Genomic DNA, 71100 nt, shown 5'->3' with positions numbered 1-71100 from the left:
TGCTTCAGATTCTGTGTCTCCCTCTCTCTCTCTGCCCCTCCCCCGCTCATGCTCTGTCTCTCTCTCTCTCAAATATAAATAAACTTTTTTTTTAATGTAGTGAACTACATGAATAACAGTGAGAAAAGTTTTTCCTAATTTTTTCTTATCATCAACAGATAATAAGCATATCTACGGATCAGTTATCTTCTGTCATTTGAATTATATCTTTAGGTCAAATCCCCTCACATTCGTATGCATGGAACTAGTGGGTTGCCGTTTTATTTGAAGCTTTTACCTTTTAAATGTTTCCCAAATGAAGCACATTTAAAAAAAAAAACACACAAAAACCATTATCCATAGTAGCAGTCTCCCTTCATGAGGGCCCCGGGGGAATTTGACACATTTTTCACTTCCTACTTCCTCTCTTACTCTCTTCTGCCACCATTTATGTGTAAGGAGCGCAGGTCTGACAGTAGTAACCGAGCAGTAACTGTTAAACCTGATGGGAACTTTCAGTACCTTTTATAGGAAATAAAAGAAAATCCCCGCTCAACTGCACTTCAATTAAACATTTGGAGAGAAAAAAGAATTTTTAAACAAGCAAACAAAGAGAATCCCCACATATGGCAGGGTTCTTTTAGGGGAATTTGCTGCTTTAGAATCTCCTAACATGCGTGAGTGTTGCAGAAAAATTAAGTTGGAGCTTAGGTAGGAGAAAAGGTAGCCAACTCCTTTGTGTCTTCTCTTTCTATCTTGGCTGGGAATATGGGGTAGAGATTATTTCACGGCTGACTCACCGAGGGGCACCTCAGCCTCTTCTCTCTTTCTTTTCCAGGAGGATCTGTTGACTGTTGTTAAATTCGGTAAGTCACTGTGAAGTCCTGCAAAGGAATGAGACAGCAGCGTGTGGGGAAACTGAGGAAGGGAATGAGGTTGTGCAGGAGGAGTGTGCATGGCAGTTGGGGCAGTGGCCAGGACTCCAGTGTAAGCTCCTTGAGAGGGGGGCTTTGTCTCTCATCTGGGCTGCACCTGCCATGCTTAGTATAAAGCTGGACACCCAGCAGCACCCAGTAAATACCTGGCAGTGAATTAAAGAATGAACCACGAAGTCCTGTCAAACCCCACCATCGAGGGCTGAGCTAAGGAGAGGAGTATAAGAAGTGATCAGAAAAATCCACAGACACGGTATCATGAATGCCAAGGGAAGAATGGTTTAAGTGGAGGCAAAAGACAGCATTGTGTCAAATTACGCTGAGAAGTCATAGCAGTTACAAAACAGTTCATTTGCAGCAAATACAAAAAACATCACAGCAATGACTTAGAAAATAAGGGTTTTGATGTCATTGTTGCTGTTTGTTCGCCTCATGGTAGGAAGTTCGGAGGGGCGGTGCCTGCACAATGGCCCAGTGCCTTTCTTTCTCTCTACCATTGGCAATGTGTTGGATTTCCCTCTCTTGTCACGAGATGGCTGCTGTGTCTTTGGCGATCGTGTCCACATCCACACCAGAAGGAGAGAGGATGCGCAAAAGAGTAAAGCAAGCCAGCTGAGTCTGTCCATTTTTTCTCAGGAGCAAGCTTTTACTTTCCTCTCTTTCCTCTCTAGGTCATGTGGTCACCTTTAGATCAATTCGGGACCAGAGTCTTAAGATTCCATCCCTGTGTTAATCAGTCAGATTCATTCCCTGGGGCTGAGGAATGGCCTCTCCCCGAACTCAAGGGGTCTCCAGTGGTGACTGAAAAGAAAGGGGATTCTGTTGGAGGAACAGAGAGACAATGCATGCTGGGTAGACAATGGATGATGTCTGAGGCACAAATCACATCTTTAAAATACAGGATCCGCTGCGTCATGCATAGGGCCCAGTATAAAACGGGATTCTGGAATGCTCTGTTCAACATACTAAGAATTTCCAGACAGCAACGGTGGAGCACTAAACCAAGCGTGGGGCCCTTCAGAGTACAGGTCCCTGGGCCACTGTCTTCCTCCCGTGCCTGTGAAGTCAGGCCTGGGCCCCAAGCTTTCCACTGGGCTGGGCAGCCGGGAGCTCAGTGGTCAACTCAGGTGAAGCGGGGAGGGGGAGGAGAGACGAATGTAGTGGGCTGAGGAGCTCATGGGGGTGAGGAAGTGGTAATGGCACCAAGACTTGCTGGAGAAAATAGACACGATGTGGTAGGAGAAGGCTGGCTAACTAGGGAAAGAGAGAAGAGCATGGGCGGAGGCTACGTGTACCCAGCGAACTGCTGCTCGGGCGTTTTTTTGTCTCTCTTCGGGGCCCGCTTGATTTTGAGGCTGGCGGGGCTTCTGTGGAGAGCAGGTAGCAGGGGGAGCTGGGGCTGAGAGCTCCACTCACCCCTCACGGGGCACATGCTACCAAACCAGGGGATCGTGGAAACAGAGTGAGAAAAGGTAGGCTCGAATCCCACTTCCGCCAGGGATTAGCAAGACTGAGTCTCTGTCCCCTAGGGAGCTCGCTTGTCAACAGAGGATGGCCAAGCCTGTGTCACTTGGTCTATGGGGGGGGTCACTTGCTATGAAGGGAAGGCACGGTTATCGCCCTTTGAGCAGACACCCTCCACACAAAAGTCGGTCATCCTTCTCCCGCCAATTCCTCCACCACTATTGACCCCCGCCACTCAATACCAAGTTTAAGAGGAGGTGTCAATTTTGTTAGATTCCATTAACTATGTAATGATACTGTCAACGCAAGCGGTCGGTGGGATGGTGCAGGGAAGGGAGGGACAAGAAGAGGTAGACATGTTTGTTTATGTAAACCCACCCCGTTCCCCCGCTTCCCCCACCTTTGCCACCCATTGGAGACAGGCTCAGGGCTTATGCCCCCCAGGGATGTAAACAGTGCCTCAGTGATGTCACCCCCATCAGTGCCAGGAGACATAAATTTCATTTCCCAGAAAATGCAGCAGACAGTAGCTTCTGGGCAAACAGTGACTCTGGCAATAAATATTGGCAGAGGAGAGAGACCTTTAATGGAAGAGCTTTGTGAACCTAGAGCAGCCAGGCTGTAAATCCCCAGACAGAGAGGGATTTAATATTTTAGATCAGAAGACAGATTCATCAGAGCAAAATAAATAATTCTATAGCCCGTCGGAGGCAATCGGCTATTAAAACGTAAGTATTAAAAATAAAAACCACATCTCAGGTAAGAAATCGTGGAATGAGGCGGAAGCCCCCTCACCAGAATGAAAACCACCTAGTCTGGGCTCACAATTGAGTGGCCAGGCGGAGGGGCGTGTCCTCCTCCAGGAAGAGCCCGCAGAGCCAAGCGGGAGATGGTGGGCGGAGCCTCCGCTGGGCTCAGGGGTAGGAAGAGGGGCTGAGGGCAGAGCCGGGCAGTCAGATGGCACTGGATGCAACTTACCCTGGCAAAAAAACAAAGCGTGCAAGGAGGACAGCAAGAACTCACCTGGAAAACACACACAAAAAAAAAAAACACAAAAAGGACCCGTTGCAAGCTAACATAGAAGTCAGAAAGCGTCCGCCGGATATCACGTGTCAACAAAATACGCCGGGAAACTGAGTGCTATGACATTTTAAGTAATATAATGTGAATTTCATCTCATTCTGTATTGCTCTGCAGTGAGGTTGCTTCACACACTGCCCGACTGCAGGAAGAAGACCAAGGCTTGTCTTCACCTTGCAAGATGTCTGGACATCTAAGGCTTTGGAACCCCTTGGTTCTTCCCAAAAGATGATGCCGACATCCAGGGGCAAAATCTTGCTCTGCTAGACCTGGGACGTCGCACACCACTCCACAACTGGTCAAGGCCAAAGGCAGACCTAAAGTGGGGAAGATGCACTAAGGCGATGGCACTTCCACACCTTTCTGGCCAGTTCTGTAGAACGCTTGCATCCAGTGGGGTAAGCAGTGCGTCACTGTTCTTGTCCCGTCAGATGAGGAAATGCAGGAAATTCAAAGAGGTTAGGTGACCTGCTCAGGGTCGCTTAACCTGGGGCTTCTTGCTCAAAGTCTGAAGCTTTTCTCACCTTATTACAAAGCAGTGCCAAATTCCAGCTCGGCATGAGAAACTTTCTCTGGGAATTCTATGTCTGCAATGAGAGATTCAAATGTGCACAGGCCAGTCTGGCGATTCCCTGGGGCTCCCCAGCAGGCCCGACACTAATCCCATTCTACAATTGACCCCCATGAAGAAGCATCCTCTGGACAGAAGGAGTGTCCTCTGAGGCCCGGAGGCCATCTTTTCTAGACCTGGCACTGGTCTGAGCAGGCAGAGGTGAAGGTGGGTGTTCAGCCTATGGCGCTGGTCCCGTAGGATGTTTGCCCTGTCTGCAGACCACTTGTTAACTTTCCTTGCTACCCGGTCTCTCTCCCACTAGTTATGGTCTCCCACCCTTGGCCTATAAGGGCTGGAGTGAAGGTAGTGGGGCAGAAAGATATATGAGGCTCAAGTCACTGACAGTCTATACATCTCATTCTTTTTTTTTTTTAAATTGTTTTTTAACGTTTATTTATTTTTGAGATAGACAGAGCATGAATGGGGGAGGGTCAGAGAGAGAGAGAGGGAGACACAGAATCTGAAACAGGCTCCCGGCTCTGAGCTATCAGCACAGAGCCCGACACGGGGCTCAAACTCACAGACCGTGAGATCATGACCTGAGCCGAAGTCGGCCACTTAACTGACTGAGCCACCCAGGCACCCCTATACATCTCACTCTTACTGAGAACCAGCAGTCCTAAAAATGTGTCTGCAATCATCATGGCTGCCTGGAGACTGCCCCCTCTCACACCCTGGTGTCCAGAACAGTGGCCATGTTGGATAGATCTGTGTGTGTGTGTGTGTGTGCGCGTGGGTGCGCATGTGTGTGCCCACACATGCACCAGGGAGGAGTGGAGTGATCCAACTATTGAGCTATTACCATATCAGTGGCTTTTAAGACACTAAAAGTATGGATGGAAGAGCTAAGCTTACTCCCCTTGGAAACAGGAAGTGAGCCTTTTTTGATATGTTAGACCAGGCGTCAGTAACGACAACCTGTGTGCCAAATCTGGCCTGTGACCTGTTTTGGTGCAGCCAAGAAGCGAAGAGCATCTTCTACCTTTTTTAAGTGGTTGGAAAAAAATCAAAAGAATGTCTCATGGCAAGGGATAATCATACGAAGTTTCGAATGTCAACATCCATATGATAAAGTTGCATCAGCACATCACCTCACTCCTTTGTTTACATAATTATCTGTGGCTGTCTTCACAGTTGACATAGATCTGCAACAGAGACCATTTGCCTACCCCTGGTCTAGGCTTTCAGTTCAAAAAACTTTCGAGGAGAACAGACTTGTGCCAAGCTCTGAGCTCATCTCTGAGGGGACACTCACTGTTCTTGTGAGGCCCCAGGACTAGTAGAAGGGCACGCGGGTGAAGCAGCTAGTCCTGTGTTCCTAGAGATGCCAGATCCAGTCCGGGACCCCGGGTTTGCAAAGAGATTCCAGTCTGAAGTAACGTGGCCTTTGCAAGGGGTCCTAGCCATTCACGATTCCACTGAGGGCACGGTTTTGTAGGAGAGTGAGCCGGGCCCTTGAGGCATACCCAGTGGTCCTTGCGAGTGCTCAGGGTATGGGCTGGCTGTCACATCCAGGTGCTGGTTCTGACCGGCTCTTTGCAAACAGGTGTGGGGAGACCTAGTCACGATAGGCTGACGTCCCTCGTGCCAGTTCTCCAGCAGTCCATGGGTCACCCACCCTCTGCATGTGGTTGTGTCCCCTGTTCCTTGAGTGGATTGTTTTATTGTTTCGCTATTGCTATTTTATTGTGGGTGCTGTATGCAATCCGGTCTCTCCCTCTTCCTGCACTCCCTGCCTCACACAGGTGTGAAATGTCTCTTTCCCCAGGTAGACCGCCAAGTGTCTCTGATGCCACCTTTGGTCAGTGGCTCCTCACAGGCGCCCGAGCCAAAGCCAGCAACCTTCAGCACCAAGCACGAAGCAGTAACAAGAAAGCCGTGAATAATAAAATAGCGTTCAAGATGCCAGCAGCCTCCACGTCAACCTGTTTGGTGGAGAACTCGAGGACCCCTCCGCTAAGCGTGAGAGAGAAAGTCTACCCTTAACAGTTATACAGGTCACGGGGTTCTGCTCCTTTCGATGCCCAGGGCACACACGGTGTTTGTCCAAATGGCATCCATGAGCTGAGCTCAAAGGTAATGGCTGATCCCAACTTGAGCTTTGAAAGTGAGCCTCAAAGGTAACTCGTCTTTCTGCTGAATTGCAAGGACATGTGACAGTCAAGGGGAAGCCCCCACAGGCACTGATTGCCAAGGAGAAGGAAGAAGAAGAGTAGGAAGTGAAAGGACCCCACTGGGACCTGAACTCGGGTCAGGGGCAACATGGAGGATGAGGAGGGAGTGCGCGCTTCCTCCAGGAAGGAAGGTTCTCGACAGGAGGGGAGGTTCCGCTTGTGTAGGAAGGGCGCACTCGGAATGAAACGGGTCATCCTGGGGGGAGACTTGAAATGGGCTATGGGATTTACAAACGGGTGAGAGATTTCATTGGGGTGAGGGGCGGCCGAGCTCCGGGCCGTGGAATTTGCTCTCTGCGCCCAGTTTCCAGGCCTGTTTTGCCCAGCTGAGCTGCCCAGTGCCCGGGTGTGCTGGGCGGCGAGGGAGCCTCCGTCTGCGAGGTCCAAGGCCGGCTGGTGTCCTAGACAAAGCAAGGGTTCACACTAGGACAGGCTTGAGGTTGGAGCACTCTGGGGAGGCCCCAGACGCACTGGTGCCTTCCTTCACCGCCACTCTTGCCCACGTAGTAGAAAGTTGTATATGAACAAAACGTGTGTGATTCGAACCAGGATACCAATGCACTAATGGGAACTACACTTGTGGGATGGTAGAAGCTGTTTTTAAAAGCATGGTCTTCCCTTACTCTTTATAAGGACATGGTTTCACAGGCAAGGATTGGGGGACGGAGCAGGAGTCTGTTCTACCTTCCCCATCAGCAAGCCCAGAGATGGGGCAGCTCTGGGTTGGTCCAGTGGCCGAACGGCATCGTCAGCCACCTGTCCCTTCACTTCCTCCTCTGCCTCCTCACCTCCTGGCCTCGTCCTCGGGCTGTTCTCCTCCGTCAGAAGACAGCCGCCACATCCTCGCAACACAAAAGCCAGAAGCAAAGAGAGATCACGTCTTCCCTGAGTTCATTCTTAAGACCGAGGGAAGCTTTGCTAGAAGCCTTTCCCCGCAGACTTTTCCTCCTGCCGTGTTAGCTAGAACGGGATGCTCTGTCCTGCCCCGGTGGGATCGCTGGAAGGGGGATGGCATTATCAGGATGCGCTTGGATGAATCGCACTGACTGACTTCACTCAAGATCCACGACCACTGACCTCAGGCCCTTCCAGCTGCCTGGCAACACACAATATATTTATTCCTACGGCAGCACTTCTCGGACTTGAGTGTGCATCAGAGTCCCCTGGGGGCTTGCCAGAGCACAGAAGGCCGGACTTGGCGCCACGGGAGGGCTGGAGTGGGCCTGAGAATGTGCATTTCTGGTGAATTCTCAGCTGACCCTCGTGCTGTGGGTCCCGCCCGGCACCACACTTTGGGAACCACTGCTCTAGATCGCTGGCAGTCTTACGGTCCTAGACAACACCAGTGGCCTCCTCTTCCTCCTCAAACGTCTTAGCGCTCCCCCTATGTGCCCCTCAATCTCGGCTGACACCCTGCGGCCTACTTCACTGAGAACAGAAGACCACCCGCTCCCACCATCACGACTAATGTACACTTTGGTTTCCCTTCTGCTGCTACGGGTGAACTGCCTTGCTCTGATTTAAGGCCCGTCCTACATCCGTGTGCTTGACCTTATCCCCTCTCTCCCGGCCGGGCTCATCCCTCCAAAAGCCGTTCCCCTCCCCAGCAAACCCGCTCTGCCCTATTTCCATCCTCAAACCAAATGACAACAACAACAAAACAACAAAACCCCCAAAGCACCCCCTTGACCCCAATCCCTCCTCAGCCATTAACTCAGCTGTGTTTCCCTTTACAGAGGAACTCTTGACATCTCTGTACTCACCCCCGCCCCCCTCGCTTCCTCTCTTTCCTTCCCTCTTGAATCCCATCCAGTCCAACTTCGGTTCCCACCTCTCTATTGCAACTGCTGCTGTCAAGGTTAGCCCTGACTTCCCGGTTCCCGATTCCCGGAGTGATGTCTGTCCCCATGTTACTCGGCTCGTCAGCAGCATCTGACACAGCCTGTCACTTCGCCCTCGGAACACCCTCTGTTGGCTTCTGGCCCCTGATCTCTCTTGGTTCCCCTCCCTCCTCTCTGGCTGTTCCTTATCAGTCTTTTTTGCAGAGCATTCTTCATTTCACTGGCCTCTACCGGGTGGAGAATCCCGGATAGAGTTCGGGCCAACATGCACACTCTCGCTTCTGCAGTTTCAGCTACCGTCAGGATTTGAAATGCCACCTACAAGCTGTGACTCCCAAATTTATATCTCCAGCCTGGATCTCTCCACCGAGTTCCAGACGCATGCATCCCGTGGCATGCATCTCCAGATATATTAACGGGCACGGCAAAATTAACATCTCCCAGACTGGGCTCCTGCTTCTTCCCCGGCAACACAGCACACACATCCACGAGGCTTCTCCTTCCTGCTCACGGCACATGGAGCCTTCGTTCTCCAGCTCCTCACGCCAAAAGCTGGGAGCCATCCTTGCTTCTGTTCTTTCCTCTCCCACCCTGCAAGCAAACCATCAGCGAATACCGGGGGGTCTACTTCAAAATGTACCCGGGATCTGACCCCTGATCACACAGCTTGTGTTGCCCTGGCCTCTGGTCCAAGCCACTCTCATTTCCTGCCTCACTGTTACAAAAGCATCTTGACTAATCTCGCTTCTTCCCTGGCCTCCTCCCCCCTCCCACCCCTCCATCTATTTTCCACAGAGCCAGCCAGAGTGATGCCATTAAAATGTAAATCAGATTATGTCATTCTTCAGCTCAAAATCTCACTTTGAGCAAAAGCTGAAATCCTTACGAAGGCCCGCCAGGGACCTGGCCCTGGATACTTCTCTGATGTCACCCCCCACTCCCCCCTTCTCTGCAGGTACTCTGGCCTCCTTGCGGTTCCCTGAACACATCAAGTACACGCTCACTTTCACGCTTGCTGCGACTCTGCCCCGGGTATCCCTCCTGCAGAAATCTCTGCGTCTAGCTGCTTCCGCGTTCTGCTCCGATGTCTCCAGCTTTCCCTGACATCCCTAACTGAAATAGGATCGAATCCCTATCCTCACCTTCCACCCCAACACTTTCTCCTTAATTTCCCGGTAGCACATATTGCCTCCTCACATACTAGATATGTATTTGTTTATCATCTATCTGCCCCCCTCCCTACCACTCCTGGAATGTACGCAGCATGAGGGCAGGGACTTTGAGCCTTTAACAGGCCCTTAGTAAAATCTGATGAATTAATAATGGAAAGGGGAGATCCCACAGTAAACCAACACATAACTAAGTTATACTTTGGACCCCTCTGAGTTAGATCAGTGGTAGTCAGTCCCACAGAGCCCTGTCAACTCTGTATTTCCAAACTGAGATTCTGGATCTACAAGGGCAAGAAACAGATGCTGGGGGGTGGTATACCTCTGTGGGTACTGCCATCGAGAAAGACCCAGCCAGCCAGCTTCCTTCAAAGCTCCAGCTCCAATTTTCTGAGTCCTGGGCCCTTGTGGCAGAGTCTTTTTGCAATGCAGAGAACTCCTCCCTGATGAAGCAAGTTCACAACCCCTCATTTTTTCTACATTCTTTTCCTCAAAGCTGCCCACCCCTGTATGCACAGCAAAGAAACCTTCCCCGCAGAGTTCACCCTCTCCTTTCCTTCCGCAAGATCCCTTCCTTCCACAAGATAACACCCAGTTAAAAGAACTTGATCAGCCAAACTAGAATCCTTTTGGTAACTGTGTCTAGCCATAGGATAACCACCTGTACCTTGACAAGAAAACTGATCATTCTGGCGGGAGACCTCATTCTTGTATCGGCGTTAATGTGACTTTTCTTCTTTCAGGTGAGCCAAAACTTTTCTCTCCTCCCCAGATGATGGTGTTCTTTTGTGAAAAATAGAAAAATGCGAGAAAATAAAAAATAAATGTATAAATAGATACATCGTACGATAAGAAAACAAAATAGAATAGAAAAACACAACATCCTGTGCAGACAGCAAGAATCCCCATGAGGAACTGTCTTGCTTGGAGCCTCGCCAGTGTGGCATTTAATACACGCCTGCACCACTAAGTAGACCCGCAGCGACTTCCCCGGGTGATTTTTTTTTTTTCTTTGCCACGAGAGACCCCACTTCATGTTTTGGAACAATCCTACAGATCGTGAGACTGGCAAAAGGTGACAGAGGGACCCAACTGGAAATGAGACACACCAGCAGCCTGAACCCTGCTTCGCCTCTACTGAGTAGGATTAAATTGAACTAATTGGACAAAGACGTAAGGCAAGATGTCTGGATCTCCGGAAGGGGTTAGGAAGACTTTCGTTATCTTGCCCATGGTAATGCATCGGCATAGCTGGTTTAGAACAAGTCACCTGAAGAGGAGGTGAATTCCAAACGCGCTGGGAGAAATGGATTTTGCTGAGTGAATCCTCACTCTCCACACAGTGAAGAGGAAGAAAAACCCTTTAGGCAAGAAACTATGAGGCAGTTGGGAGCATTTAGTGTTGATTGGGTATCAGAGCACTGTGAAAGAGGTAATCAATACCTGAATTCCAAATAGCAACTTCATCCCATCTGGAACTAGGCCAAATGCTGTGCAAATGGCCTGGGGCCACCCACTGGTAGGAGTGAAGGAAAGAGATTTAAAGTAGTGGGTACTCCTGACAGTTAAGCGATTAAGTTTCCCTTTAATTGTGCTTGAGTTGGCTATGTCAACATTTTTTAACAGATGCAGAACCAGCCAAAGGTCAAAATGCTTAATAAACTGCAAAAGTCTACAAAAAACCAAAAACACAAAAAAACGTACATACAAAACCTGTTGGACTTTGTTTTCTAGCTACTATTTTCCAATTCATGGTTTATGTATTAAAAAGCTTAGGTGATTCCTGTGCTACCAATGTGTCACTGGCCCATCTCAGGTAAGTCATTACAGCTTCTATACCTGAAGACCTCTGCTCATCTTGTGATCCTATCAAGATTCAAGTGTCCCTGAGGAATCAACACTCAGAACTCAGCTCAAGAGGAGAGCTTGTCAAACTCCTGTGCCTTCAAATCAGCTGGGCAATCTTGTTAAAAGATTCTGACTGCTTGGGTCTGGCATGTGGTTTGAGAGTCTACATTTTCTAACAAGCTCCCAGGCAAATGTCAAGGCCGGTCCAGGGATGGACCACACTTGGAACAGCAGGGCTTTGGGCTACACAGTCTGTGACCTGAGTTCTGTTTCCAATGGTAGGATTTCTGAGGATGTGGCTTCAAAGTGTAACTGGTTAGATCAGTTGTCAGGAGCAGTGGTTCTCAGAGTGTGATCCAGGGACCAGTGACATGGGCATCACACGGGAGCATGTTAGAGATGCTAATTTTCTGGTTTCTAAACCAGAAACTCTGGGGGGTGGGAACCAGTAATCTATGTTTTATTTATTTATTTTTTTTAATTTTTTTTTCAACGTTTATTTATTTTTGGGACAGAGAGAGACAGAGCATGAACGGGGGAGGGGCAAAGAGAGAGGGAGACACAGAATCGGAAACAGGCTCCAGGCTCTGAGCCATCAGCCCAGAGCCCGACGCGGGGCTCGAACTCACGGACCGCGAGATCGTGACCTGGCTGAAGTCGGACGCTTAACCGACTGCGCCACCCAGGCGCCCCCCAGTAATCTATGTTTTAAAGAAAATTTGTTTTAATGTTTATTCATTTTTGAGACACAGAGCGCCAGCAGGGGTGGGCAGAGAGAGAGGGAGACACAGAGTCCAAAGCAGGCTCCAGGCTCTGAGCTGTCAGCACAGAGCCCGATGCAGGGCTCAAACTCACGAACCGCGAGATCATGACCTGAGCCCAAGTCAGAGGCTTAACTGACTAAGCCACCCAGGCGCCCCAATGTTTTGATAAGCCCTCCATGTGATTCTGGAGGAACGGCGCTCCAGAACATTAAAATCACCTGGGGAGGGGCGCCTGGGTGGCTCAGTGGGTTAAGTGTCTCACTCTTGATCTTGGCTCAGGTCATGATCTCATAGTTCTTGAGATCGAGCCCTGCATGGGGACTGTTTAGAACTCTCTCTCTCCTCTCTCTCTCTGCCCCTCCCCCCGTGCTCTCTCTCTCTGAACACAAATACATAAACATTTTTTTAAAAAATAAGTGAAATCACCTGGGGAGTTAAAGAAAATCAAGACCTGGGTCCCATCCCAGAGAATCTAACTTTTTCATTCTGGGGTGAGACCCAGGCATCGGGATATTCCAAAGGCATCCACGGAGATCACTGTCAAGAATAGTTGGCCTAGAACAGAAAGCTAATCCTGCTGCAGTAGGAGACTTAGCTGGAAAGCATCTGACTGAACCACCACAGACTGGTCGCCGGCTGGATGTCTGTCTGCACGGTATGCACTCCAGCTCTCCAGGGTGACTGTGTCAGAGTGGGGATAATGCAAAATCACTTCCTCACTGCTCACCCTGCCATCCACCCTCATCCCTGGCTATTGTCTCCTTTTGCTCGTGATGTGTCTGGCTGGAACCCACCCCCTTCCCCCCCCCCCCCCCCGCTGTGCTGTCACCAGTTGAAAGTTTCACCCATCGTTAAAAGCCAGTATCAATCCAGATCTTCAGAAATCCCTTCCTGAACGCTCTTGCCAGATGAGATTTACCCATCTGTAGATGTTCACCGCATGCTGTCTGCAAGTCTTATTTTCTTTTTCTTTTTTTAATGTTTATTTATTTTTGAGAGAGAGACAGAGCGTGGTAGGGGAGGGGCCGAGGGAGAGGGAGACACAGAATCCAAAGCCGGCTCCAGGCTCCGAGCCGATGGCACAGAGCGTGATGTGGAGCTTGAACTCACGAACCGTGAGATCATGACCCGAGCCGAAGTTGGGCGCTTAACTATCTAAGCCACCCAGGCGCCCAAGTCTTATTTTCTTATACTACCTATATTTCTTGACTCTTGCCCTCTGCCGAATTGTAAATTCTTGGACACCCAGGATGGCATAGCCCTCAACTTTGCACCTCTTCTGTCAGTGTAAGTGCTTCACTGTGAACCTAGTAGGCACCCAGTAAACACCTCCTTGAATCTGGGATCAGAGCTCCTGGGTTTGAGGCTTGCCTTTGCAATTAGGGCTTGTGATCCAGGTTGTTGGATATCTCCTAGCCTCACTTATCTGCAAAATTAGGATGTTGAACTAGATGATCTTTTAGGGTATCTTTCAAATCTCAGATTTGATGGTTCCGTGTAGTCTATGCTGATTCCTGGAAAAAGAAGTCTGATACTGGCTGCTGTTGGCCGCTGGGTCAGAGACGGACACAGACAGATGGGGTCTCTTTCCTCTCCTTGTGTTTCTGGGCTGCGCTGTGACTTGACTGCACCCGAGGGGGCACTGTGGCAGTTCTGGGCACAGAGAATGGGTGTGTCAGGCAGGGCTCGAGTGAGGTAGGGGGAAAGAAGGCGAGGAAGAAATTTGGAACGTTGGGACCCCAAAGGAGGGCCTTCAATCTTGGCTTTACGAACATCTGATGTCAGACACCTGAACTGTTCTGTTGGAAGACTGGCCATCTTCCCCGAGAGACCATATGGAGAGGACTTGGGTCCACGTGGAGAGAGACGTGCCCCGCAAATCCAGCCTTAAAGCCATCCCTGCCAAGGTGCCAAGTATGCAAGTAAAATTGTTTTGGACCCTCTGCATCAGCCACCACTAGCCACAAGCCACTGCGTGATCCCAAACCATCTGGAGCAGGAGAATCACCCAGCTGAGCCCTGCCTCATTCCTGATCTACAAAGTCACAACACATAATGAAACGGTTGCTGTTTAGGTCACCAAGTTTAGAGGAGCCTGATTAGGCAGCAATAGATAACCAGGACATAGCATTACTCTAGGTGACATTCTACGCGCTTTAGCAAGCAAATACTCGACAAATGTCGGAGAAAATACACATACATACATACATACATACATCACATGGGCTTGGAAGAGTGCAAGCCATTTTGTGCTATTCCCACTGACTTTGATTCCGTGAGGCAGTTAAATGGGCTGTGGATACATTTCGAGAGCAAAATGCACAACCGCCGACAACAAGGGCCTCCCTGACAGCTGTGTGCTCATGATGCGGCACCAGGTGCGATGTTGGGACTTGTTAGTCACAGAAGGAGCCAGGGAATTGCACAGAGAAGGTGGAGCCCTTACAACAAAGAGGGCTTTGTCTGCTCCTGAACACAGTGTGGCCACCTCCTGGAGGGGGGCGGCGGGGGGTGGGGGGGGGTGCGGATGTTCAGTGTAGGGAGAGATCTGCAACTTGAAAAGGGGGATATTACTTTCTCCTCTCCCCGACTAATGTAAACCTCCCCCGAGATCTTTTGTGCATTTATAATAGGGACACCTTCAGAATCACAGCCTCTTTTTCTGAACATGTTTCTTATGTAAATGCTGCATCAGAGAAATTTCCCTCTGCTTTACACTTGAATTCTGCTTTTAAAACCTGCAAAAAAGAAACACAGAGAAAGACACCTTGAAAATACTTTGGGTTTCATCTCTTTTCCATTTTTACCTCAAGCTCCCACAGTTTTTTTTTTTTTTCTTCTTAATCCTTGTTCTTCAAGTCAAGCATATTTTAAAAGCATCCTCTGTTGAACTGGGTAAAGCAAAAAAAAAAAAAAAAAAAAAACGGATGATACTGGTACATTTAGGCTGCCTGAATATACCAGAAATACAAGGCACTTGATAGTGATCTAATAATCCTTAGAATGTCACAGTGAAGAGCAGGGGAGTCAAGGGACGTTTAAAGAGGTGGCATCGGAGGCCTCGGTGCACCCCTCCCCCAAGCCACAGAGCTTCTGGGGGCAGCACTAGGGAGAGGGGAAAAAAAGCCCAGAATCCGTAGGTATCTCTTAGGAAGGTTTTCTTTTGTTCCCTGTCTCCCTTCCACTTCCCCACCACCTGTCCCTAGGGAGGACCCACCACCTGTGTAGTGGTTTTGACTCGCCCACAGCGCCCCCATAGGGCGACTCTCAGACTGTCATACACCGTCTTACTGTACTGATTCCTTCACACCTATTCACCTGCTTGGGAACAGCAGCGATGATTCCGTGTCCGTATCCCTGCACACAGCAAAATAATAACAACGCACTTAATGGATGAATGGGTTTGGATTCCAAGTCAACTTACTAGCACCACTTTCCTGGGCAAGTTCTTTCCTCGTGAAGACCCGGGTTTCCTTCTCTGTGAGATGGGGAGACTAACAACCACTTCCCTGGTCGTTGTGAGGAATCAAGGGGGTAACACTTGTGACGGGCACGGCAGCACACTGGAGGCACGCAGTAGGTCCACAGGTCAGGTTCAGTGACTCTCTCGTAGACCCGCTGACAGATGGAAGGAGCCTAGCCTCTGTGCGGCCGGGGCACCGGGAGGGTTCGCAGCCCCAACGGTACCGCTCCGCATTCCTGGCTGTCCCTTAAACCCATTCCCTCAGGGACCTGTCCTGTAACCTGAGGCTCAGATGCTGCTTACAAGGCAGATCTCAGGGAGGGAGGAGAAGGGAAGCGCTTCGGGCTGGTAATCGGTCACTGAAACCTCAGTGTGAACTAGTCCCCGATCATCCTTCCAATGGAGGAGTGAGGTAGACAGGACAGTGAGGCAGGGGTGGGGTTGGAATAAGGAGAGAGAGGGTGAGAAGGGCGTTGGGAATGTTGGGGCGCAGAAGAATCCGGAGCGGCTGCCTGGTACACGGGGAAACATTGCCGAAGTCAGAGAGAGATCAGGGTTCAAGTCTGGACTTTTCCAGCTGCTGGAAGTGTGGCTGGAGGCAAGGTACTTAAGCTGTTTGTAGTTTTCTGATCTGTAAAATGGGGCGGATAGTAGCTAATTTGGGGGTACGTCTGAGGGTAGAGGGAGGCAACCTGGAAAGGGCTTAGTCGGTGGTGATCGGGAGGCGCGCTGGGCGCCGAGGACTGGGCCCTGCAGGCTGGATTCACCACCGAGCAGCAGGCCAAGGAGGTGGCCCCTCTAGATTGCGGTTACCGTTTCCCTTCTCTCGGCTGGATCTCCCGGGCTCTGCTCTTTGTCTGGGGCCAGCTGTGCCCACAGTGACAGCCACCTACCTTCATTCGTTGTGAGAGAATGCACCTTCTCCCACCTCCCACCTCGCACCCCGAACGGGGAGCAGAGGCGAGCCTACGATACTCTTTCCTTCCAGCTCCAGGAAGGAAAGGGTGAAACATTCCATGGTCCCCTAGAACGCTGGGAGAAAACACCGGTAGGTGGGAGGCACTTCAGCGGCGGGGGCGTGGGGGGCGCCGCGGGCGGGGGGCTGCGGCGCGGGTGCGAGCGGAGCGCGTCCGCTGGCCCCGGGGCGTCGTTAAAACCCCGCTGGCTCCTTCCCCCTCCCTCGGTCCCCGGCGCAGTCCTCCGGCCACACCGGTTTTCTCTTCCCACCCCAGCCCCTCCCACCGCTCCTGTGCCCAGTCTCTGCGTGCGCGAGCCGGGGACCGCGGCCCCCACCGCTGGTGGGGGACAGGGGGAGCGCGGGGGCGAGGGCGGCAGTGCGGGCGAGGCCTCTGCCATCCCTCTCCTCGCCCCACCCCTGGCTCCTCCTCCTCTACCCTTCTCACCCCGCCTCCCCCCCACCACCCCAATTACACCCTTTCTCCCGGTGCGCTACCTCCTTCTCTCCCCACCTCCTACAGCCTCCCGGTCGGTCTGGACCGCCCCAGGGGGAAGGCCAGTGCCGTGGACCCCGATCCCAGCACCCTGCTGACCTATTCTCGCTTTGCAGTGAGAAGGAGCTCTAAAGACCACTCTGCCGCAGGCCCCGGCCGGCAGGTCCCAGTCGGCCTGCGCCTGCTGCTGAGATCCGCAGCCTGCGCCCCTCTCCCGGGCACTCCACGCCCCAGGCACTGCCCTGTGTGCCCCGTCTAGGGTGGCCCCCAGGCCCGGTAAACTAGACAGGCTCGCAGTCCCCACCTCTGAGAGCCACATGTTGGGGAAAAAGGGAACAGTAACAAAGCGAAGTCGCCGTCCCCGCCTGCCCCTGGGTACAGACACTCCACGGAGCTCACGTTGTTCCCTGGGCCCGGGAGGGGGCAGTGGGGGAGGGGGTAGCTGGAGTGTCAGGGTACTGCACCGAGATGGATGGAACTGGAAGGGAGCCTCTCACACTAAGACTGCGGGTCCTTCTGGCGAGGCCGGGCCCCAGAGCAGAGTGGGGCCTCATCCAAATTCAACCTGGCACTCTGGAAGCCTTTGACATTTCCTCTGCGGGAAGAGGCTCCACCATAGGTCACATTGCTCTAGGAATGGGGAAAAAAAATCGTGATCTGAACTGCGGTGTAGAGTGTTTACCCAAAATCTTATTAAGGTTTATTTTTAGAGCCTATGTCGGCTGGCCTTATCACCAGAGACAAATTCTAGAGGGGTCTCTCTGTTCTCCTGACCTTTAAGAAAAGACTTCAAAGATGAGAGAAAAGCAGAGAGAGGCAGGCTCTGTCCTGGGCCGGGTCCACCATGCAGGCGGTAATGCCTGGCCGGTGGGAATCCTTTCCAAGGGGTGAAAGGCATTGTCCAGCCCTTCTTCCAAGCCTAGACACCACAAAAGACAAGTCTCCCTACCCGCTCCCATCCCATTCCGGCACCGTCCCGCCTCCAGCCGACCTTGGGAAAAGGCCAGACCGACCTTGGGGGTCCTCTCACAATAACAATTACTAGGTGCCATTACTGTCCACAGGCTTCCCCTACAGTAGCTCTTTTAATTCTCACCTTAGTTCGGTCATTATCCCCATTTTACAGATTGAAAAAGGAAAGCACAGGTGTTGAAGCAATTCCCCGGAGGTCACAGAGCTTTCGGATTGTTCTCTTCAGCACAACAGAGTTCTGGCCTGGAGGCACCCTGCCCCAGCCCTCAGGGGACAGAGAGCAGTCTGGAAGATGGCCACACCCTGGCAGATCTGGCCACAGGCCCCAAGGCAGGGCCTCAGGCGGTATGGATTGCTGCAGCAGAGGCAGGGACTTGGCAAGGCACTGTTGGAGCCTTGCCCAAAGCTGCCTCTCCCTGCCAGGCTGCAGAACCCATCTCCCACGTCTGTGTCCTGAACGGCCACCGCTTTCCTAGGACCCCACCAGCAGCTGGGTGTCTCCCTCTCCGTCAGACTCCAAGGAGTCACGGTTTTAACGGCCCCCAGTTCGCCTAGCTTTGCGGGGGGCAGGGGGTGGGGAGGGTGGGATGTGGAAGGTCTGAGTGAAATCCCCAGAGACCTAGAGGGGTGGCTGGAGAGTGGCTCAGAGAGTGACTTGACTCCCCACTGTGAACCAATCAGAACGACTGGGGTGGGGAGGGCCCTCCCCCAGGAGTTGTGCCCCCCTGGGGTTGGGGGGAGGAGAGGCTTGATTCAAAAGGAGATGGGGGGGTGGTGGTGGGATGCTGAAATTCATAGAGGGAGGGACTCAGTCCTGCCCTGGCTCTGGGGACTCCTTGGGCACCGTCCTTTCTTTGGCTCAAAAACTGCCCCATACCACATGTTTGCCAGCTCCCTCTGATGTGGCCAGGGGAGGAGGAGGGCGGGGAGGACAGTCCACATGGCCGGAGCAGAGCAGGGGAGAAGAGCAAAAATCCGTGGGAGTGCCAGGAAAGCTGGAGGGGCTGTCTCCTTTCCTCCAGGAAGGAAATCAAGGCCACAAAGAACTAAACTGCCTCCTGGTGCAAGTTGGGGGCCGGACCACCTGGGAACATTGCCTTAGCGCAGCAAGGGAGGAGGGCCAAGGTGGCTACAAGCCGCAACTGTGTTGAGAGCCACCAGGAGAGTGTGCCCCACCCGCCCCCCACATGTGGCTATACAGCTATGTCCCTCCAGCCTTTCAGTTTTTCGTGCCAACTTTAACACACTTTGTGTCCACATTGGAACATACCCATATTTGGACATAAGCCCCCACACGCATCCATACTGGCGGGCAAAATAAAACACAAGTGTAGCCATTAGTGAAGATCACCGTCGTGAGATACACATTTGTCCTTTGACACGGAGACAGGCTCAGCCCCAGAGACATACCCCGACAGACTCCAAGACGTGTCAACTGGGCGTTCCTAGGGAGGGTCACCATGGCCCACTGCTGGCTGTGCCCAGACAGCTGGCCCCAGAGCCCAGTATCTGGCACCTCCATGGCCACAGCTCAGTTGTTCAAACCAAGGCTGGTCTGGGAAGCTCTGAGAATCCGAGGAATTGCTCTGGAGATACTGGGCTTCCTAGAGAGGTTTCAGACACTCAAACTGTGGGGTCACCTGAGAAGCTCTGGGAGCGTCCTAGAGGGAAAGGAAAGTTTTATCTAACTTTGGCCTAAAACTTCCACAAGGTCAGTGCTGATCAACAGTGCTCCTCGGCCCCACGGCGTCCCCTGGCTTGGATGCCAAGGATCACGGTGCCCCCAGTTTGCTCCGTGTGAAGATAGATCCACACAGGAAAAGCACAGACCTGGAGGCTGGATAGTGTGGGTTAATAGCCCAAATTATGGAGTCAGATGGCTGGGTCTGAATCTGTGCTCTGCCACTTACTGTGTGACCCTGGGCAAGTTACTTAACCTCTCCAGGCTAAGCTTCCTCAATTGTAAAATGAGAGCAATGATAATCCTTACACCCTAGGACTATTTTAAGAATTAAATGGACACAGTTGAGCGAAGTGCTTAAACAGTACAAAGCAAGTTCTAAGAACCTGGGTAGTCCGGTGAGAGGGTCTGGGGCCCAAGGGGCAGGCAATGGGGTGTCTGGGGAGTGGAGGGTGGCCCGGAGAGAGGCGAATGGTCAGGAAATGACCACAGACCCGAGTCTCTGTGTGTCAGCTTGAGTATTCTGGAGGGAAAATAAATCAGAGCGTATTTCCTCAGGGAGCACGGTGTGCTCAGCCAGAAAGCCGCAGAACAGAGGAACATTCTCTCATTACTGTATAATAATATCCAAGATAATGTTCTCCTTTCACAGGAGCCCAGAGCACTTAGAGATTGCATTGTCAGAGTCCCACTTGCATGGGCCCTGGGCTGGGTGGCTGAGACTGCCAGTGCCGGTCCGCTGCTGTAGTGGGGATGACAGAACCTGGGCCACGGGCACTGTGGGCCCAGCCGCACTCAGCAGAAGGACTGTAGCCTCCGTGCTCCCGCAGCAGGTCCGCTGGCACATGGCCGACCCGTGGAGAGACGACTGCCCTTGGAGGTCCTCACCAGCTTAGAAAAGCACAGAGGCCTTGGAGGGGCTTTCCAGAAGCAGGGGATCTCTCCATGCTCACTGCACTGCCAACAGGAGAAATGGGGGGCAGGGGGGTCTAGTCCTGAAAGTTGGCACTTACTTCCCGGCAGCCTTTGCAGGCTACGTCTGTGTCTAAGGTCCCCTGAGCCGGGGCAAATCAGACAGAGGGAGACCCCACAAGAGAGGGCAGGAAATGACTTGTCTTCTGTCCAGTGCAAGCCCTCCCTAGGCTCTGGACTCTGTTTGGGTGAAGAAACCCAGGTGGGCACAACTCACGGGTGACAGCCCTCTGCCTCTTTGGTTGTTGTGCTCCAGGCTGGACCACACATGCAGGGAGAGGCGTTCTTTGTGTGAGGAGACACAGACCCACTGAAGGATTGCATGAGCCCAAAGAAATTTCAGACACCTAATGACTTGAGAGGGTCACCGAAGCAAAGAAAAGTTGCCAAAGATCAGTATGAGTCGGGTCCGGGGAAGGCTCACTACTTTTCTCCTCTTTTTTTTTTTTTTTTTTTTTTTTTTACATTTATTTTTGAGAGACAGAGAGTGAGTGGGTGAGGGACAGACAGAGGGAGACACAGAATCTGAAGCAGGCTCCAGGCTCTGAGCTGTCAGCACAGAGCCCGATACGGAGCTCGAGATCATGACCTGAGCTGAAGTTGGACGCTCAACTGACCGAGCCACCCAGGCGCCCCTACTTTTCTCCACTCTTAAGCCAGGTTTGATGTTTCCCTTTTAGGAGAAAGACAGAAGCATGTGATTCCTGAATTAAGAAGTTCTTCACGCCCCTATTCCAGACCTCCTGTCTGCCTGGGCTCCCATGCAAGCCCTCGTGCTCAAAGATGACTCCCTACATGCCTTCGGCGAAGAGTGGCATAGACCCATTTCCACAAGTCATGGCATAGACCCATTTCCCCCACACTGGCAACTGGCACCAGGGAACCTCATCATCTTAGCACCTTTTGCCTGGATTTCTGCAAGGTCTAGGTCTCGTATGGAAGTCATGAGACAAGACCATTGTACTCCTAGCGCTTAAGGTAGAGACAGACACGCAGCAGGTGCTCACGGCTTCTCAACTGCCTCCCTATTGCCGATGGCCAACCAGCGACGGCCCAATGGCAAAGATTTTACCACTGTTGGCCGAGTATGAATTGTGAGCCAGCATGGTTCTGCGTGCTTTCTGTGTGCTGTGTCGTTTGGTGTTGTCACAACCGTCCGGGACAGGTCCTCTCCTTAACCGCGGGTTACGGATGAGGAGCCTGAGGCACAGAAAGGTTAAACGCTTTGCTTAAGGCCACACAGCTACTAAGTGATGGGGCCAGCATTTGAACCTGGGTAAAGTCCAAGCATCTAGCTGTGAGACACAAGGTCCTTTGGCACGGCCCTCAGCCCTCTCCAGCTCCAGCTCCTGAGGTGCCCTACCTTGGGTCCCGCTAACAGCCTGTGTGCCCCGTCTCCCTGTCTCTGTCTCTGTCTCTCTGCCGAGGCTGTTGTTTCTACCTCACCGTCCCCCCGACCCCCTCCATCTCACCACACCACACCCTTCTCCTGGCTAATACCTACTTCTCTTTCCAGATTAATTTTACCGGCCACCTCTCCTTGGCAGGCTCCCCTTATCTGCACTCCCCAGGTCCCCAAGGCTGAGCTGGGCGTCCCTCTTTTATGCCTCCATAGCAACATGTGAACACATGTAGGGCCCCTTCACTGCACAATGGCGCTTGCTGTTCCGGTGGTTTGTTTTCTCCCACATGTGACTGTCGTTCCCTCGGGACAACAAGGATGTCTTCTCCATCATGGTATCACCAGCACCTGCACCTGCACCAGCACCTGCAGACTTGGCAGGAGCACCTGCCGAGTCTATCACTTCCCCCCCTCCTCTTCCCCCCAACCCTTTGAAAACACGAGAGCGATCCTTAGCTCGAGGGTCACAAACAAGCAGGCCGTGTGCCGCGTTGTACCTGCGGTTCACGGTTTGCCGGCTCCACTGTCGTTGGGCAACGCGCCTCCAAACACAAAGGTTACTAGTCAGACTGATTCGGTGATTTTTCACGTGAGAGCCATACTGGCATTTCAGACCAGGGGGCAGGGGGTGGGTGGATGTTTTCGGTGGTCACAGGGACTGGGGGTAACGTGTTAGCATCGATCGGGGCTCAGAAGCTGGGATGCTGGGCATCTGGAGGTGCTCAAGGCGGTCCCACTGGGCCATCCCCTGAGGAGCACGGGCCGGCCATTGGACGCTTCTCTCTCACTGCTCTCCGGTAGCAGTGAAACCGCCTCAGGGATTCACTGACGGAAAAGACATTAGAGAACCAAATCCATCTCGGAGCCAATTATTTAGGCAGTAGAGACAGGAGAAATGAGAATGTAAGCCTTGAGGCAAGGACTCTCTCAGGTTCTTCGTGGGATTCCTGGCACAGTGCGCAACACACACAGGCCTCCGTGTCTGTGAATGTTTCACCCGAGGAGCCTGAATGGAAGCAGGGATCACTTAAAATGGGTCAGAATAGGGGCGCCTGGGTGGCGCAGTCGGTTAAGCGTCCGACTTCAGCCAGGTCACGATCTCGCGGTCCGTGAGTTCGAGCCCCGCGTCGGGCTCTGGGCTGATGGTTCAGAGCCTGGAGCCTGTTTCCGATTCTGTGTCTCCCTCTCTCTCTGCCCCTCCCCTGTTCATGCTCTGTCTCTCTCTGTCCCAAAAATAAATAAACGTTGAAAAAAAAAATTAAAAAAAAAAATGGGTCAGAATCTGGCCTGAGCAGGCCAGATCCATCTGGAAGCCTGTCCCCGGCTGAGTGTGCGGGGGCATGAGGCTGTGTGCTGGCAGGCTTCACTGAAAAGGTACCACCAAGTCACAGGCACCATGCAGTGGGGAGGCTTGGTTAGCGGTCAAGCCAGTAAGCCCAGGACAGGCCGCAGAGCTGCCCACACGACTCCCTCTCTCTCTCTCCCTTCGCCTCCATTAGATAGCCCAAGTTTATGCACACATTGCTATTTAAATAACTTCGGTAAAAATCTCACATTCTCTCATCATGAAAGCTAATCAAGTATCAGCCTAAAACCGTTACTCAGATGCTTGTGGGCGCCTTAGGGAAATGTACCAGTAAGTACAAAAGGGTTCAGTCTGCCTTCTAAATAGCTTTGACCCTAGTCTCCTACAGCATAGAGACCTTAGTTAGAAGTGGACACAGATGGGGGCTCCTGGGTGGCTCAGTCGGTTAAGCGTCCGACTTCGGCTCAGGTCATGATCTCGCGGTCGTGAGTTTGAGCCCCGCGTCAGGCTCTGTGCTGACCGCTCAGAGCCTGGAGCCTGTTTCGGATTCTGTGTCTCCCTGTCTCTCTAACCCTCCCCCGTTCATGCTCTGTCTCAAAAATAAATAAACGTTAAAAAAAATTTTTTTTAAAAAAGTGGACACAGACGTGTGAAACTGCTTCTAGTCTCCATAAGCCATGGATTTCTTCACTCTCTTGGAGTCTTCGTTTCCCCATTCGTTAAGGCCAGAGTCACTGATCCCTTCCCAGCCTTTTTTTTCTGGGGGCCATTCTGGTGATCCAAAAGAGATAGGGCATGTTAAAGTCTTTCGTGAACTATAAAGCACCAGAAGAAATATAAAATCCCATAGGATGCCTTGTTTTTGCATACATCAGAATCTGATTTCTCCTAAAAATTTCTTCTGCCTCAAAATTATTCCTCTAGATGTGGAGAAATGGGAACCCTCTTGCACTGTTGGTGGGAATGCAAACTGGTGCAGCTGCTCTGGAAAACAGTGTGGAGGTTCCTCAAAAAATAGAACTACCCTGTGACCCAGCAATAGCACTGCTAGGAATTTACCCAAGGGATACAGGAGTACTGATGCATAGGGGCACTTGTACCCTAATGTTTATAGCAGCACTTTCAACAATAGCCAAATTCTGGAAAGAGCCTAAATGTCCATCAACTGATGAATAGATAAAGAAATTGTGGTTTATATGCACAATGGAATACTACTTGGCAATGAGAAAGAATGAAATCCTGCCATTTGCAGCAACGTGGATGGAACTGGAAGGTATTATGCTGAGTGAAATAAGTCAGTCAGAAAAGGACAGATCCCATATGTTTTCATTCATATGTTGATCTTGAGAAACTTAACAGAAGATGAGGGGGGAAGGGAAGGAGAAAAAATAGTTATAAACAGAGAGGGAGAGAGGCAAACCATAAGAGACTCTTAAATACAGAGAACAAACTGAGGGTGGGGGGGGGTTGGGGAGAGGGGAAAATGGGTGATGGGCATGGAGGAGGGCACCTGTTGGGATGAGCACTGATGTTGTAGCTAAGCCAATGTGACAATAAATATATTAAAAAAAAAACAAAATTATTCCTCTTTACAACAAACTAGTTATTTGCATGAGAACACAGGTCTCATATAGACCTTTCACTTTGGGGCCAGATGGTAAGGTAACCAAGATTAGTTCCAATTTCATAGCGTCATTTGGAAATGCCATGATGGGATTTATAAAGCTTTAGGGTATTTGACTCCGTCTTTGATTTCTTCATGCAGCCTGTCTCCATATCAAGGGGTCTACAACTGGCCAGCTGGGCTAGGTGCTAAGATTGCTGCCTTATCTTCCCCACATTGTGGCAACCCCCTAGAGAGTTTATGTAACAAAATTCAATAAGAAATCAACCAGTTGCTTAAAAATTTTTTTTCTATAAAATGAAATCTAGTTCTTTTAATCTTTGCTAGGAGACTTAAAACATATTTCCTTCTTGTTAAGTCACCAGTGTATCAGTAAAAAAAAAGCCAATATATCCAAGTGCAAAAGGTAAACTGCTGGGGAAAATGCAAGTTCCAAAATCTCAGAAGCATTGCTTTTAGTCTTCTTGTTTATGTGCTGAAAGCTGACCCGGTACATCAGGCTGGGAAGAAAAATGGGAAGGAGGGCGAAATATGACTGACAGCCCCAGGAAGAATGAAGAAAACGTGGTTATGGATTCCCTGGAATTCTTCCTCTGTGGTTGATCTCTCCTGTGTCTCACGGGAAGGGAGCCGTCTCCACCTCACACGTCCCCCTCTGTTCCTTGAGCCAAACCCTCAGGACAGGAGCAAATATTTCTCTCCTACCACCTGCCATCCCATTCTTTGCTGGCTTCAATGACTCCGGGGTTCCTTCCGTAGGCTGGAGAGGCTCAAGTCCCAGAGCTGACTCGGCTCACGTCCACAACACAGCAGTGTGCTCCAGGGTCTGCCAATGAGTTGCTCTATGGTCTTGAGCCCTTAACTTCCAAGTGCAGCTCAATTTCTGACAAAGCAGGAGGACAGACCATATCTGTGAGGCGGCAGGATGTGAGGGAAGTAGAATAGAATACTCTTTGGATGTTAGCTTTATTTTCGTCATTCCACCTCCCCTTCTGCTGGCCCAGGAAACACTCCCCATTTCTCTACAGGCTTTAGGAGCTGCCTTCAACTCCTGGAAGAGTTCGGTCCTGTCAGTCTGATTCGGTCACTCCCCTGACGTGTGAATTAAGCAGGCCAAGCGTGCCAGGCTCAGGTGGGCATGGCAGGAGAGTGACCAAGGGCAGGGTCTCCTGCCATTGCCAAGCAAAGTTCCCTCTAACCAACATGGTGTTACCCTAAGACCTTCAGTCTGGAAATGCTACCCATTCTCAAAGCCCAGCTCACAACCTTGACCTTGATCACCTGGGCTGGAAGAGACTGACCCCCATCACAGCCCTTCTCTGTACCATGTAGAAGCTCGTATCACCGACCACCATGCATTCCATTTGTTTGCATAAGCATGTTGGTTTTCCTCCTCAACAGTCAGTTCCTCAAAGGCTGGATCTAAATCTCGTGCCGCCCTGCACCCCAAACAATACCTAGCCTAGTGCTCTGCACACATAAGGTGCTCAATAAACTATTTCATTTCTAAAATAATGGCTTCTTTAGTTTTGTACAGCTTTCCTAGGTTTAATGATTATAAAATATATTTGGGGAAATCTCTAAACACTTGGAAATTAAACAAAAGACTTTAAAATAATTAGTCAGAAAGTTTCAAAGGAAATAAGAAAATATTTTGAATCAATAAAAGTAAAAACATAAAATGTCACAATTTATAGGATGTACCTAAAGCAGTGCTCAGAAGAAAACAATGCTTATCTTAGAAAAGAAGAAAGGTATCTGCTTAATCATCTAAGCTTATACCCTAAGAAACTAGAACAAGAAGAGCAAAAGCAAGCCAAAGCAAGCAAAAAAAAAAAAAAAAAAAAAAAAAAGGAAATAACAAAAGAACAGATATCGATGAAATAATAAATAGAAACAATAGAGAAAGTCAATGAAATCAAAAGATGGTTCTTTGAAAAGATCAACAGAATTGATAAACATTGAATAAAAAAAGGAGAGAAAATGCAAATCATCAATATTCAGAATGAGAACTATCACTACAGATGCTCTAGACATTAATGTGGCAATAAGAGAATTACTGCGAACAACTCCACACACACAAATCTGACAGTTTAAATAAAATGGCCTAACTTCTTAAAAAAAAAGCAAACTACAATTCAGCCATGATGAAAAGGGTTATCTGAGGGGTCTTCTAATGATTGAAGACATTGAGTTCATAGTTAGGAACCCTTTAAAAGAGAAATCTCCTTGCCCCCGTGGTCTCACTAGTGAATTCTCACAAACATGTCAAGAAGTAAGAGCAAAAAAGGAGAAGTGCTCCCAGCCTATTTCAGTGGCCAGCATTATCCTGATTCCAAAGCCACACAATGACAACAGAAAACTTCATATCCCCCTTCCACGAACATAGATGCAAAAATCCTCAATAAAATATTAGCAAATTGAATCCAGTGATAGGTGAAAATAATAATATGTTGTGATTAAGTCCTCAGTGGATGAATGGGGCAATGATACTCTTCCATAGTCTCACTGTGATGATGGTTACACAAATTTGTACATGTATTACAATTCACAGAACTGGGCACGCACACACATACACACACACACACCAATTTTACTGTATATCAATTTCTAAAATGAAGTTTAAAAATGGGTGTGTTTGGGGGCACCTGGGTGGCACAGACTCTTGATTTCAGCTCAGGTCATGATCTCACAGTTTGTGAGTTCGAGCCCCGCATCAGGCTCTGCACTAACAGTTCAGAGTCTGCTTGGGACTCTGTCTCTCTTTCCCTCTGTCCCTCCCCTACTTGTGTGTGTGTGCTCTCTCTCAAAATAAATAAACTAAAAAAATGGGTGTGTTTTGGGGTGCCAGGGTGGCTCAGTCAGTTGAGCATCTGACTCATGATTTCAATTCAGTTCATGATCCCAGGGTTTGGGGATCAAGCCCCTTGTTGGGCTCCGCGCTGAGTGTGGAGCCTGCTTAAGATTCTCTCTCCCTCCCTTTGCCCTTCTCCTGCCTACGCTCTCTCTAAAACATAAAAACTAAATTAAAAATGGGTGTGTCTTGTGTGTGCATTAGCTCTCTGGTGATAGTCACTAACATTTGTACGAAACCTTTGCCAAAGTGCTTCCAGATACATTTCACATAATTTTCCCACCAACAACCACACAAGATGTGTGTCATTGGTCACATTTCACAGGTGGGGAAATGGAGTCTTGGGCGGGGGGGGATGTCTTCACGTGTACTGAGGAGCAAGTCAAGCCACAGGTCCAGGTCCTCAGTGGAAAGTCCCTGTCAGCTCTCCCCTGATTCTGTGCTTACACCCCCGGACGGTGATGGCAGGGCAATTCTATGTGTCCCCACCCCTCCATGGAAAGCAAATCCAGGAGCAATTGTGCCCAGGGCCAGTGGCTGCCAGGACCTCACTGCAGAAGACTTTCACGAGTGGGAACTCGCATCAGAGGGGGGTTGTGGCTCAGCTCCTGGCTCCAACGGTCCATCCCTGTGAAGCACGGTGTTCAGCCCGCCGCAGCAGAGAAGACCTCCCCCACTCTCTAAATGCCTGCTCTCCAGATGGCTTCTTTTCCTTTTGTGGTGATCTTTTCTTCTGTAATTCCCTAAGGGTGTGGCATTCTACCAGGTTCCAAGTAAACGGGAGGTGGAGTGCAGGAGCAAGAATCAGATTGCTAGACTATTCCATGCAATTTTCTCCAATTCCCTGCAATGTGAGGACAGTTGTCTGAGAGACCCTCTTCTCCCCATTCCCACTCTACCCCAAAAAGCATATGTTTGTTAAGAGAGGAGGAGAGCAGAAGCTGGGGGAGATGCCCACTGGAGTCCTGATTGATTGAGGTGATCGGGAGCAGTGAATGATATGCCAAGAACACACTAATGGGAAATGTGCTAATGACAGATTGTTCTATATTTGTATATCTCTCTCCTTTTTTTTTTTCTTTTTCTTTTCTTTCGTTTTTTAGAGAGAGTGAGAGAGCATTCAGGCATGAGTTGGGGAGGGGGGGCGGGGGAGGGAGAGACGGGATTGAGAGAGAGAGAGAGAGAGAGAGAGAGAGAATCTTAAGCAGGCTCCACACTGAGTGCAGAGCCTAACACTGGACTCAATCCCACGACCCTGCGATCATGACCTGAGCCAAAACCAAGAGTCAGATACTCAACCGACAGAGCCACCCAGGTGCCCCTTCTCTCCCCTTCTTTTAGCTCAGTTAATATTTATCAAATATCTGAAGGTGTGTATGTGCCCAAGTAATTGCTTATATCCCCACTTCATCAGAGTAGATATTGATGGTCAAGAGCCATTTTTAGGGGACTTAATCCTTAAATGGAATGACAGTTCATGGGGCGCCTGGGTGGCTCAGTCGGTTAAGCGTCCGACTTCGGCTCAGGTCGTGGTCTCGCGGTCCGTGAGTTCGAGCCCCGCGTCGGGCTCTGTGCTGACAGCTCAGAGCATGGAGCCTGCCTCAGATTCTGTGTCTCCCTCTCTCTCTGCCCCTCCCCTGTTCATGCTCTGTCTCGCTCTGTCTCAAAAATAAATAAACATTAAAAAAAATTTTAATGGAATGATAGTTCAGAATGCTGCAGGAACTTTTGCCAAAACTCCGGAACCCATCAGGAAAGTCTGGACAAGCAAGGGGCAAGTGTGTCTACCAGGGGTCACCAACACAGACCTGACCCTACTGGAATCTCATCTTGTTGGAATGATAGTCTGTTTCAAAGGCTTGATTCTGGCTGCAACATCCTGAGGCTGAGTCATTCCGTACCATGCCAACCCCACTGGAATCAGTCTGGCATGGGGGCTGTGGGGATGAGTGAGTTTTGGAAGGCGCAGAAGATGCACCCGAGTCTGAGACTGTGCTGGAAAGGAGCAGTGGGCTACGAGAGAAGTTTGCAGGGCCTTTACAGTCTATGTTTGGTGAGTAGAGACTGGGCAGACCGCATTTCATAGGCCGGCACTAGCAAATCATGGCAAAGGCAAGAAATGACTTCATTTCATTTGGTCTGGGAGCAGGAGGTATAAGGGCACACTTTTCAGGGAAGGCAACCAGGTGCCTCTTGTGGTCGCAGCTACAACCCTAGTGGTTAGAAGAGGTGCAATCATAGGAGAACATATTTTAGGGAAGAGTAAGAAAGACCCAGTCACTTTTTGGGCAGCCTAAGGTTACCGTGGAAGCTTCCAGAACGGTAGATTTCAGCAGCTTTTCTTCTTTGGGGGGAACAGATAGTCTATTGTAGTGTTCCCCAGACAGAGCCAGGACAAGGACCTGGGATAATTCCCAATCAATTTTATGGTTACGGGGTGCTTTCTTTCAGTTTAAGAAGCAATTCCTCACACACCTGTCTTATCTGCTTTTCCAATTCCATGAGGCAGGTTTTATGATCCCCGTTCTACAGATGAGGAAATGAAGGCTCAGAGAGATTAAGAAACGTGCTCAAATTCTCTCAATCATTAGATGGCAGGGCAGGAACTACATCCCAGGCCTGTGCAGCGCCCTTCCCCTGCCTATCTGGAGTGAGCTTCTCAAACTGAAACTCATCTCTAGGGATTGCGAAATGGGCACGCACGAGATGAGAATTTCCTTTTACTGCAATTCTGAATTTAACAAGTAAAGATATTGGTAAGTGCTCCACCGCTGGCCAGGAGTGTTGGCTTAAATGTTTTGCAAGGGCACTTGGGTGGCTCGGTCAGCTGAGCGTCCGACTTTGGCTCAGGTCATGATCTCACCGTCGGAGAGTTCAAGACCTGCATCGGGCTAGTTGCTGTTAGTGGAGAGCCCACTCCATGTCCCCTTCTCTCTGCCCCTCCCCCACTTGTGCTGTGTCAAAAATAAAATCAAATAAAGTTTTTAAAAATGTTTTTCCAAATGCACGCCTTCCACCCTCTCTCCCTCCCCTTGTTCCTTCCTCTCATAAACATGTACCGAGGCACCGCCACATGGAAGTGATGGAAGTCATGATGTTAGGCGTCGTGGAAGTTACAGAGATTACTGACCCAGGTTCTGCCTCCAGGGGCTTCACAAGGTAGTGCTTGATCACCACTAGGCATGTTACAGTGGACTGTAACAAGGGCCAGCGGATCCGAGAGCTCTTCTATCGTACCCACCAGAATCGACAATTTCCTTGTTTGCTCATGTTCTGTAGCCACGAACGGCGAGCTCCCTGTGAGTAGGAACGTGTCCATCTCACTCAGCATTGAATTTGCAGTACCTGGAACAGTACCTGGCACACAGCTGGTGCTCAATATTTGTTGTTTTTGGCACACAATTGGTGCTCAGTATTTGTTGTTTTCTGTGTTTTTTAATTTTTTTTAATGTTTATTTATTTTCGAGAGAGAGAGAGAGGCACAGTGCGAACGGAATAGGGGCAGAGAGAGAGGGAGACACAGAATCGGAAGCAGGCTCCAGGCTCTGAGCTGTCAGCACAGAGCTCGACGCAGGGCTCGAACCCACGAACTGCGAGATCATGACCTGAGTTGAAGTCGGATGCCTAACTGACTGAGCCACCCAGGCACTCCTCAGTATTTGTTGACTGAATGAATGAGAAATTGATCCTTAATGGGAGTCTCCTGGAACGTTTCAAGGAAAAACATTCGTATGGGGCCTTGATGAAGAGGTGGGTTTTAGCAGGTACTGTAGCTATGTGTGTTCCAGATTGAATGTGAAGGGTGGGGGAACAGCTGGGGTGGGACACCCCTGGCAAGGGACACCGAACGTGGCTGAAATGTAGGGGACATGTGGGAGGGAAGTAAGGTTGGCTTACGTCATGCAAGGCCCCGGACGTCAGCTGTTTGTTCCACTGGCCACTGGAGACTATTCAAGTGTCCGCAGTGGGGAGAGGTTGGCCAGGGTCGTGGGTTCGTGTGACAGACCCAGTATGGGTTGGAGTGAGAGTGACAGGAGGGAGGCTGTGGGCGTGTTGGAGGTGGAAGCAAGAGTCCAGGGGAGAGGTGACAAGGGCGTGAACCAGGCAGCAGCTGTGGGACTAGGAACGGAGGGCCCTTCATAACTAGAACGTTCGATCTCAGCAACCAGATGAATGTGGAGGTTGAAGGACAGTGAGATTCAAAGGTGATCCTGAGGCTCTCAGCCTGGGGGCAGGAAGAGAAAAGGAGCTATTAGCGGGGTTAGGCTGCCAAAAGGGGACAACTGTCTGGTTGGGGCATCTTACGCTTGAGGGCCCGCGGGACGCCGGGTGAGAATGTCCAGCCAGCTCTCAGAAAGTCCAAGATGGGTGTGGTTATGACAAACCTTCTAATCTGCGGGTCAGAAATAGTTGAGCTGGGGTGGCCCTTTACCACAGGCTGCATGATTACAGGCTGCAGAGCATCAGCCTTGGAAGGGCCTTGGAACTCATTCCTCCTCAGTGCAGAAGGGGTATCTGAGGCCCAGAGAGGTTGGGTGACTTGCCCAAGGTCACACAGCCAATTGGCCCTCCCTGATTCTTACAGGAGATCACTTAACTTTTAGGTGATTGGAATACTAATTTTGAAAAGTTGCTAACACGCACCACTCCGTGTGCAAAGCTGATTAGGGTAACTGCAGTCGTGAAATAAAGAGAATGATCTGGGTTGAACTTAGCTGCCATCCAGATGAGAGCACGGTCCTAAAGGAATTGGGGGCAGGATGGGCGGTGGCTTGGATTTTGTCTTTTTGTTTTTGATGTGCCTTTGTCTCCCTCATTCAGCACCCCATGAGGGCCACAGCCAGAGATGATCAACCTGTTTGAGTTCAGAATCCATAACCTCTCCAATGTTTCCAGACTCCCAGGAGGTGGAGGGCAGGAGGAAAATGAAGCCTGGTACCGTACCCCAAATTCCTCTCTTCCTCACCCAAATGACACTGGTCCAACTACAAACTCTAGGACTTTTAAGAAAAGCAAACAAAACCCCAACCACATGCCAAAGGTCATCTGGCCTGAGGTGAGAGTGAATGAGTAACTCCCGTGAAAGGGAGTTTTGAGGATTTTTTTTACAGCGTTCAAAGGTGCAACTGGGAAATGTCAGCCCAGGGAAAATTCTAAGACAGCGCTTTCTCCCATACCCTGTGCTCCACCCGTACCCTTTCCCCCAATGATCGACCCACGGCCTTTTTTTTTTTTTTTTTTTTATAAATTTTTTTTTTTTCAACGTTTATTTATTTTTGGGACAGAGAGAGACAGAGCATGAACGGGGGAGGGGCAGAAAGAGAGGGAGACACAGAATCGGAAACAGGCTCCAGGCTCCGAGCCATCAGCCCAGAGCCCGACGCGGGGCTCGAACTCACGGACCGCGAGATCATGACCTGGCTGAAGTCGGACGCTTAACCGACTGCGCCACCCAGGCGCCCCAACCCACGGCCTTTTGAGGAGTGAGCCATGTCAAGGGCTGAGGATGTGGGTCACTCCCTGCCAGCCCCCCCTCCCTTGGCTCCTGGGCGTTCACTTGACTACAGAGCCGGCAGGCAGGCAGGCCAAAGCTTCTGTCTGGAAGGCCTGGTCTGCTCTGTCTCCGCGTACCTCTCCCACGCCCTGCACTGTGAGGTGTTCACTGGGACAAATGCCAAAGACATGGCTGTGCCCACATCCAGTGGGGTGACCTTGAGGGGACTCCTTTTTCTCTCTGAGCTTCCAAATGCTCATCGACGAACTGGGTTCACGATGCCTACCCACAGCCTCGGGGCTTCTCCTTTCCTCCTCCTTTTCCCTCCATGGGTCTGTAAGGAAGAGGAGTTAGAGGAGCACGGCTGCCTTTTCTTTTCTGCAGCCCCTCCACTCTTGCGGGCGAGGCGCTGGGCGTCCTGCAGCTCAGGGACAGTCACCGTCTGCGGGGGTGGCCTGGATTCGCATGGTGCAGTAAGAGAAGAGGGGCCCCCGGGAGCACGCAGTCAGCTCGGGGGGTCACAAGGGCCTCTCCGGGCATCAGGTGAGCCGACGGGGCACCCCAAAAGCACAGGGCTCTGCAGGGAGCCTGTGGGCACTCTGGGCTGGTGGCATTGCCAGCTGCTGCAGGGTCTGCGGGAGAGGAGCCACGGGCGCCCCCTGCCGCTTCATAGTCAGCACTGAGCACCAGGACAGACGCCTCTCCCCCACCGGGCCCCTGGACTTCCCCTCTGGGTGGAGGGTGAAGGGGGCACCCATGCCAGGCCCCCACTGCTCCTCCTCACTCCTTCAGGAGCCCATGTCCTGGTCATCAAGGCCACAAGTCACTGACGGTGGCCGCTGGACAGAGAGAGTCAAGGGCAGAGAACTTTCCTGATGTCCCTTAATTCACCATGTGGGCAAGGAAGAACTCCTTGGAAGGAGGCAGTAGAGAGGAGGGAAAGGCAGGAGGAGGGGGCCCGGCCGAGGGCTGTCATAAGTCCCGCAGCACAGGAGCCCAGAGCCCAGCGCCTTTGTCCCCTGGCCACCAAATGACCAAAGCCCTCAGGCTTGGGCAGGTGGCTTGCTCACTCAGTCTCTCAGGTCTGGGTTCGGTGCTCCACCTACTTTTCTAATATCCCTCTGGGCCCCGAAGAGGGAGGTGACATTTTACATGACATTCAAGAGTTGAGCATGATGTTGTGAAAGTGTTTTGTTCGTTCACAATGCCACCCTCATAGGACCACTGTTCGCTCCGTCTGTTGTATAGGGCCTTCAAAGGCTGGGTCCTGACAGAATATTCATAGGTAACAAAGCCTGAGAACACAAGATACAAGCTCACAAAAGAAAGTCACACAGCCAAAACATAATGACGTTTGAATGAGAGGAAATGAATGGTCTAGAGTCAGAGACGAAGAGAATGAGACAGAGACCTTCTGCCAAGAGCCCTACCATTTGTCCCCCATGCTTGGCAGGAAGAGAGGGGGGAGGCCCGGACCCCTTTCTGATGTGTTTTGTTTCCATGCAAAGTGTGTGCGTGTGCACGGGTGCGTGTGTGTTGCTCGCGGAGTGCACAAAATGCCTGCGTTGGGTTGGATCCTGGCTGAGCCGGCTGCGTCCGGCAAGCGCCAGCTACAAGTACGCGTCAGTGTTCCCCTCGCCGGTGGCCGGGGAGGCCCGGATGCGGCGCCGCCCCCCCCCCCCCCCCAGCATGAGTGTGCACCCGCATTCTGCTGCGTCACACCGGGCTCTGCACCGGGAGAGGAGCCAGGCCCTTCCTGGAAGGAAGGCATCCGGAGCCCAGAGGCAACTTCTCTTTCTCTAGAGGTGGGGATGGGATTCCTCAGCCCTTCCGAATGTTACTTCACCGCGGGGAGAGCCTGGCCTGAGCATCGGAAGTCGTGGGTTCAAGTTCAGGCCCTGCCTTGAAGTGAAGCACACCGTGGGACGAATTCATGCATTCATCCCTTCATCTAAGTATCCGTTTAACAAACGTTCGCCGAGCACGTGCTATGCACCAGGCACCGTTCTAGGTGCAGAAGCTGCAGCAGTGAACAAAAACAACTCTCCGCCCACGGGAAGTGTACATTCCAGTGAGAACAGGCAACCTGCCACGCAGAGAGGAAAGCGGGGTGGGGGCGCAGAGCGAAGGGGTGCGATCTGTTAGACTGGTCGGGGCCGAGGCGGCTCTGTCAACTGTGGGCCAAGGGATTTCTGAACAGAGGGGTGAGCTGGTACAAGGCATGGGACAGGAGCGAGCTTGTGTTTGAAACAAGGCAAGGACGGTGGCGTCCTGTGGCCGGAATGGGGTGGAGGCGCGAGGTGGCGGGCGAGGCGAGAGAGAAGGGTGGGGGGCAGGCCGCGTGGGCCGTGTGGGCTGCAATGGGAGTTTTGCGTTTTTCTGGGAGGGACCGGAAGCTCCTGGAAGGGTTGGAGCAGGGAGACGTGCTATGACTTGCATGTCAAAGAGACGGCTGGCTCTTGGGCGGGGAAGACTTTGGCGGCCTGCGGCGGGGTGGGTGGCAAAAGCAGGTGCAAGGAAACCAGTGAGGAAGTCCGTGTAGAGGCGTGGGGACGCATGTGATGGGCTGAAGGTGCGGGGTGATGGAGAGGCTCCAGGACGACGCGTGGGTTTGTGGCTGAAGCAAATGGTTGGACAAGGACTCTATTTACTGAGTGGGGGCAGGCTGGAGAAGGGAAATCAAGGGTTCCGTTGGGGGCACTGCAAATCTGAGCAAATCATTTTCTGTCCTCTCTTCTAGCCTCTCCTTCACACCTATACAACAAAGGGTTGTATAGGCCACCAGCTGGTCACCAGGCTCTCCTCCATGATGATTAGGGCTACCTTCTTTAATTCTTCCACATTCCCATGTCTTTTAAACCTGCAAATATATTCTGAATTCAGAGAAAAGAAGCAACAAGAGAGAGGAAGAGAGAGGGGGAGAAGGAGAGAAAGAAAGAGAGACCACACAAGCAGGTCCCTGTATCCGACAAGGGCCCTGCCCATGTTGATGTCCTGACAACCATTGCAGTGGGACCAGGGTGGAGGGCGAGGGGGGTGAGAGAGCACAGGCCACAGATGAGGGAGAATCACCAAAAATGTGTGGCCAGAGTCTGATTTGGGTTTGCAATTCCTACATCACTTAGGTTTGCACTTTAGAAGCTTCATGGGCTTCTGAGGAAAAGATTTTAGACTTTCAATTACAAATCGCCTCAAAGTTTGTGAGCTGAGCCCAACAGGTCAACCTGTCCGAACCCTCAGTTGCCCCATTCTACCATCTCTTCAAGTGAGAAAACTCTATGATTCTGCCACTTTGAAGGAGAGAGAAAAAAAATTCCTGTAAAAGTCCAGGAAGCTTGAGACTTGAATAGGTCGTTTCTGAAGGAGTTCTGCAAATACTTCTACACAATACATTACTTATTGGGCATTTACCATGTGCCCAGGGTTATAGACACAACCTTGAAAATAGGGATGAAGTCTCTTTCTCACAGAGACTCCACTCTGGTGGGAGATGATAGATGATAGATGATAGATAGATAGAAAGAATATATAGACAGGCCGATAGAAAAAAGGAAGGAAAGAATGTCCAGGTGGTGTGGAGAGACTTAAAGCAGAACAGGAAGTTGAACATACCAAGACAGGAGTGAGGAGGGAGTAGGGACCAGTGATAACTAGTTTGTATAAGAAGGGTTAGGGAAGGGGGTGCCTGGGTGGCTCAGTTGATTGCATGTCTAACTCTAGATTTCAGCTCAGGTCATGATCCCAGGGTCATGGTATTGAGCCCTGCATGGGGCTCTGCACTGAACCTGGAGCCTGCTTGGGATTCTCTCTCCCTCTGCCTCTCTTCTCCCCAGCTTGCATTTGCACCCGCACATGTGTGCGTACTTTCTCTTAAAACAAAACAACAAAACAAAACAAAACAAAACAACAAGAAAGGTTAGGGAAGGTCTTCAGAAGACACAACAAGCAAAAGTCCTGAGGCGGAGTCATGCTTGGAATGTTCTAGAAGAGCAAGGTGTGACTGGAGGTGGGAGTGAGAAAGGAAAGGGGTAGGAGGTAGGTTCAGGGAGTTCGGGGGTTGCAGGTGGTTTGGGCCCCTGGATTTTAGGATGAGTGGGATGGGACGTGACTGGAGGATTGTGAGTGGAGGAGTGATGTGACTTGAAAACTGGAGGGGACTTGGTGAGTGATGCACGGAGACCAGAAATCCCTAGGGCATCAGACACCACGTCAAGATATTTGAAGCTGTAGGGCAATCAGGCATATTTGTTCCACCAAATGCCTAAACCAAAATCATCGGGCCTAAATGAGAAGCCTGTACCAATGTTGCTGGAGGGTTCATTCACTTGTGTCCTGAAAGGTTATTGTTGTCCGCTGTGTGCCACACACTGGGGACACAATGGAATAAAAGACACTCTGTGTGTGGGGGGGAGGGGGGACAAACAGGCTAGAATCCAAATCCAGGGTCACGGTAGCAGATAATGTGGGAAGGGGGGTGATAGGAGCCAAGACCCTGGGGTCCTCAGTGAGAGAATAAAGGTAGTGGCTAACTTTCACCTGAGCCCATAGAATTAGTCTATATAGACAAAGAGCCTTGGTAACCATTAAAAAGACAGAGAGATAGTACATGAACCTTACAAACTAGTAAGGAGGGGCAAAGAAATAGAAACAAAAGAGAAGAAAAGGCCTTAATTTTTAAAAAGGCAAGATGCTGGGGCAAAAGACAGAAAAAGGTTTGGAAAATGGGTCACATGGAAAGCACAAGAGTAGCAATCAATCTAAATGTATTAGTCGAGTCGAAAGGCCTCCATTTGTTTTTAGAAACTCAGCCATTTACAAGAGACAGTTACCAACAATGTAAAGATACAAATGGGTGGAAAGCTAACTGATGGAAAATGATATGCGAGGGCAACTAAGGTGGTGTTCCAACATTAACATCAGACAAAAGCAATGTTCACGCAAATGTTTACGACAGTTCAAAAAAAAAAAGTCACCTTATAATGATAACATCTTCCGTTGACTGGGAAGACATAAACTCTAACCCTGTATGACCCTAATAATATAGTCTGAAAGCATATCGAGAACCAGTTGTCAATGTTTTAAGGAGAAATCGAAAAATCCACGCTCGTAATGGGAGATTTTAAAACAACTCTCTCAGGAAATGTTGGAAAACGCAGCCCAAAAGAAATCTGAAATAGATACAAACTTTAAGCAGCACACCATCTAACTGACATTCCTTACACCTTGCATCCGAACTCGCACAACCCCTTGTATGCACTGACCACTGGAGACGCTCAGAGCAAAAAAGCTGGCCTCCATGAGTATCCACGGATTGAGGCCTTCAGACCCCTCTCTTGGACTCTGGTGCAATCTATTTATAAATCAGTAATGAAAACATAACTAGGAAACCCAATATGTTTGCAAATAATACTTTTTAAAACATCTAAGTACCTCATGGGTCAGCGAGGAAATCGCAGTAGCAATCAGAAAATAAACAGAACTAAAAGAAGATGAAAATGCAATTTATTAACACCTGTGGAATTCTGCTGAAAGGGTATTAAAAGGAAATTTGTATGCTTAGAAAAGAAGACACGCTGAGGAGTTCTGAGCTAAGCATTTAAGAAGTTAAAAAAAATAATAACATTAGAGTAAGCCTGGAGGAAGTAGAGGGAAAGAAAGCTATGAGCAGAAATTAACGAAAAACATACAAAGATGAACAAAACACACAATTACTCGATAAGTCTCATCAAGAAAGAATACAAATATATCAGAGTTTAAATAGATAATTAAGTATTATGAACAATTATTTTGCGAGTAAATCTGAACACTTAGATGAAATGGGAGAATTCTTAGTAAAATGTAAATTAACAGGAAGCTCAGGAAGTAGAAAATCTGAATATCATTTACCCCTAAAAGGAAAATTAATAGCTTCAAATCTTCTGACAAAGAAAACACAAGGCCCAGTCAGCTTTTTAGGTGAGTTTTACTAAAGTTCCAAGCAAAGAGATCATCCCAGTTTCATGAGAATTGACTGGAAAAAGAGAGAGAGTGTTTTCTAACTCTGGTGAAAAAAGGCACAGCGGTAAAATTGTAGAGGACATCATAGGAGCATATCTCCATGACGTTAAAAAACAGGAAGCAGGGGCGCCTGGGTGGCGCAGTCGGTTAAGCGTCCGACTTCAGCCAGGTCACGATCTCGCGGTCCGTGAGTTCGAGCCCCGCGTCAGGCTCTGGGCTGATGGCTCGGAGCCTGGAGCCTGTTTCCGATTCTGTGTCTCCCTCTCTCTCTGCCCCTCCCCTGTTCATGCTCTGTCTCTCTCTGTCCCAAAAATAAAATAAATGTTGAAAAAAAAAAAAAAACAGGAAGGATTTCTTACACAAGACACAAAATGCGTTCCATTCTAATGGAGAAAGTCACTGAAAGTTCACCGACATGAACATGGAGAATTTAGATTGGTGCTATCACTTCAGAAAATATGTTGACATTACCTCACAAATTTAAACGTGTGTGTGTGTGTGTGTGTTCTTTGAACCTGAGAATACACTCTTATATATATATACCCTTAAGAGACCTGAGTGCATTCAGGGACACCTGGGTGGCTCGGTTGGTTAAGCGTCTGACTTCAGCTCAGGTCATGATCTCACGGTTGGTGAGTTCGAGCCCTGTGTCGTGCTCTGTGCTGACAGCTCGGAGCCTGGAGCCTGCTTCGGATTCTGTGTCTCCCTCTCTCTCTGCCCCTCCCCTGCTCATGTTCTGTCTCTCTCTCTCAAAAATAAAAATGAAAATAAAAAATTTTTTAAAAAGGCCTGAGTGCATTAGAAGACATACAAGAATGTGTATAAAAGCAGTTCCAATCACTAAAGCTAGAAACAACCCGATGCGCAGCTACAGTAACGTAGATACGTACAGTGGCAGGGGTTCGCCGTGGAATATTCCATGACAGTGGGAAGGAACACACCTCTGCCACCCACACCCACATGGAAGAGCCTCAGAAGCACGCTGTGGACAAAAGCCAATCCCAGAAGACTTTGCATGGGATGATTCCATTGACATAAGACTCGAAAACAGGCAGAACTGAAAGACATCCAGGTGCACGCAAGTCGTATTTTGTGGGCTCTAAAATCAACTTTTTCACATTTTAATCTCTCTAAAACAATGGGGATGCACGGGGCCCCTGGGGGGCTCAGTCTGTCAAGTGTCGACTCTTAATTTTGGCTCAGGTCATGATTTCGTGGTTCCTGGGTCTGAGCCCCGCATCTGGCTCTGTGCTGACAGCACAGAGCCTGCTTGGGATTCTCTCTCTTTCTCCCTCTCAAAATAAACATTTTTTTTTTTTTAAAGAAATGAGGACGCATCTGATAGTCAGTGGTGATTTGCAATTATTTGCAATTATGAAAGCACCTTTTCTTTCTGGGATGTGAAATCATGATTCACCTCACAACTGTTAGGGGCTTAGGTTCAATGAAATATGACAGGGAGTCAAACTGTAAAGAAAAGCAGCTGAATGGCTCACATAAAATCAGGGAGAGAGGGGGCTAGGGAACAGAACGGGCACCTAGGATTCTAAAGTACCGGCCAAGTGTTATTCTTCACCTAGGTAGTATATTGGCATCTGTTTTATTATTATTCTTTAGATACTTTCAACTCCCACCTGTGTGATATCTTTCAAAGAAAGAAAGAAAGAGAGGAAGGAAGGAAGAGAGGAAGGAAGGGGGAAGGAAGGAAGGAAGGAAGGGAGGGAGGAAGAGAGGAAGGGAGGGAGGAAGGGAGGAAAGAAGGAAGGAAGGGAGGAAGGAAGGAAGGGAGGGAGGAAGGGAGGGAGGGAGGGAGGGAGGAAGGAAGGAAGGAGGAAGGAAGCGACGTAAGGCAAGGGAGGAGAAGGAGGGAGGGAGGAAGGGAGGGAGGGAGGGAAGGAAGGAAGAAGAGAGGAGGGAGGAAGGGAGGGAGGGAGGGAGGGAGGGAAGGAAGGAGGGAGGGAGGGAGGAAGGAAGGAAGGAAGGAAGGAAGGAAGGAAGGAAGGAAGGAAGGTGTGAAGAGGAAGCTGGGCAGTGAAGAGAGGCTCAGAGGGGGAATGACAGGTGTAAGAGGAAGAAGAGCACACTATGCACAATAAATGGAAAGCTGTCCCCGAGAAGTCAGGTTCGCATCGCTCCACCGCACGTGGAGAAATCCTCAGACACTTCCTCTGCTCAGCAAGAGGGACGAAGGAAAAGACGGGTTTATGGAACTCGTGGTGGGATGCCACGCACGTTGTCCCCGTGATGGTTTGTCATTTCTTGATGAAGAATGTCTCTATGGGGCGGGGGGAGCTATCAAGAAAGGCAGCGGTGGAGGCACGGCCCTGGGGAGTAGCTGTCTAAGACTCCAACCGCTTATTCGACAGCTACGGCGCACCAGATTACTAAACGAGCTTTTGACGTCCTTTATTCTGTTTATTCCCCTCATCAAGGCAGCGAGGCACATACTCTGTCATCGTGCTTGTACTGCCTTCCCAGGGTGGCTGTACCAAAATACCACAGGCTGCATAGCTGAAACAACAGGAAATGATTTTCTCACGGTTCTGGAGAATGGAAACCCAAGATCAAGGTGCTGGCGACATTGTCTTCTCCAGAGGCTCCGCTCCTTGGCTCGCGGGTGGCCTTTCCTCCCTCGTGCCCCTGCCCAAGTGCCTCTTCCTCTTCTTACAGGAACATTGGTCCTAATGACCCAGGGCCCACCCAAATAGCCTCATTTTAACTTGATCACTTCTTTTAAAAATTTTAATGTTTATTTATTTTTGAGAGAGACAGAGACAGAGTGTGAGCAGGGGAGGGGCGGAGAGAGAGAGAGAGAGAGACAACAGCCTTCACACTGTCAGCACCAAGTCTGATGCGGGGGTAGAACTTGTGAACCGTGAGATGGTGACCTGAGCCGAAATCGGTCGTTCAACCGACTGAGCCACCCAGGCCCCCCTTGACCGCCTCTTTAAAGGCCCCACCTCCAAATACAGACACATTCTGAGGCACTGGGGGTGAGAGCTTCCGTACGTGAATTTTATGCGTGTGGGGGGGACACAGTCCAGCCCATAACCACGCCCATAAAAAAATGGAGATACAGAGAGGGGTGAACAACTTATTAAGGGCAGTTGTGTGCCAGCGAGATGCAAGGGCAAGCAGGTCACTTAAATGGCTGAATACCAACCACTGCAGTATAAAACAGTCCTGTGGCCAGAGTGGACATGAAAGGAAAAATCTTTTGGAGAATAAAAACAAACAAACAAACAAACAAAAACTTGACCAGAATAATATCAGACTTATCAGTATGTATATATCAGCATATCAGAATATCAGTAATATCAGACTTCTCAGAGCTAGGCGCTCTGTGCCTACAAACAGAAAGGAGGGACGACTCTCTCCCAGGCTCCCTTTGAAAGCCTGAGCCTTAAGCAGAAAGACTGTGATGGCTGGCCACCCTTCTCCCAGAAGCCAGATTGAAGTCCTGGGCTGAGGAGGGTGCCACCTACTGGGCTCTGAGGGGTATGTGCGGGAAAGAGGCTCTTCCCAAATGCGGTCCTCTGCTGTCCTCTGCTGCCCAGCAGAGGAACGGTCGGGAGTCCGCAGATCGCCCTGCTTCCTACGAAGACCGCAGACAGATACGGGGAGGTGGGAAGAGCCTACTGGATCAGACTGTGGAGTATGTCAGTCCCACTCCTCTCCACGTGCACATTTCCAGTCAGTGGTCCAGCCAACTTCCACTTCTTGGCATTATACAGCTCGCTTAAAACTTGCTTCACTTGTTTTCATCATTAAAAAAAAAAAAAAAAAGTTATTATCTGCCACCTTCTGAGAAATGATGTGTCCCAAAGCCCAAGAGTATGGGTCTTTGAATGCAAGTTCTGATGACTTAACAAAACATTGGCTTGCTCATTATTTCACATTTTCAAAAATTATCAACTCATCATATCTTTGAAAGGATTTTTTTTTTCCCCAACAGTTTAAAATCATGATTTCCTATGTGATAGCCCAGGGAACCCACCATTTGGTTAGAGTATTTTTGTAAAAATATTTCACTTTCCGGGGCGCCTGGGTGGCGCAGTCGGTTAAGCGTCCGACTTCAGCCAGGTCACGATCTCGCGGTCCCTGAGTTCGAGCCCCGCGTCAGGCTCTGGGCTGATGGCTCAGAGCCTGGAGCCTGCTTCCGATTCTGTGTCTCCCTCTCTCTCTGCCCCTCCCCCATTCATGCTCTGTCTCTCTCTGTCCCAAAAATAAATAAACGTTGAAAAAAAAAATATTTCACTTTCCAATGTGACTTTTTAAAAAAAAAACTCAGTTGTTCATGGTTTTAGAAATTTCGGTGGGGGAAATGTTCTGAGTAATAAAGGATTCCCTTGAGTTGAAAATCTTAAATAAGTACCAGAAGAAAGCATTGACCTCCCCAAGCATTCTTTGTGCCACATGGGATGTGTGGCCCGTGGATCTCAGTGAAATTCAAAATGGGTGGGCTTACTGGCCTTCAATGCCTCAACTCTTGGGTGGGACACTATGCCCCCTTTATACAGTCACTGGACTGGTCATTTAAAATGCAAGTCATAAATAAATAAACAAACAAAATGCAAATCATATCATCATACCCTACTGCTCTGGGAAAGGCCAACTGTCATGCCTTTGATTTTAGAATAAAATACAGATTCCTTGCCAGCTTTACAAGGTTCAGTGATCTGACCCATTCCAGCCCCTCCAAGCCTGCCCTGCCCCCCCGCTTCCCTTCCCCTTCAGCTGTTTGCATTTTCATCCTTCGAGGAGCTCTCTGTGGCTCTATTTCAATATCCTGTTTGTTTCCTTCAGGGCACTTGCTACCATTTGTAATAATCGTGTTTATTTATCTGTTGTGCACTTCCTGTCTTTGACATTAGGTGCCGTCCCCCAACGGGTACATCCTTTGTCCATTTGGCTCCTCGCTCTACTCCCAGTGCCTAATGAGCATGTATCTACCCATGAATGAGTGAGCAAATGAAGTGAGCAAAGGCAGGTATTGAGAGGTGGGTGACACCAAGCCATTTCTTGGAGGTCATCATCCTGGGCCCATTCCAAGAATATAAAACATCGGGCACAAGAAAAGGGGAATGGCCGGAGCAGGCTGGCAAGCAGGGCTGAACTTTCACCTCTGGCCAACACTGGCCATCAAAACCACCCTCTCCCCTCTTAGAGAACACCAGGGAAGCAGCTAGAACCACACGACCCAAAGTACGGTTCAGGAGAACTGAGGGCAGGAAGGCCAGGGCAGGTGTGCCCACCGGTCAGACACAATCACCCTGTCAGCGGTGTTGGTGCCGATCCAGCAGGCAAACACTGGCTACCAACCAATGACTAACACTTTGTGTTGACCCAGTGCCCTCCTCTAGTAAGGGCACCAGCATAGTCCCCCAGGCTCAGAAAGGTACATTCACAGCTGCATTTGCGAGTGGAAAGGTAATGAGCCCACGGTCAGTGGGCTGGAGCACCAGTCCTGGGCCGCAGGCCGATGCCTGGCCCCCCAGGGGTTCCTGTCTCCATCCTCCCTGGCAGACACTCAGAGCCCAAGCGAGGAGAACACATCCAGTGCTGTCAGCAGCTCAGAATCGATGGCTTGGGGAAGCCTGATGACAGCTTGTCCCCGAGAGAGGTAGCTCGTGAGGGCTGAAATGCTTGCTTGGCTCTAGGGAAGCTGAGATTGGACATCTTGGGGTACAGTGTTCCCCCCTTAAGTGCTAGTGGGCCAATGTCATCTCCTGTGCCACACGTTGCTTCTCTCCTGAGCAGGATCCTCCAGGGAACGAGGTCGAGCCAGGATAAAGCGTTCAAGAGCCTCCCAGGCAGGGGCAGCGTCAGGGCAGGCCGATCTGGGGGTTCTTCAGGAAGAGAGCCAGTTTCTGGGCCACGGTGTCCAGTTCGCCCGAGCTGGCATGCTGGAGCAGGTTGCTCTTGCGCACGAAATAGTGCTTCAGAAAGTGCTGGCTCACACACTTGTGCAGCTTCCTCACCAGGCGCAGGAACGCTTTGCTGAACACCTGCCACTCCTTCGGGTGGGGGTATTTCTCACAAGTCCAAAAGAGCACCGTCTACGGAAGGAAGAGGTGGTGTCAGACATCGTTCCGGGAAATGGAGGAGAAAGTCTTCAGAAATGGTACCGGGCTCACGAGGCCGTGGAAGGAGGGAGAAGGGAGTCACCCAGGACAAGTTGGTTCCGCCATGATTTCACGATCCCCACCCTCGAGTGGGTTCTCGGCCTCGCCCTGCAGGTCTCCTGCGCCTCTTTGATCATTGTTTCTCTCGCCACTGGTATCCCCAGTTACCACCACTCTCCTTAGATCTGCAATTTCCCCACTCCTAGCGGATGCCTTTGCCTACTACTTTACAAGGAAGATGGAAACCCTCATGGCAGCAAAACAGTCCGCCTACATGCGCATCTTCCTCTCTCGCTCTCTGCTTGACCACCCCCCTGGCCAGGAGAACCCCCAAACAGGGCTTGGGATCTCTCCTTCTGGGAACTGTCTGCGACTGACTTCCCTCTTTCCTGCCCTTGTCCTTCCGCTGCTGGCTCTTGAAATTATTCTAAACTCTCCTCCCCCACTCCTTGCCCCAGGGCCACGTCTGCCTCCTAACCCCTCACATCTTGGCAAGTGAAGGCTTCTCAAAAGAATCCTCTCAATTGTCTGTCGTCATTTCCTTTCCGCTGACTGCCATCTCGATCCACTGCAATATGGATTTTTCCGCCATCGGTCCTCAGGGCCCGTGGTCTCCATGTTGCTAAGTCCAAGTCCAACAGGCCTTGCCCAGCAGAATGGGGTTCTCTCATTGGGGCTTCTCAATGGGGTTCTCTCTCACTGGGTTGCCAAGCTTCTGGGCTCTCTGGGTTTCTCCAGGCACCACAGCTACCCCTTGGCACACTATCTGCTTTCTCTACTTCCCAGTGATGGAGTTTTGGAGGCTCCGTTCCATACCCTCTTTTTCTCTTGGTCTCTTTTCCTTCCTTCCTCAGCAGCTAGAATCCCCACCGAACAAATAGAGGTCACTCACAATTTCTCTTCCCAGGCCAGACTTCTCTGACCTCCTCTCCTGGTATCTCTTGGGAATCTGAAAGTTATCGCCACCAACATGTCCCAGCCGGACTCACGACCCTTCTCCCCACAAACCTGGTGTGTTTCCAGACTTCCTTATCCAGCCAGTCAGGCAAGACTCAACCCGGGAGTCACCCCTCCCTCACCACCCTCATCAAGTTCTGCCAGTGCCTCCAAAGTGTTTCTCTCATCTACCGTGTATGTTCATCTCCACTGTTTTCTTCCTCTCCCATCTCACCTGGGCCTCTGCCCCTATTCTTGTCCCCAGTCTGTCACCACCACGCTGCGGCCAACGTGATCTTTTTGAGTATAAATCTATGTTTCTTCGTGTCTGAAATACTTTAGGGCCGCCTGGGTGGCTCCGTTGGTTAAGTGTGTAACTCTCGATTCAGGCTCAGGTCATGACCTCATGGTTCAGGAGTTCGAGCCCCACATCAGGCTCTGCATGGACAGTGTGAGGCCTGCTTGGGATTCTCTCTGCCTCTCCCCTGCTTGCATGCACATGCACTCTCTCTCTCTCCCCCTTGCAATAAATAAACAACAAAAAAGAAACACTTTAAAGACTTCCCATTGGTCAATGAAAAACAATCCTTAACATGGTTTGGTTTGCGAGGTTTGCTCCCTACCTTCCTTTCCAGCCTCATCTTACCCTCGTCCTCCCTTGTTCTCTCCTTCCAGCCCCACTGGCCCCCCTCTTCTACCACAGAGTGACTTCTTTCATATCTGACTTCTGTGTGGAGCACACTTCCTTCCCCAGTATGTCCGGGAAACTCACCTGTCAGATCAAATTTCCCTACGATACCATTAAACACTCTCTTCGTCCCGCACTTCCCATAAGCTCCAGTGATCACAGGAGTAGCCGTCTCTGTATTCATTAATGTGATTCCCTGCTAGATTGTAAACTCCATCAAAGAAGAGAGCGATACCTATTTTAATTGCTGTTACATCACTAGCACCCAGCAGAGGAGCTGGCCCATGGGAGGCAGTCAATAAACGCTTATTGACTAAGTGAAATAAGCAATGTTATGATTTAGATGTTGAGCGTTTTTAAAATACAGCCTTGACTAAGAAAGAAAAGAGCAGTTTTGGGTTCATGGCAAGACAATGAGTGTGTTTTGATTTAGAGCACATCGTGCAAAGTAAACGAGTCGGAGAGGATATCATGCTAGTCAAGATAACCTAGATACAGAATAGTTTGGGGCACCTGGGCGGCTCAGTCGATTAAGCATCCGACTTTGGCTCAGGGCATCATCTTGCGGTTCATGAGTTTGAGCCCCACATCGGGCTCTGTGCTGACAGTTTAGAGCCTGGAGCCTGCTTCGGATTCTGTGTCTCCTTCTCTCACTCTCTCTCTGCCCCTCCCCAGCTTGCAACTCTGTCTCTCTCTCAAAAATAAAGAAACATAAAAAAAAAAGATAACCTAGATACAAAAAGTGTTTTCATGCCTCTTGTAGTTAAGCATTTATCTCCCTAAACAAACCAAAACAGTTAAGCCTCTTATAATCAAGCCCCTGTGCCTTTGAGTGGGTTTTAGGAACAAATAAGCCAAAGAAGGATAAGCTCTTGTTCACATGGACTTGCTCGGGAAAGAGCCACTTTGGGGAGGAGGTGAGAAACTCATCAGACAGTTAGGCTGAAGGCGGGGTGACAATAAGTGGCACGACCTTCCTGATGCTGTTTTGCAACCAGTCTCTTCTGTTTTCCCCAGGCTGAAGGCTTGGCAACGATCCCGCCCACTCAAGCCATCATCTGGATGGTGTCTAACAGCACACTGTCACCAGCCACGCCCATCCCAATGTCTAAATGTGAGGGCATCCTGCCCTTGGGCCACAGTGGGAGACTAGAAGAACAGGCAGTTAGGACTGTTTTTGCCCTTCCTGCCCTTCTCAACAAATAACCCCCCTTTACAATGCCCGTTCTTGAGAGGGCACAATCCTGTGCCTTGGAGGTGAGCTCGGGAGAACTGAAACAGAGCACCTTTAAGGAGTTGCCCTAAAATCCTCTAGTGACTGAGAAGCCACTGGAATAAAAGTAAATCTTCGCATGTAATGCAGTTTTGACCGCAGTCAAGGGCCGGGAGGCCCGTGGTGGCCCTATTCAATCTCGTCTAAATTATTCATGTCACTTAATGTGTTTCCATCCATCTTAATTGTGAGGCAATGAAGTCAGTGGTTAAGATTAGGAGCTTCAATAGGAGATAGAATGGAGTTTGCGGCTCAGCTCTGGCTCTTGCTAGTGTGGCCTGTAGAAAGGCCAGGAGGAAAGAAGCTAAACCGGCAGAATGAACTAGACTACCTTCAGGAAGCACATGTCCTCGATCCAGGAGAACAGGTGAGTGTTTTTAGGGGAATGTGCTCAGTGTTGAGAATGTTGAGATTCCAGAGAGAGGCACAGCTATGTGCAAATGAGATATTAACAGATTCTTGGGCAGGTCAAGAGGGACAGGTTATTAGGGAAGATACGAAAGCAAAGCAAAGACTACTGATTTCGTGGCGGGGGGGCGGGGGTGGGAAGCTCAATAGAATGTGAAGGCATTCATTCATTCACCCAACAAGTATTTACTGAGCAACTACTAGGTACACCACATTGGGAGAGATCCTAAGGGCTCGTTAGTAGTTGCCCTTAAATACCTTACATTGGAGCTGGGGTCAGAAGCTCTGACCCCAACACAGGGGCAGAAGATGGAGGTCCACTGAATGCCAAGGGGCACAGCAGGAGCGTGCAAGGAAGACACACACACACACAGGACCTGTGCTCACCTTGTCGAAGGGCAGGGAGAACGGACAAAGCTCCCGGACAGACGCTAGCTAGGCTCGGGCTGTGCTGTCTCTAAGTCTGCCTTCTCCCAACCTCAGTGTGCCACACAGCCTGTTCCATGAACGTCCAGTTCACGGTGTATGGTTGGAAATTTGCAAAAGAGGAGCTGAGAGTGTGAAAGTCACCTCCCCAGGGGGACCCCCCCCCCCACCAGCCCCGATCTCGCATCCCAGGTCAGGCTCTGCTGCTCTGAGCCCTCACGGAATGATGCTCCCGTCCTCTCTGGTGCTCCCCGTGCTGTGTGAGGCCACACGCACCTGGAGGACCATCTGACAAATGTCTGTCTGCCCGCTAAACCATAAGCTCCATGGGAGCAGGAACCACTTCTGTGTTTGCTCATCTTGTGCTTGTGGAGCACACAGCAGGTGCTGGGGCAGGTGTGGCCCAGAGTAACCTCAATAAACATTTGCTGGGTGAGCGAGGAAGGGCATTCATGAATGTTGGGTTTGGGGGCGAGGGGAGGCAGGTGCCGTAGGGTTTAGGGAAACCCCTGCCGGCTGATTTGGAACCTGGCAGTTCGGGTCTGTGGCAATGCTCACGTGGCAACCTCACCATTTCCCGGATCCCCCTCTGCGCGGCGGGCATCCGAGCACCGGTGGCCGCACCTGTGGGGACTGAGGGAGTCCTCACACCAGGGAAACCTCGAATCCATCTGAGGTTCAAGCAATTTGCAAGACTTCATCAGACCGTGGGTTTCTCAAAGGCGGAGGCTTTGAGTAAATCAATGCTGAACCCCAGCCAAGTTTCTGGCGCATCGCGCTGGTTTGTTGCGTGAAATAAGTCGAGGGGAGAGATGGAGAGAGAAGAAAATCTGGAAAAGGCAAAAAGCAAGAAAAGGAAAGAGGGCAAGAAGGGGAGGGCAGGGAGGAGGCGGAAGCCATTCAGCCTGGGCAGGGCTGCGGCGGGCACACATACAGCCCGGGTTTACACATCTCGGTAGTGAGCAGTAACTTTGGGATGGCAACTATGGACACTAGGGTCTTCTGAATTCATCGTGTGCACACACACACACATACACACACACCTGTCGTGAGTGGCTCCGGCCGGGCCCTGCAGGGCATACAGAGAGGACCCGCCCAAATTCGTGCGTGCCCACTCACCTGCAGATGGTGGGACGTGACGACAGGCCTCCTTCCCGGACACCAGACGTCCTCCTTCATCTGCCTCAGGGCCTGGAAGCACTTCCTGCGGCAGCCCCCGTCCTCATCCAGCTGGTCTAGCAGCACCTGCTCAGCCTGCAGGAAACTCTGCTGCCAGTGATAATTTGAACAGGCCAACAAGGCAAACCCAAACGACTGGGGAGAGAGAAAACCATACGGAAAATGAGAAGGACGGTGCTCGCCGCAGCAGAAAAGCCCTCTCTGAAGCCATCCGCTACTCTGGGGGGTGGGGGGGGGGCTGCCAGCAGGCAGGCTCTACCTCCTACGTGGGGGACGCAGAAGGAGCCTCGGGACAAGCCCCCTTCCCGGAGCGCAGTGAATGGCAGAGGCTGTGCCCACTTTCACCTGGTGCTCCACGTTAAGCCCGAACCAGAATCACCTGCGGAGCTTCTTACACCACAGGTTGCAGGGCCCCGCCCAGCAGGCCTCAGTCGGTAGGTCCAGGGCGGGCCCGGGAATCTGCATTCCTAGCAGGCTCTCAGATTCTGCGACCCACACCTGGAGCACCGCTGATCCCGTGACACCTCATGTTTCCTTCCAGAGCTGGTTCACAGTCAGTGATGCTGTGGGCGGCTAAGCTGTGAGCCCCCGGCTCCCCGATACCTTGATACACTCCACTCGTTGTCGGGAAGGCCAGCGCTTCAGACAGGGAGGCCAGCGAGCTTTCTCGGGCCAGACGGTAGGGATCTCCACCGTGGGGACCAGCTCTAGCTCCACCTGACATGTGGAGGTTTCCACGGCAACCCAAACTGCGGAGAGCTGCGTCAGCATGCTGACCTTACCTGGTGGGAAATGACAACGAGGCGATGAGAAGAGAAAGCCTGGCTCACTCCAAGAAGGAATTTGGTGGGGGGGCGGCTCTGACCACCTGATCGCAACTGGTGGGGCAACTTTCAAGCGTCAGGAGCCTTCCAAGGGTGGGGTGTTTATGTCAACACTAGACAATTAGCTGAGTAAATATCGATAGAAACGTTGCTAGAAAATCTCATTGTTAGTGAGTGTTTCTTTGTCCTTCCTCCCCCACCCCCAAGGTTTTTGTGGTACCTTTTCTTTTAAATTAATAGATTCTTGAGGCACCTGGGTGGCACAGTCGGTTAAACGTCCGACTTTAGCTCAGGTCATGATCTCACAGTCTGTGAGTTCGAGCCCTGCATCGGGCTCTGTGGTGACAGATCGGAACCTGGAACCTGCTTCGGATTCTGTGTCTCCCTCTCTCTCTCTGCCTCTCCCCTGCTTGCACTCTGTCTCTCTCTCTCTCTCTCTCTCTCAAAAATAAAATAAAAAATTAATAAATTCTTTTCAGAAGGCTCAACTGAAGAAAAGAGACACAGAAGACAAAGAAAAGACATAGTATTTGCTGGTAAAAATGAAATCCAACCATTCTTCCATGCCCCCTCCGTTTCATCCAGATGTCCTGACCTTGCTGAGGACAGCCTCCAGTCCCCTTACTCCTTGACCTGCCTCTGGTGGGGTTCGGCTGAACCCACCTCTCACCTGACTCCCAGTCTCTCAGACAGCATGGCTTTGTACCCCCATCATTAAGCCAGTCTAGCCTCAGATGTATTTGTCATCCTGAGCCCTTGTAATTATAAAATACTTCAGAGTGTTCATAGCCATTGGCTTAAATGGTCGAAGGAGTGGAAACAGGCCCCCACTGCCTCTTCCAACCAGGCAGAGAGAGGGAGAGAAAAAAAAAGGCATCTGGTAGCCTCTTCCAGCTCCTATAGGAGGACTCACTGCTAATCCGTTCTCCCTTCTTTCAAAAGATACGCAGTGGTTTTGTTTGTCTGTCTGCCCTCATTACAGATAAGGATGAGCGGTCTTGAATCGGGATCTATTATTGTTCTCTTCTTCGCTCAGAGAGGAAAATGGAACTCCCTCACTAATTGTGTCGGGCTGTTCAAAAGGATAACGTCCCTCTCCTTGGCTGGGGTGTGATAAAGAGCTTATTGTCTGCATATCATCAGAGCTGCCCAGACAGGAACACGGCGACGTCTGGCACCTTGGCATCATTTACTGAAAGCATCTCATCAGCCTGCCCCGGTTTGAATCTCTCACTTGCCCTTGCACTGTTACCAGTGCTGCCCAGGTAAGTAAGAGGTTAGCGCACACTGGGCCAGCCTGCCTCGCCCATACCCTACTCCTGCCTGGCTCTACTTCCTTGCCGTGTGACCCCATCTCTCTCAACCTCAGTGTTCTCATCTGTCAAACAGGTAGGAAATTCACTCTTACTCTACAGGTTTGCTAGGCGCATCGCATTTTCCATGAAAGCATCCTACACGTGGTGAAAATCCATTAAACGTGTGCCAATTCCATTAGGGAACCTTCCAGAATGGTTCTGTGTAGACAAGCAAACGCACATTCAGATCCGTCTCTTTCTCCACACGTGGGAGTGCACATTGTTCGGCACTGTGGTTTCTCCCTTCATTATCCAGCACAAGGATTTTTCACAGCTCTGTGCGCACACACACGAATGTACCCCACTCTTCTTAAAGGCTGTGCAGTGGCCCAAGAGGCAGAGGTAGCACAATTTATTTTGTCAATTTCCCCTTGTAATTGACATTATTTCTAGTTACTTACTATTACAAAGCCCATGGCAGTGAATACCCTTGTACATATTTCTCTTTCAAAAAAAATTGTTTTAATGTTTATTTTTGAGAGAGAGACACAGACACAGTGTGAGCGGGGGAGGGGGCAGAGGGGGAGGGTACACAGAATCTGAAGCAGGCTCCAGGCTCTGAGCTGTCAGCACAGAGCCTGACACGGGGCTCGAACTCACAGACTGTGAGATCATGACCTGAGCCAAAGTCGGACGCTTAACCGACTGAACCACCCAGGCATCCTTCTCTTTTATGTGTAGGAATGTATTTCTAGAACCTGGAATTGTTGGGTTGTCAAGTTAAGCACATTATAAAAATGAAAACAGACTATAATCGCGCTTTAAAAGGGAGGCACCAACTTACACTTCCAGGAGCAATGCGTGCAAAGGCCGGTTGCACCACACTCACCCCTACACTGAGCACAATCACACTTTTTCATCTCCGTCAACCTATGAGGTGTTTTAATGCACACTGCTCGAAATATATGTTAGATGGAACATGTTTTCCCTCTTTTATACTACTACTTGTTTATATTCTTTTTCTCGGGGTCATTTTTTTTTTGGTCACTATTTCTACTGGTCTACTCATATTTTTTTCTTCTTGGTTTATAAATATTCTTTTATAATTAAGGGAGTTAGCCATTTTTTCCCAGTGTGTGCGTGTGTGTTCACATATACCACACGGTGGTACACAGTTTAAGATTTGGGGATTGTCAGATTTAATCAGTCCTTTATGGCTTCTCAATTTTGTGTTTTGGCACAAGTCAGTGGTTTCCAAATGTGGCATCTCAAAACACCGAGGTACAAAACATGTCAGTCGGAGGGTGTTGTAGAAATGTGCTAATAACAAAGATCTGTGGTTTGTGAGGAATTTGGTTTTTAAAAAGTGTATCCACGTTTATGGAGCATCTGGGTGGCTCAGTCAGTTAAGCGTCTGACTTCAGCTCAGGTCACGATCTCACGGTTTGTGAGTTTGAGCCCCGAGTCGGGCTCTGTGCTGACAGCTCAGAGCCTGGAGCCTGCTTTGGATTCTGTGTCTCCTTCTCTCTCTGCCCCTCCCCAACTTGTGCTCTGTCTCTCTATGTCTCTCAAAACAATAAATAAACGTTAAAAAGCACAAAAAAAAGAGCCAGTGAAAGAGTTGTGCTTTTTAAGTAAGTAAATATTCAAATCTAAGCATATTTGAGAAGAAATATATTATGGAGGCAGCTCTTCAATATTTTATCTTCATATTAGATCACAGATTGTTGTAAAGTTAGATGGGTCATGAGTTACTCAAGTGGTATCACTGATGGAGAGAAAGGAAGGAAGGAAGGGAACATTTGTGTTCCAGACAAAGTTTTGTGTGTTTTTTTCATGGGGTATATGATAATCTGTATGAATTTTTTAACTAAATGATTTCATAAGAATAGTAACTTCTTTGGGGCGCCTGGGTGGCTTGGTCAGTTAAGCGTCTGACTTCAGCTCAGGTCACGATCTCACAGTCTGTGAGTTCGAGCCCCGTGTCGGGCTCTGTGCTGACAGCTCAGAGCCTGGAGCCTCCTTTGGATTCTGTGTCTCCCTTTCTCTGCCCCTCCCCTGCTCACGCTCTGTCACTCTCCTCTCTCTCAAAAATAAACATAAAAATAGTACCCACGTTTTTAAATTAACATCCAGGAAAGGGTGCATAACTCAAAGCCCATCGTAGCTATGCCAGGGCAGGAAACCACTTAAATCTAAGCAGATGCTGTATGGATTCCATTCTTTGGTGCGTCACAGCGGAAAAAAGAGCTAATTTCTACTGTGAGGATCGAACAGATGTTGGGAGCACACGATTATGGTCTCACTTTAGGGGCATGGCTTCAGGTTAACACCCACCAACGCAGAGGATTTCTAGAGGCAAATGGGAAATGCCAGAAACTGCTCTTGTACTTTTCTCGATCCGCTCACCTGAGAGATGACAGGTTCCAATTGCGTTTTCTACCAGCTTCCGGAATACCTGGAGCACCTTGGCGGGCACAATATCTCCCTCGATGTTCACGTCTGCCTCATGCCACTGCCACTGGCTCTTCATGAACTGCTCCGCCTCCAGCCACTGCCGCAGGCCCTCTGGGTCCTGCAAGGGACAGGGGAGCCTGGTGCCCCGCAGGGTGTAGTATCGCCAGCGCTGCTCCCTGGCCTCCCTGTACCCCACCAGGCCCTTCACCGGGACCGTGACGAGGAACTGGCTGGGGGCCAAAACCTGGGGTCGAGAAGGGAGAGAGAAGTGTGAGTTCACAGACTCAGGAGGTCACAGAAATCCTCAGGGGGCCGGCCTGTCGAACCGGGCAGCTCGGTGAACTACTCCACCCTCAGCAACGTGCCGAGACGGACAGAGAGCTACACCTGTTCGTCCCAGGAGGCGTCTGTCCTTGTTGTGCCACTAACCACCGCGATGCCTCGGGCGTGCAAGTGGACCCGCTAGTCCTGGGTGTCAGGAAACTTCAAGGAAAAGAGTGAGCCTGACTTGCAACCCCAGAGGGCACCTAAGGTCCGGGGGAGAAGAGAAAGCAGGGAATACAAATAGTACACGTTGTGTTCTGCGCGTACTAAACACCGCAATTCTCACGCATCAGACTATGTGATATTCCCAGTTACACAATGAGGCGGCGGGCTTTGTTAACACTTCCCAGAGGAGGAATCTAAGGCTCACAGGGGCTCTGAGATCTCCCGAGGGACACACAGCCATTCAGTGGTAGAGCCAGAAGGTGAACCTGAGCCCTCTGATAGGCTGGCTCTCAGTCAAGGGGGAGTGGCCTGGAACGGGTCTGGAAGGGTCTGGCAGAGGAGGGCACGGGAGGGGGTGAAAGCATTCAGCAAAAATGTCCCCCTTTCTTTTTGCCCGTACTGATGACCCACAGCCCGTTTTAATGATCGGTCCTTACAACATCACAGATGAAACAAAAGGCAGTTGCTGAGACCACGTGAGCCACTGAGATGCTTCTAAGCTTCATGGAATAAGACTAACAATCAGAATCTACCTACTCCACTTCTACAGGTACCGGTTAAGCAGAGGTCAGGGTGAAAGTGGTCAGGTGCGAAGTCCAAAGGAGAGAACACACTGGCCAGCAGCACACTACGCCCAAAGGGAGCTTGACACTGTGGGCCACATCACGTGGCACTCTACTCCGTGCTGTACCTTCCCCCACCAGTCAGCTGCACACTGGAAGAGCCACCTCCCTTTCATGGAAAGTTCTGACAGCGGTATTTGGTTAACCTTTGCTCAGGGCCCTGTCACTGGGCAGTTCAGGGGTGAGCAGCAAACTCCGCCTCATTCTCAGAGATCAACAGTGTGATCCTTTAGATGATGGATCCACATGACTTCTGGAGGCCACAGAAAAAGGCAGTAGGATTAAAAAAGGGAACAAAGCGGGGCACCTGGGTGGCTTAGTCATTTAAGCGTCTGACTTCAGCTCAGGTCACGATCTCACGGTTTGTGAGTTTGAGCCCCGAGTCGGGCTCTGTGCTGACAGCTCAGAGCCTGGAGCCTGCTTCCGATTCTGTGTCTCCCTCTCTCTCTGCCTCTCCCCCATCTATGCTCTGTTTCTCTCTCTCTCTCAAAAATAAATAAACTTAAAAAAAAAAAAAAGGGGAACAAATCTAAACTATGGCACTCACAGTCAATACATTATTTTAGTTCGTTTGCATGTGAATTCAAGAGTACAACTATCATGTTACTAGTCACATCAATGGTGCTTAATTACTCGCCGAATGTGGTCCAAGATAAAATAAAAGCAGTTTTTACATGCCCCACTGTAACTGTTTTCAAAATTTAATGTGCAGGACATCATGTACATAAATGCAAGATGTATTTTAAGCTATGGATTCTAAGTGAGACCACAGAAGGAAATTTCCTCAGATAGAATTCTAGGAAAAGTGGCATTGTGTTTCTACTCCACGTCACTGGTCTGTATTTGTCTAATACAGGTTGGAAGAGTGATAGACATGGGCAAACGATGTTGTGACATGTCAGGATCCAATCTAGTTTTGCAATGTTTATCCCGGGGTGAATTTCCCAAGCTTGGCACTCTGACCCCAAATCCACAGGTTCCAGAATCTTGTGGGTGGTCCTTGTGGCCCACAAGCTTGAAACGTCCTGGACCAGTAAGGGTCTTCTGTTCGGGTGCTATTTCTTCTGCTTATCCACTTATTCACTGAAGCTGGGTGTCCGCCATGGGCCACACACTATGCTGGTGCGAGGAATGGAGTGATCAATTAACATGAACTTTACAAACAAGGAGCTTGTAGTCTTGTGTGAGAGACAGGGCATGAATACGTATATCTTAAATGCGAGTGAAAGGGGTTCTTACGTGCCATAAGAAAAATTGAGACAAAGGAGAATGAGAATCAGAGCCTCACTTCTCTCATCACTGAAAGGCAGTGAGCCATGTCTTTTCCACAAGGAGGCATGAGTGAGGCTATTTCTGTGACAATGGCTTGGCACAAACAGCAGTGTCACAGGAAGGCTGGCTGTCACGCAGGGCCCTGGCCACTTAGAGCCCTGTCTGCAGTGGGCACAGCGGGGCTGCTGCTGCCGTTTCTAAGGGCCACCTCTTCCTCTTCTTCCTTCCCCCACCTGCAACCCACAGACCCTCACTTTCAACTGTTTTCCCACCAGTGCCCTGAGTTCCCTCGCCCCAGCCCTCAATCTATTAACTAGGTGCTTCATAAATGAATGTGAAGTTTAACTAAACTTCAGTTGTTATAGCAAAATGTGCTTTGGAATCAAAAGCCCCATGCTCAGTTCCAACTTTAGTGCCTAATAGGACATGATCAAGTCACTTGACTTCTCGAAGGCTCCATTTTTATCATCCGTAGAGGAGGAACGCGGGGGTTCACATGAGACAGCACCGATGGAGCGAGCGTGTAAATGATAAATGCTAAGAGCACCTGTGGTACATGAAGGCTTATCGGTATTCTCAGCAGTGTGACGTCCGTCGAATGCCCAGACGGGCCCACCCACGTTCCCTGGCTCTCTGGGAGGCGCTTGCAGTACAAGTGAGCCCTGCTTACCTTAATGTTCCCATTGTATGTGTCAGAGTAAGGGACGGCCTGAAATCGGAGGTCTTGGAGGCTGATCTCTGTGGTCAGATGGTGGATGACCCTCTGTACCTCCTCCACAATCTGCGAGATCTGCTGGCGCCTCAAGTCCACCTGCGTGACAAGGGATCGGCACAGGCGGTCATCCCCGGTGCAGGCTCCAGGCACCGGCACGGGGAAGTGACAACGTGGGCCCAGTGCTGGGTGACCACAGGAGTACACTCGAACAACCCTGCCCACCCAAGAGCTCCAGGGGAGATGAACTTGGGTGTGATAGCACCTGCTCGTGGCTCAATGTTCTCCTCTAAACTGGAAGCATTCGTTCAATATTTATCCAGCACCTGCTGAGCAGTGAGTGCCCACCTAAGTGAACAAGAAAATAGCGGACAAGATAGACTTGTCCTCGTATATACAGGACATATGTATATATGTGTACACATACACACGTATACACATACACACATATATACACGTATATATGTACACACAGGTATGTGTATGTATAATCTAATATCAGGTATGATAAAGCGCATGTAGACCAATAAAATAGGATAAGGGACTAGAGAGTAAAGGGGCTGCTATTTTAGATCAGGTAGCCAGGGAAGGCTTCGCTAAGGAGGTGACATCTGAGTGAACCTTATCAACGACTGGGGAAAACAACCCCAAGGCCCCTAAAGCGGGAGCATGCTTGGCAAGGCTCAAGGACTGGCAAGGAGAACCCTGTGGTTGGAGCCTGGGAAAGGGAAAGGAGGGTGACAGGGGATGAATTTGGAAAAGATGGCGGGACCAGGCCATCCCATAGGGCTTTGTGTGCAGCGGTGAGACGATAAAATAGGGTAGAAAGGCTGCTATCCGGGTTGGTGAAGATTAAGCAGTTCAACGTTTGTGATCATGCTTCAGATGGTTTCCCACTTACATTGTCCACAAAGGATGGCTCTCTCCACCCCGGTACTCACCTCTCCTTTGCTACTAGATTCACAAGGTGCATGTTTGCTTTCCTTCAGACTCCACACTGTGAGTTCCCCAGAACCAGAACTACCCTCAGAAAGTCGAACACCAAAGATATATACCTTCACAGATACTTAAAGTTTAGGGAAATTGGTGTTTGTGGGGAACACAAAGGAACTTTTAGCAAAATCCAGGAGAGTTAGAAAGATCCAAGTAAAGAAGAAATGGTAAGAGTCTATAAGTGTTTTCTGATATGGTGGGGCTCTGTTCCATTGCTCATGGTGCCTTGACGAGTGTCCCCTTGGAGGGGCTACTGAGCCTCTCCAGGAACTGACTGGAAGCAATATTTGGTATATCTAAACACAAGGTCCACCATGAATCTCTATATCCCCACCCAGTTTTGTACAATGGCTGTTTCTATGTATTCTCGAGTAGTTTAAGACACCCATAAACTGGTCAAGAAAACAATTTCAAGGCAAAGAGATTTCTAGCTGCTTTTCTAAACTAAGTCACCAACTAGCCCAGTCCCCTAAGACCTCATACCTCCCACCCACAAACCCAACCACCATATACGGACATTGGACACAAATATTCACACGCATACATGTTGTATGTCACATACACATTATAAATTATATCCTATGTAAAGTTAGTTCATTAATAAACATTTATTTAGCACCTCTGTGTTCCAGGTACTCTGTTACATGCTGAGGCACAGCAATGAACAGCACAGACACAGCCATGGCTGACAGTGGTGGGGAAGACAGGTGTCAGTACTGAATGGAAGTGTGGGTGCCATGATTGGGAAGTGTAGTGTGCCCCTGGGTACAATGGAGCAGAGGCCTTCTAGTCTGAAGACTGAGACCTGTTTTAAAGGTACTTGTCCCCACACAGGGGACTGTCTTTGAAAAACTAATACTCTCCAGATGTCTAGGAGTCACAAGAAACATAGGACGAGGCCCCTGATCTTCAGGAGTGTACAATCTCACTGAAAATACATGATACACATGAAATAGTCTTTTCAAAATCCATGTGTCTTGTCTGACCTTAGATATGATGATCGTGTCTATACAGGCTCGATCTTCTTCTTGCCACCAGTGGCCACAATACTGCTCTCCGTATTTCTATCCCACTACATTCATCATGGGAGAAGGGACCCGAGGCACCTACCTTGAACATCTGCAAACTATCAAGATTCTGCATCTTCCAGAGTGTCCAAGCGGAAGAGAAAAGGTGGTCACGGAGGGGATAGATCATTTGCCATGCCAAACATAAAGGAGAACTTGTTTAGTAGCCCACGATGAAGGGTCCTCAGCAGTGTAGAAATTCTTTGTGTTGTGATTCAACTCCATTCAACCCATTTTGTTGAACACTGTGCGTACGTGTCAAGAGGTTTACAGACAAAGCAAGACAAATAAACTGGAAATTAAAGTCACAGCAATCTAGTGCTGGGTAGAGGTTTGCACAGGATACTATGGGTACACAGAAAAGGGAAATTTCATCTAGTATTGGAGGCTGGGGGCCCTTTCTGGAGGCATAGTGTAGTGGTGTTGTATCTTGAAAGATGAGTAGGAGTTAGCTGGAAAGAGAAGGGCGTGAAGGTTGTTCTAGAAAGAGAAAATGGCAGATATCTAGTATAAGGAGCACAAGGGAAGAACTACAATGGCTCCTGTATTGTTGGAGAAGGGATTGCCTTGGAGGAGGATGGCGAAATGGGAGAATAAGCAGCAAGAGGTCTTGAGAATAAAGGAAGAAGAATTTCAAGAACAAAGTCAACAGTAAGGGGCCGAGCAAGATAGGGCCTGAAAAATGTTCACCATGTTTGGCAACTAGAACGGGATCAATGTGTTCGGGGAAGGGGTGGGCATTAAGCCAGACTGAAGTAGGTTAAGACTAAGTGCGAGGCAAGCAAGTAACAAGGTAAGCAACTCTTCCAGGAAGTCTGGGCAGGGGAGGAGTAAAACAAAACAGGGACACCAACAGGTTTTTTCAAAATGACACACAGGTTTGAACATGTCTAAATGCAGAGAGGAAGGAGCCGGAAGGAAGAGGCAGCAGAGAGCGAAGCCGTGGAGTAAAAATTTCCCAGCCAGAGGGGCTTGCAAATCCAGAAACCTGGTGAGCACTTCACCTTGGTGCATCAGAGGGAAAGAAAGACAGGTGCAAACACAGATAAAAGGGTAGGGAATGAAAGAATGGGAGAGATTTCCTGTCTGATGACTATTTTCTTTACAGCATAGGAGACAAGGCAATGTGCTGTAAGAGGGAGAAGGGAACGTAGGGGACTTCGGGGTGACAGACTTTGGAGATCACATCTCTAAGAAATGGAGGCTGTTCAGGCATGTATGTGAAGATTTCCAGGAGGTCCCAAGACTCAGCTGTGGGGGGTTCCCGAGGCTGTGGGATACCAGTGGGCTTCGTTGTAAGATGTTCTCCACGCCTCGGCCCTCCAAAAGTAACACCAGAGGTGCTAAGGTTAGGACTTGCTGGGCAAGATCTGGAGAAGAATAAAGGAACAAGGGAGGGTTTCCATGGTGGGCCACGTTTTCCAGCCAGGGGAAGAGAATGGACAAAACCATTTTGTAGATTAGAGAACATTGGACAAGTTCAGGGACCAGAAGTCTGATCAGGAATAGCGGGAGAAAGTAATACAAGGGCTAACTAAATAGAACACTGCAGTCAGAGCGGTTGGGAAATAGTATTCTCAAATAGCTAATTTCTTAGACTCTGTTGAGGACTAAGGCTCAGCCACAAATCCTCCAAGCCCACTGATGTGACTTCATAGAACTCAAATGTCAGTAACAGAGTGGTGACTCTCCACATTTTGTTTCCTGACTTGATAAACTAATGAAAGATTCATCACCATATTGACACTGTCAAATAATGTTTGACATTATATATTAAATAATGTTTAGGGAAACAAAAGCAAAAATGAACTATTGTGACCTTATCAAAATAAAAAACTTCTGCACAGAGAAGGAAACAATCAGTAAAACTAAAAGGCAACCAACGGAATGGGAGAAGATATTTGCAAATAACATATCAGATAAAGGGTTAGTATCCAAAATTTTTAAAGAACTTATCAAACTCAACACCCAAAAAGCAAATAATCCAGTGAAGAAATGGGCAAAAGACATGAATAGGCACTTCTCCAAAGAAGACATCCAGATGGCCAACCAACACATGAAAAAATGCTCAACATCACGCACCATCAGGGAAATACGAATCAAAACCACACTGAGATACCACCTCATACCTGTTAGAATGGCTTACATTAACTACTCAGGCAACAACAGATGTTGGCGAGGATGCGGAGAAAGAGGATCTCTTTTGCATTGTTGGTGGGAATGCAAACTGGTGCAGCCACTCTGGAAAACAGTATGGAGGCTCCTCAAAAAACTAAAACTAGAACTTCCCTACAACCCAGCAATTGCACTACTAGGTATTTATCCACGGGATACAGGTGTGCTGTTTCGAAGGGACACATGCACCCCCATGTTTATAGCAGCACTATCAACAATAGCCAAAGTATGGAAAGAGCCCAGATGTCCATCGATGGATGAATGGATAAAGAAGATGTGGTATATGGTATATATACACAATGGAATATTACTCGGCAATCAAAAAGAATGAAATCTTGCCATTTGCAACTACGTGGATGGAACTGGAGGGTATTTTATGCTAAGTGAAATTCATCAGTCAGAGAAAGACAAATATCATATGACTTCACTCATATGAGGATTTTAAGATACAAAACAGATGAACATAAGGGAAGGGAAGCAAAAATAATGTAAAAACAGGGAGGGGGACAAAACAGAAGAGACTCAAATATGGAGAACAAACAGAGGGTTGCTGGAGGGGTTGTGGGAGGGGGGATGGGCTGAATGGGTAGGGGCACTAAGGAATCTACTCCTGAAATCATTGTTGCACTATATGCTAACTTGGATGTAAATTTAAAAAATAAATTAAATAAACAAAGAAATAAATAAAGTTTGACTGATAAAAGCTTGAGAGAAAGAGTGTGTGCATGCACGCACGTACACGCACATAACGAGTAGCCTATCGGAAAAAGTTCTCCATTGTGAATCTCTTCTACAAATTATGCCCTCGCCTGATGGTGGAATTTTCCTACTGGGCAGAACTAGACAGTTCACACACTCCCGGGTACACACCTGTCATCTCTCACTCATTATACATCTTTATGACCTGTCTTGATTTCTGAAGCCGCAGAGCAGAGTCAGGGCCCTAGAGCCACACATTCTGGTTCCGATTTCCTTCATCCCTTACTTCCGCTGCAGTTTTGACTCGGGATCTTAGAATTGAAAGAGACCTCAGAAATCGGCTTGCCTGGTGTCACTTTACAGGAGGCCGGAGCGGCAGGTGGTCCTAATGTCACACCGGTACTCGGCAGTAAAGCCAGCCCTAACATCGAGTTTCCCTCGCTGCTCTTTCCCTCCCACTGTGCCGGACCCTCAAGTGGACGCTCCAGAAGTAATACCTACCTCTATCCTTTTCCTGAATTAACACGCCCTCCATTTGGAGTCCAGGCTCATGAAATAACAAGTCCGAAGTCTCTATTTATTTGGGCATCCCTGACTATTCTGGCACTACCCCCCCCCCCAGCCACCGCACACCAGGGCAACACAGCAGGGGCCTGTGTTGTGGGGTTCGACCAGAGCTGTTGGGAACAGCCCCACTTAGGACAAGCCTGCCTCATGGTGCCCAAGCCCCGGGAGTCAAGTGGAGGCCTCTTTCCCATAGGTGATGATGGGCTGCCGCTTCCCCTCCACGTCTCTGGCTGCAATCGGTTCTGACCCATACTCTTATACGGACCACATGCTGTCTCCAGCAGCCCCAGCAGGGATTTGTGCGAAAGGTCTTCCAGGCTCCGTCCCACACCCCACTTGTCACTGTCCTCGTGTCACTCACAACCCAGAAACCCCAGGCAGCTTCCCTCCAGCTGTCCTGACCACAGCCTAGTAAGGTAGAGCGTAAAGATTCCATTTCAGGGTGTGGAAAAGCAGGGAATGGGGCCCCAGGCGGCTTTATAGGGAGTGATTTCAGGGGAAGAAGGCGGCTTCACCACAAGCAGAGACGGTAGCCAGCCCAACCCCAGAAGCCCTTTAGTGCCTGCCCGACATCAGGAAGATACCAGCTGTGGCCTTACAATAGCCTTGGCATCAGATCCATTTCATGGCACCGCTTTGAAACAAACCTAAAGTGGGGGGTGGGGGGTGGAATATGGTAATTTAAGAAGGATTCAAGGCCCATTCAGTTGAAACTTGACCTTGGTGCCTGTTTGAGTTTCACTCACTTCCTCTGCTGATTAGGTCAATGAACAAAGGTATGCTTTTCCTTTGAAAAGACGGCATTTGCGGATGGGACAAAGCACAAGCAGAAATGAACTGGGTGAAATTAGTCAGACACGTGGTGCTAGATGTGGTTAGGTCATCGAATCCTCCCTTCGGTCACACCGACCCCAGAAAATTCGCCACGCTTGTTGGCTTGCAGATTCAGGTACTCTAATTAAGCAGAGTTTATGAAAAATGAGTCATCGGAGCACCCTTTAAGGGCCCAGGCATTTTTTTGTGGGCTTCCCTGTCTCCAGGGAACACGTGTCCACACACACGTACACATCCCCATCCGGGCCATGTTCCTCCTCCCCAGCCACAGTGTCTGGCCCACTGTTGTCCCACACATCATTTGCTTCTGTGAATAGCTCCAGGTCACGAACAATTTACTGTTTCAAATATAAATTAGTGAGAATGCAAGGTTATTCCCTATAATAACACCATTCTGACTCGCTTGCATTCCGACATGCTTTCTTGAGAGAGATAGAGGGGTGGAGCCAAGTAGCGTGCCAGGAATGTCACACAGGCCTAGCCACAACCCTGAGCATATGGCCTGTGTGACTGTCCCTTACAATAAGGGCGCCTGGGGATAAAAGGCCGAGAACTTCCTTCCAGACATCAGGAAGTCAGACTTAATTCTAGAATCACATTTAATCCGATAATCGGGTTTTTAAATAAAACAGGATGGGTACCATCTCTGACTTCCAGGGGTTAATAATCTAAAAGGATGGGGATGGGGGCGCCCGAGTGTGTCAGTCAGTTAAGCGTCCGACTTCGGCTCAGGTCATGATCTTGCAGTTTGTGGGTTCGAGCCCCGCGTCGGGCTCTGTGCTGACGGCTCAGAGCCTGGAGCCTGCTTTGGATTCTGTGTCTGTCTCTCTCTCTGCCCCTCCCCTGCTTGCGCTCTGTCTCTTCCTGTCTCTCAAAAATGAATAAATGTTAAAAAATTTTTTTAAATAAATAAAAGGATGCAGGTGAAGAGATGCTGCCTACGGACAAGACAGGAGGCTTCCACCATGATATCCCCACCTTTTCAGATCCACTCTTCCCTGAGCCATCTGCTGGGGCCCCACAGAATATGTACAGCTGGGCAGAACCCACAGCAACAGCAGTGCCACAGTGCTGAGACCGGAGTCCCTCCCGTGTGCAGGACACTTTATGAGAGCTAGCTCCTCCGCACTGCCCAACACTCCTTGAAGGTGGGCACCATGATCATCCCATTTTACAGAGGAGGAAACACAGGCTCAGAACGGCCAAGTAATCTTGCCCAGGGTCCTGCCAGAGTCAGGAAGCCCCAGAACGGGGATCCATGCCAGGCACTGTCACACCTGGCAGCCCACATTCATAACCAGGGCTCTGCCTCCCCCAGGGACAAGGCTGCAGAGAATGAAACCCATGCTGCCTGCTTGAATGAGTTTCCCTCAGCTCGGAAGTCCTCTCGTATCCTCCTCCATCTGTGAAAATCCTACGTGCGCTCCCCCCAGGCTTAGTCTCCACCCCTCTTGCTGTGGACCACCTCCCCCACGAGAGCTAACACTCCTCTGTTCTCCTCCAGTGCCCTGTGGAAATCTCTGCTGCAACCCCTCTGCTCGGCCATATATTATATTAAGCATTTCCCTGTCCACACACGGGACATCCTCCTTTTACCCTTAGAGCTATGTGCAAAATCTGCAGGCGGCCTAGGGCCACTCTTAAAGATACCCAGTGGGGCTCCTGGGTGGCTCAGTTGGTTGAGCATCCGGCTTCGGCTCAGGTCATGATTTCATGCTTCATGGGTTTGAGCCCTGCTTCGAGCTCTGTAGCCTGAAGCCTGCTTCGGATTCTGTGTCTCCGTCTGTCTGTGTCCCTCCCCCCCAGCTCACACTCTGCCTTTCTCTGTCTCTCAAAACTGAATAAACATTAAAAAAAAATTAAAACAAAAAAGATACCCAAAACACAATGTCCCTCTCATTGAGCAGGCCACATCCCGGGCCTGTGTTTTGGGCACCATGTTTTGCGCAAAGCAGGTGCTTAGTGTGTGTTTATGGAGATATAGAGGGGTTTAGCAGAGCAAATATGGCTTTGGAGTAAAAGAAAAAAAAAAAAAAGAATGTTCTTACTGACACCTCAGCACTTTTCACTATCCAGCTGTGTGACTTTGGGCAAGTATTTTAATCCACATGAGCCTATTTCCTCCTCTGTAAAAAATGCAAGTAGTAGGCACGTGCCACATGCTTCTTGACAGATTAAATGAGATACTGCATGGGCCCCAACCTGCCAGCACCTTTTACACTATTCTAGTATTATCCTCAACGAGTCCTAAAAATACTCTGACCACATTATGTGCAAAGATACTGTGCGAATGTCAAGGGGAATGAAAATATCCAGGACACTATTCTCCCCTCCAGAAACTTCTAAAGAATAAAATGAGGTAATATTTATGTTGCCACCCAAGATAATAATAGGAAAGGTGTCGACATGTACACCTGAGTGCCCAATAAATATTGTCAGTAATAATTATGATGGGAGTTCATAGGAAAGCAAAAACGTTCTGTGCTGGGGTGTCAGGGAAATCTTCCTTGATAAAGTGGGCCCTGAGCTGAGTCTGAATATGATGAATATGAGCCAGAGAAATGGAAAGGAGAGAGGATATCTCCCTTGGTAGAGGAAAGTGGGGAAGCTGGGGCCTTAGATATTCTCAGGACACAGTACTTGTGGAGCAGGTGTGGCGGATTCAAACACCCACAGGGACAGAGGGGGACGCACACGTGCGGGAGGGCTGAGGGGGGCGGGTGTCGGACCCAGGAGAAGCTGCGAGCAAATGCCCTGTTGAACAGACACTCGGCCCCAGCCCATGGGACCTGGGATTGCCAGATACCCTGATGTTTTCCTTTTCCCGAAGAAGATGGAAATCTGGATTTCTATGCAAAATCTTGCTATTATGAAATGTTTGTAACACATGTGAAGACATTTAAAACTACTGCGTAGGCCAAAGAAAACACGTGCACGGCTAGATTCAAAGCGTAGAGCACTGTTTAGAATTTCTGCTATTGGAGACACAGGGAAGCAGAAAGTGGAAAGATAAAGTATTACTTGGATGCCAGGCTAAAACATTTGGAGCTTTTTGCTTCAGAAAACACAGGACCATGGGAAAATGTCAGCCCAAACCCCTTCTGTTTATAATAGCCCCCAAAAGGAGAAATAGTGGGAAATCACTTTGTTGGCTATAATTTTTATCAATGTAAATTTCCCCTATTTATCTCTTTAAATGGTTTTGCCTAAGAAATCAACTTTCCTTATCACTGTGATCATGAACTCTGCTGTGTTTACTTGTGAAGGCATGTCCCTAATCTTAGACAAGTCCCTACCCTTATTTTACATGTTTTAGTTTTACGGGTGGCTGTCTGTGTGCCTTAATAGTTTTGTCTGTAAATGGAAAGGGTTAAGTTAGATAATACTTAAGGTCCCTTCAAGTTCTAATATTCTAAGAGTCTCTGACTCTCTACAGAAGAAATTCAATTAACTCTTAATTGATGTGTACTAAAAATAGGATATATATTTTTAAATCTAGCATGATTACAGTTTCCAAAAGGCATTCTTAATTTCATTTACTCTTTTTCAATGACCCCACTAAGCCCCTATTATCACCCCCATTATACAGAGAAGAAAGCTGAGGTTCAGGCAGGTTAAGTGCCTTGCTCATGACTACACCAAGCATCAGTGACGCAGCTGGAGTTCTAACCCACGTTTCTTCTGTTCCACATTCTGCACCCAATGGGCCTCTGGCACTAAACAAGTCTGTAAACACTCTTATGGATGATAGTCTTGGGTTCCTGAGGAGCATTTTATGTATCTTTGGAAGCAGCCTGAAATCCCTCTGAATCCAGGTTGATGGGGCGGCAGGGGTGTGGAGGGGTGTTTGGGAGAGACCAGTACCTGCCCTTACCTTATTCAGTAGGTAGTCTTCCAAGTCTCCTGCAGACGGGGATTTCATGGTTTCTCGGTCAATCCTTAGTAGAGCAGCAATGTTGTGGTTTGTCCCTCAGTGGAGGACAACAGTTGCAAATTGGTTTCCCAGGAATGTCAGTCTCAGTGCTAAATTTCCTTGGGAATGTGTACATGGACCAGACACTTCCCTTCCCAATTCTTCCCTTCAGCTCTCATATCCAAATTGGGAGCATTCGCTTGTCATCTTTCGGGAAAGTTTTTTTTAGAAAGGAATTTAGAAAGGAGAGCTGATGAAATTGAAATTGAACTGGAGTCCAACCTAATTTGACTCGACCTAGACCTATGGACTGGTGCTTTGACCGAAGGGCAAGTTTCCAAGTTGTATTTCCCACTCAAATACTTAAAAAGTTTCCATTTAAGATAGAAATGCTCGGGAGTTGGCTTCTTCCCTGCCTTTTTATGCTCTTGTCCTGACACCAGATGCACCCCGGAGCCCAGTATCTTTTATCTCCTTGTTCTTATCCTGTTGACAGTAAATATTCCTTGCCCTTCAATCCAGAAATCCCGCAGATTGATTTACCTTCTTTACAATAAACAAATAAGGAACTGACAAACAAGCGGCCGGCACCATCATTATGCTTACAGACAAGTGATCAGGTCTCATCAACAAGATCAGGGCACAATAATGTGCATGTGGAAAAGCACACACGCACACGCGTGCTCGCACACAAACATAGAGGCATGCACACACACACACACACACACACACACACGGCACACACAGGCACACACCCAGGAATGGCAGGACAGGGATCTTTTTGCCTACCTGCTGACCTTTAAATATAATCTCCCTCTTCCCACTTGAAAACTGGCAGTAAAAAATAAAGTCAGTGTAAACAGGCCCCTTGAGAGTCGAGGAAACACTCTTGTCTAGTTTTGCCAGCAAAACCATGTTGGAAAACAGCTCAGGCAGTAAGTTCCCAGTCTGGCTGGCTGGGGCTAGTTTTATTACAGAAAAAAAAAAAAAAAAAAAAAAAATCACAATGGCCTGATCTCCCTGAAGCTGGTAAACATCAGAGACTGCTATCAGATGATCTGAAGAAATTAGAGCGCTTCTGGGAGCCCAGCTCACTTCTGAGCAAATGTCTTTCCAGACCCACCTGGGAGCGCTCAGCAACTGTTGGGCACCTGGGCTACTCCGCTGCCCGATGTCCGCAACCACCACATTTGCATACCTCCGCTCTCTGCCAGGTCTGGAAGCCACATCTGGGCCTCGCCAAGCTCCCTGCTCCACCCACCTCATAAATCCCAGCGGCGTGCCAGCTTCTATAGATCCCTTCTGTGAAACACTGTAGCAAATCGAAATAGTCCATGTAAATATCGTAAACCTACCCCTCCTCAAAACTGCCTTGCTCTCCCATTTTCTTCTATTTGTAATTCAAAATTCCCTTCGCATGATATCAAGTGCTCCAGAATATTTCAGAACCTTCTTCTCTTGGCTTACCACTGGCCGGTCAGTCCAAACTCAGTGTTTCACCAACAGAACCTGAGCCTCTCTCTCACTGAATTTCCTACGGTGCGGAATTCTCTCTCCACCTCATTTTCGGTTTCACCAGAGTCCTCTTGTTTTTGGCCTTACTCTGCTTCACTGTAATCATTAACTCAGGATTCCAATAGCTCTGGTGGGGCCTCTCCTACAGTTCTAAGTTTCCCCCAGAGGTATGTCATCAGATGCACAAACTTGCTTTGCCTCCCTCTGTCTGTGGCTGTGGCTGCCCTCCCTCTGTGGCTCCAGCACTGCCACTGTTCAAAATGTTGAAACTGTAATTCTTCTCTCGCTAGGGCTCAGTGATGCCTCCCAGATGCATCACTGGGGCCAGGGAGAAGGAAGCAGTCTGTGCTCAGGGTGGATTACTACATTCTAGTTTTACCTGGGTGCCGTTCCTGGCAAATAGGGGTTCTGGAAACACAACCAGTGCCTGACTCCCTAAGATACTTCCTCGTGGGCAAAGACTCCAATATATAGGGCAGTCCCACAGTGCAGGACCTCGGACAGGTTGGCAAAGAGGACCTTTCTTTGTAGATATAAATCTCTGGCTACGTGACTTTTGGATTAGCAAATATTTATTGAGCAACAGTCTGCCTAAGGCACTTTGTTGGGCCACAGAAACGGATTCAAAGTTAACTCAGATTCTCCTCCTTTTTCGGGAAATAAATATCCTCATTTCTCATGACTCATACCAAATGCAAGCATGAACATGTAAACCAGCTTTGGCCCAATTTCTATTGTGAGGACCAAGAAATTATTTTTCAAGTCAGTTTCACAAGGTATTCAAAACCCTAAACCATCCATATGAAAGCCCTAGGAAGATAACGTCATCCTTGATTCACCAGCAGAGGCGTTTGCTGTTGATTTACTTGCCTAATGGCTGGGATTTTCATTCCAAGGAGGAGAGCTGGCTTGATCCAAATCAATCTTATATATACAAATTTGTTAAAGTTCATCAAGGTCACAAACTCTGACTTATTCTTTCAAAAATTCCATTAATTCCAGGGTGACTTAAATCTGTTCAAAGGACTACACGGAGACAATTGTCCATGCTGTGAGGATGCCCTCAGCAGTGAAGACAGTGAGTGACCCTGTCTGTTTTGTATCCCCGCTGTGGTCAACTACCTAATACATAAACCCTGTCTGTACTCTATCCCCATAGCGGTCTAGTACCTAACACATAACTGTCCCTCAATAGTGTTGATATTTGATTGCATTAAACATGAAAGTGACAGTCTCATATATAAGATATTTGGTGATGTGTAAGATCACTTTGTAAGTTATAAGATTAATTTCATACATGCACCTGTGATCCTTTAAATTACTATCATCTATCATAGAAAGGCCTGATATAAAAGAATTTAGCATAGTACGTGGCACATGGTAGGATCTCAATAAACATTTGTTTTCATACTCCATTTTCTCTGCTGGGGAGGGGACCCTTTCTTTTAATGGATGCGAGTCATTGTCCTGGTCCTATCTTATGGTAAGATCTTTCATTGGGTTGGTCTTCAAAGTTCCATCAAAATGCTAGTCTCCTTTTCTGTCAT

General features: G+C 49.4%; 1 protein-coding gene across 5 annotated transcripts; it reads right to left on the bottom strand.

Annotated features, from left to right (window-relative positions):
• Window positions 1–31270: 31270 nt before the first annotated feature.
• On the bottom strand, window positions 31271–69847 carry MAB21L3 (mab-21 like 3). 5 transcript variants are annotated; one of them, XM_030323918.2, is made up of 7 exons: window positions 68828–69847; window positions 68000–68245; window positions 57749–57889; window positions 54647–54938; window positions 50722–50900; window positions 50059–50253; window positions 31271–31817 (listed from the first exon to the last, which is right to left on the bottom strand). In XM_030323918.2, the coding sequence occupies exons 2-7, from the start codon at window positions 68045–68047 to the stop codon at window positions 31491–31493; spliced, it is 1182 nt and encodes a 393-aa protein (XP_030179778.1). In that variant the 5' UTR covers window positions 68048–68245; window positions 68828–69847; the 3' UTR covers window positions 31271–31490. The 5 variants fall into 5 exon arrangements, with proteins under 5 accessions (XP_030179778.1, XP_030179775.1, XP_030179777.1 ...); XM_030323915.1 differs by having other exon boundaries at window positions 69394–69847; XM_030323917.1 differs by having other exon boundaries at window positions 69506–69847.
• Between the last annotated feature and the right edge of the window lie 1253 nt (window positions 69848–71100).

The sequence above is a fragment of the Lynx canadensis genome, chromosome C1, assembly GCF_007474595.2.
Source record: "Lynx canadensis isolate LIC74 chromosome C1, mLynCan4.pri.v2, whole genome shotgun sequence".
Classification (NCBI taxonomy): domain Eukaryota; kingdom Metazoa; phylum Chordata; class Mammalia; order Carnivora; family Felidae; genus Lynx; species Lynx canadensis.
The sequence above is the reverse complement of the archived record's forward strand: the minus strand, read 5'-3'. Positions and strand labels throughout refer to the sequence as shown.

What these genes read in the sequence shown, in the direction of transcription:
- MAB21L3 (XM_030323918.2), bottom strand. Translation starts at nt 68,047, where the DNA reads ATGAAATCCCCGTCTGCAGGAGACTTGGAAGACTACCTACTGAATAAG. An exon ending in CATACAATGGGAACATTAAG is followed by an intron (nt 54,939 to 57,748) that starts GTAAGCAGGGCT and finishes TCTCGACCCCAG; the next exon opens with GTTTTGGCCCCCAGCCAGTT. An exon ending in TCACGTCCCACCATCTGCAG is followed by an intron (nt 31,818 to 50,058) that starts GTGAGTGGGCAC and finishes TCCTGCCCCCAG; the next exon opens with GCTGAGAGCCTCAGGATCAC.